This window comes from Trachemys scripta, chromosome 4, assembly GCF_013100865.1.
Source record: "Trachemys scripta elegans isolate TJP31775 chromosome 4, CAS_Tse_1.0, whole genome shotgun sequence".
NCBI classification, from domain to species: Eukaryota; Metazoa; Chordata; order Testudines; family Emydidae; genus Trachemys; species Trachemys scripta.
In genome coordinates, this window is record NC_048301.1 from 130,385,085 (window position 1) to 130,452,903 (window position 67,819).

The 67,819-nt window shown below is 48.7% G+C and overlaps 2 protein-coding genes across 3 annotated transcripts in view; both read right to left on the reverse strand.

Annotated features, from left to right (window-relative positions):
* STRIP1 (striatin interacting protein 1) overlaps positions 1–15,991 on the reverse strand; it is a 20,045-nt gene extending 4,054 nt beyond the window's left edge. Inside the window, exons 1-16 of the mRNA XM_034767551.1 lie at positions 15,843–15,991; positions 14,164–14,233; positions 12,293–12,367; positions 10,716–10,850; positions 9,546–9,666; positions 8,191–8,259; positions 6,980–7,086; positions 6,214–6,341; positions 4,036–4,218; positions 3,590–3,807; positions 3,040–3,105; positions 2,752–2,815; positions 2,157–2,228; positions 1,596–1,670; positions 1,026–1,123; positions 1–97 (exon numbers count right to left, since the gene is read on the reverse strand). The exon at positions 1–97 is cut by the window's left edge and continues 30 nt beyond it. Of these exons, the coding sequence (XP_034623442.1) occupies positions 1–97; positions 1,026–1,123; positions 1,596–1,670; positions 2,157–2,228; positions 2,752–2,815; positions 3,040–3,105; positions 3,590–3,807; positions 4,036–4,218; positions 6,214–6,341; positions 6,980–7,086; positions 8,191–8,259; positions 9,546–9,666; positions 10,716–10,850; positions 12,293–12,367; positions 14,164–14,233; positions 15,843–15,983 (1,719 nt within the window). The 5' untranslated portion in view covers positions 15,984–15,991. The remainder of the gene's footprint in view (positions 98–1,025; positions 1,124–1,595; positions 1,671–2,156; positions 2,229–2,751; positions 2,816–3,039; positions 3,106–3,589; positions 3,808–4,035; positions 4,219–6,213; positions 6,342–6,979; positions 7,087–8,190; positions 8,260–9,545; positions 9,667–10,715; positions 10,851–12,292; positions 12,368–14,163; positions 14,234–15,842) is intronic.
* A 4,930-nt stretch (positions 15,992–20,921) lies between these two features.
* On the reverse strand, positions 20,922–60,701 carry AHCYL1 (adenosylhomocysteinase like 1). Of its 2 annotated transcripts, XM_034767552.1 has the most exons (17): positions 60,379–60,700; positions 37,312–37,423; positions 36,390–36,533; positions 35,597–35,697; positions 35,102–35,204; positions 34,330–34,424; positions 33,260–33,366; positions 32,612–32,728; positions 32,312–32,375; positions 30,813–30,901; positions 30,159–30,229; positions 29,166–29,260; positions 28,881–28,979; positions 27,976–28,044; positions 26,730–26,808; positions 23,732–23,852; positions 20,922–23,337 (listed from the first exon to the last, which is right to left on the reverse strand). In XM_034767552.1, exons 1-17 carry the CDS (start codon positions 60,484–60,486, stop codon positions 23,331–23,333), a joined length of 1,581 nt encoding a protein of 526 aa, XP_034623443.1. In that variant the 5' UTR covers positions 60,487–60,700; the 3' UTR covers positions 20,922–23,330. The 2 variants fall into 2 exon arrangements, with proteins under 2 accessions (XP_034623443.1, XP_034623444.1); XM_034767553.1 differs by lacking the exon at positions 20,922–23,337 and having other exon boundaries at positions 23,728–23,852; positions 60,379–60,701.
* Between the last annotated feature and the right edge of the window lie 7,118 nt (positions 60,702–67,819).

Sequence of the window (67,819 nt, forward strand, 5' to 3'; positions counted from 1 at the left end):
GAGCAGCAGCAGCAGCACGGCAGAAATGGCCTTGACGATGATCTCTTTGTGCCGGTTCACGTCCACGCCCAGCTTCATGCTCTGCAGCACCGTGGTCCTGGAGGACAAAGCCCCAATCTCAGCCCCCCGTCTCAGGGAGGGGGTAACCAGTCCCCAGAAGAGGGGATGGCCAGAGACAGCCAGACCACAATCCTACCAAGGGAGTACAGCCCACCGCCTCTTGCCCCTTCTCTCCCTCTCCACAGCCATCATCCCGTGGTCCCCTGAAGGCCTTTCCTGCAACTCCATACGCTCATGCTACCTTTAATTAACGAATAAGGTTTCCAGGATACATTTCACCCCAAAGATCCCAAGGTGGCCAGTCAACCAACTGATCCCTATGCCTAGTTTGTAGCCACTCCATCCCACCGCTGAAACGCGGCCATCTCTGGGGCGGACGGCAGCAGCGGCTAACAGAACATGGGAATGTTCAGGGAAGGCCAATCCCGTATCGGATTGAAACCACAATTTAGATTGGCACACCAGTTGGAATTAGGCCAGGACACTGGGCTAACACGCCCTGGAATCTGTACCAAGCTCGACATCTCAGCAGAAAGAGAACACCTCTGCTAGCACAATTCCCCCAGCACTGCAAGTCCTGACTCAGAGGGAAGGCGCCTGCTACAGTCACCAGCACCGCTACCTGCGCAATCTTGGGTGTGAGCCAAAGATCTCCCCTCCAAGCAAGGGTCAGGCCTAACCCTGCTTAGCGCGAGAGACCTGACAGAATCTAGGGAGTCTAGCTTCAGGCCATTTCCTAGCTCAGAGTTCAGACTTGCTCCCAGCACAGGAAACTGAGTCTCCTGCCGCAGTCTGGATGCTGGCGAAGACTCCCCAGCTCCAGCACAACCAGCCAGGCCTTAAAGCGCTGCCATGCAAAGCCAGGAGAGGCCTTCTACCTACCAGAGACCTAGTCACCCCTGTTCTCTCACCCCCCCATTCACCCCGCCGTGGGCTTCTCCAGGCCACCAGAGAAGGGCACTCACGGCATCTCCTCCGGCAAGACGTCAGCGAGGATGTTAATGGAATCCGTCTTGGCTTTGGAGGTGGGGGCTGCGGCCAGCAGGATCTTCAACAAGGCAATCTGTGGAGTGCATCCGAGAGCTGGGTGAGGCTGGGAAGGGCCTCCGAGGGCAGAGAACAGAGCTGTGGGCGCTGACGCCGAGGTTCTTAATGGCCCTCAATTCGGTACGCGGTGGGGAAAGGCGAGAGGATGCCACGAGGTGCGTGTCAATTTGCAAAGAGGGAGCACATACCAAAGGGCAAGGGTGGGCAGAAGTCATGTGACTGGGGACATACTCACAAGCAGGGGCAATCTGGCACTTGTCCGGAGATGGGTCTGAAGCAGCAGAGGGAACAATCAAGCACACGCCAACGGACAGGGAAAGGAGTGATCCAGTATGACTTGGCACATACCAGTGGAAAGGGGCTAAGATCATGGGATCAGGCCCACTCCAATGTAAGTTTGGAGAGGAGAATCCAGCTGTACTGGTCAAGGCGGTGGAGTGGGAAGGGACGGGGCTCGGCCTAGGATCTGTAGTGTGGCCACAACTCACCATGTACTGGGGCAGGCTGGGAAGGAGGCCCTGGTACAGGGTTTCCGTAGGAACTTGCTCCACTTCCTCTTCCCCCTAGTACAAAGATGAGAGAACCGCGCCCTGAGAACGTCTCCAGCCCTCGCAAGGTGGCCGATTTGGATTGGGGTGCAGGGGCCTGCCTGGCTCTGCAGAACCAGACACAAGCACAATGTGGCCTCCCAGGACACGGGCACAGCCCTCCCATCCCCCAAAGGACAGCCTAGCAGTCACACAGCAGGCTGCCACATAGGGATAAGAGCTCATGAGGGGGGAGGAACCTCCCCCCGCAGGTTACCCTTGAGCAAACCTCTCTGGCTAACTGAATGCACACAGTGACAGGCTCCTGCATGCAGTCACCTCCTCAGGGGATACAGGATTAGCAGGGTCCCCGAGGACAGACACCTACCCAAAGAAACCCCAATCAGCAGTTCTGCAGGCCCCACAGCCTCCTCCTCACACTCCCCAAAGAGTTACTTTACGGATCTGCCTCCCTGCAATGTGTGGACTCCCCAGAGAGGGGCGCACCCCTGTGGCACTCACCCCGGAGAGCGGGGAACGCAGGTACTCCTCTTCCATCTGAACCTGAACCTCCGCGATCGACGTGTACTTGTGCTGCGCAGAGACAGAGTAGGGGAGGTTAATGCCACCGGCCAGCGGCACAGGGAGATTCCCCCAGTCCCTTCGCTGACGGCGCACACCCCACCAGCTGCAGCCCACCCAGTGTGGAAGCCACAGACGGGCTTGTGAAGGCAGGTGCCTGTAACATTTTATGACCATTACACGTTCTGTCCACCTGACCGTTATGTAGTTTGCTACCTGCTCACAAGGGATTAATTCCAACAGGAAAGCGAATGGACCTTTCTGGTAACCCTCCATTGACGACCACTCAGAGAGTGGCCCGGAGTCTGGATGGTCGTCACACCACGGGAAAGGGCTGACCTGGTTCGGGAGACCCAGGGTAGACAAGGGAACTTTGCAGGGGAGAAGAGGGCAGCCCTGCGAGAACAGGAGAGAGGGCAGGCTGGAGGCCTGGCACCTGGACAGGGTGGAGAGTCGGCCCTCAACTGGTGGGAGGGGTTAGAGGCATCCGCACATACAGGCAGTGTCGAGGGGAGCCCGTGAGGGTGGCACTCACCAGTTTCAGGGTTCGGATGCTCTCGTGGATGGGTCTGGGCAGCCCCACCACCGTGTTCGTGTCACTAGAGAGAGGAAAAAGCCAGACTGACACAGAGGCTGAAAACGCTCCCTCCTCCTGGTCAGAAAAGAGAGGATCCATTTCTCCTACAGGGCAGAGAGCAGCCACTGAGCCAGGCGGGAGTTTGCCCATCTGCTGTAGCCTTGCCAGCACGTCAGAATGTGAGGCTGAAATGGCATGACCCACAAACTGGCTCTGGCCAGGCCCCAGAGCTCTGCTTTAACTCACCTCCCCAGCGTATAACCGATGAACTTGCTGCGGCTGGATTCCAGGAACATCTCGATGTCCTTCTCTCTGCAGGAAGGAGGAGATCACTTACCATGCAGTCAGGCCCACACCTTCCACCACTGCCGTGCTGGAGAGTGCCCGCGTAATTACAACCAGGAAGAACGAATCAGCCCAACAGAGCTCTCCTGGATCAAGTGAGATTCAGAGAGAGCAGAGCTCCCGCCTCCACTCCAAAGTCCCACCCCAGGAGGGTCCCCACCCTCTAGGTGAGCTCCAGTGTGGAACACGATAACCCATCATTGCTCCAAGACAATGCCACCACCCTGGAGGCTCATAACAATGGGGTAGTTGATCTCGACAGCCCCACTGCTGGACAGTTCCTAGAGGGTCCTGTCTTTATCCTGAAGGATACTGGTCTCCATCGGGGGAGCAGAAACCTGTCTCACACTTTAACCATCACCACTCAGCATTCATTAGACAAGCCGATGGCAGAACGCTGCCAAGGGCCTGGCATGAGGTCATTCCTAGTGGTCCTGAGGAGACAACTCACCTGACCTTGGGAGCCCAGGGCAGCCCCTTTGGGCAGGTGAGTCGGTCGGTGGGAGGGTGCTGGATGGGTGGAGGCATCACCTCATCTCGTTCCAGGGGGAACGTCTCCCCCTCGAGGCTGTTGTCATCGTCATTCTCCTCCTCTTCCTCACGGGAGTCATCAGCTTTGTAAGGGTCCCGCTCATTGAAGGCATCAAGGTTGTCTTGCTTAATCAGAGCCTGGAACCAAGGGAGAAGGCGGCTGAGTGGGGAGGAGGTGAACGTCAGATTGACACGGGGAGACTATCTCTGGGGCGCAAGTCACCCCAAGATCACACTTGACTCCCCAGCATGCCTAGGGCAAGAAGTTGGCTGCCCTGTGTTACCCTTGTTAATTTCACTGTCCCCTTGAGGGCAAGTTGACGTTCCCTCCGCGACCCCCCTGACCTCGCCCAGACTCGGCCTCACCTTGTGTTCCCGCCGGCCCCGTTTCTGCTGCTGTTCGATCAGGTCGGAGGCCGACGCCGGCGGGGACGCAGCCCTCATGTTGCGGATCACTTTGATGCTGTCCTCTGGAAGTGGCGGGAGGCCCAGTATCTCCCGTTTCTCGGCCTTCATGGCTTGGAGCTCCTCAAAGCCTCCCAGAGTGCACTGCAACAGACCCCCCCCACACACCCAGAATTGTGACTGAGGCGACCGCATGTACAAGCACCTGCCGGACGCACAGCGTACGGGGTTCACTCACTCGGCAGAGCTCCAACCACCCCACACCACCTGACAGAAAGTCCACGTGAACAGATCCCCGAGACAAAGAGTTCTGCCCATAAACCTTACGTATGGGGTCTGTTATTTAGGGTTTATCTATGTCAGATGCTGGACTGCTCAGTCTGAAGACAGCTGAAAAGCCAATGGACAGAAAGGCACCGCTGGGGTTCTAGCTACAGGACATCACAGATCTAGCGAAGTGAAGGGCGCACTTTCCTTTAGTCAAGATGTCATTCAGGAAAGAGGGGTATGGTCTAGAGATGGGAGCACAGAGCTGGTCATCAGAAGCTCTAATCCCACTGCTCACACCATCTCCTCTCTATGACCCTGAGCATCCAAAACTCTTGGCACCTCAGGCCTCCCATCTGTAACGTGGGCATAACACTGGTGACAGGTCTCACCACGGAGTGAGAGGATCTCTATGGAGCGCTCGGACTGTGAAAAGCGCAATGGGATACTGCCCCAGGGTCCTACCATTCTACTTCCTCTGAAGGAATGGAGGATCTGCTACAGGAACCCAGCAGTATTCAGTACAAGGGCAGCTGGGAGTTAAAGGCTCCAGGAAGTCAGCATAACCCTTGTTATTCATACACGGAAGGTGCTTTCAGCTTTGACAGCTGGCAATGTGTTTAGCAACACAGGGAGGGGGAATTTTAATAGAAAATCGACCCTGTCAATAGCTCCCTGTAAATGGATTGTGGAATTTCACCTGCTCCAAGCCACAACCTGCACTGGGGAGTGTCTACATTACAGACTGACACCCTGGTGATCTCACATACTGTTTGTGTCTAGCCAGTTATCAAACTGTTCCTCATTGCCAGGATGGTACAGGGCCATGACCCTGACCGTGAGCAGAGCTGTCACACACTTGTTCCAATGGTTAATTACTCTCACTGTTAAAAATGTATGCCTTATTTACAGTCTGAATTCGTCTAGCTTCAATTTCCAGCCATTGGATCCTATTAGACCTTTCTCTGGTAGATCAAAGACCCCATTATTAAATATTTGTTCCCCAGGTTCTTATGGACGGTCAAAGTCACTAATTAACCTTCTCTTTGTTAAGCTAAATAGATTGAGGTCCTTGAGTCTATCGCTAGAAGGCAGGTTTTCTAATCCTTTCATAATTCTTGTGGTTCTTCTCTGCACCTTCAGCAATTTATCCACATCTTGACTGAATTGTGGGCACCAGAACTGGACACAGTATTTCAGCAGCGGTCGCACCAGTGTCAAATACCCAGATCCCAGAGATCACAAAGAGAGGTCAAATAACCTCTCTGCTCCCACTGGAGATTCCTGTTTATGCCCTTTGGGCCATCGCATTGCACCAGTTCTCATGTTTAGCTCATTGTCCCTCACAACCACCAGTCTTTCTCAGGGTCGCTGCTTCCCGAGACAGAATCCCCCATCCTGTCTACGTTCTTTGTTTCTAGAGGAATACATTTACATTTAGCTGTATTCAAATGCATACTGTTTGCTTACGCCCAGCTGACCAAGTGATCTCGATCGCTCGGAATCAGGTGACCTGTTCTCTTCATTCTTGACCACTCCCCCAATTTTTGTGTCACTTGCAAACTTTATCAGTGATGATTTTCTGTTTCCTTCCAGGTCGTGGCTAAAAGTGTGAAACAGCGAAGGGCCAGAACCGATCCCTGCAGGAGCCCACTGGAAACACACCCACTCCACGATGATCCCCTGTTCACAATTACTCAGCTGCATCTCAGGGCGGATGTACCGAGTTCAGCAGAGGACAAGACAGCCGGTGCCCCTATCACTTGCTTCCAGCCAAGTCGGCTCCAGATTAGATGCCAAAGAAAGAATTACTTGGATGATGGCTGTAGAAAACTTGTTCCAACTCCCCTGCTCACACCCGGGGATTCTTACCAGCACAGTTTTCCAGAGCAGCAGCAGCACCTTCTTCATAGGGAAGTGTGGGGCGTGGCCGCTGCAGAATTTGGTCACCATTCCGAAGAGCATAACGGAAAATGGCTCGTTGTTATACAGCGGGGCCCCTGGAAGCAAACACACCGATAACAGCCATGCTCGCCTGAGGAGTCGCCCACCCTCCCATCACCACCTCCCTCTCAGGGCAGAGCTTCTGCATGTTCCTAACTTCACCATCCCATCCCCTACCTGCTCACCCCCGCCCTCATCCTCTCCTCCCTTCTGAAGTCCAGAATCTACCGTATTTGCTTACAAATAACTCTGATGCTGGGCAAGGATGGCCCCAAAGACCAGACTCCACAGCAGAGATACAACACAAGCAATGGGAATGCTGGCTTCCTTGGCTCTGCCCCCTCTGGTGTAGCTTAACCCTGCCCCAGAGGAATCCTCCACTAACAGCAAAAGAATCCTGTCTCCATGGCCCATTCAGGCTTTGGCTGATTTGCCAAGACAGACAAGAAGAGCGTTGGGAATGGATTCTGCAGAGTGGGCCCATGTCGCCTGGGAATTGGAATGGGACCCAGTAATTCCCTTCACACAGGCCACTGAACTGCTGTAAGCGGAGGACTGCTGGTCACTACCAAACGGGCCAGATTCGAACCACTACAGAGATTCCAGGCCCTGGCTCATCACCTTGCAGAGAACACTGCTGTAACCTACCCACCCCACCATTACACACCCGGGACATCCCAGGGGAGGCTCCTACCTAGCTCTGCTCGGAAAGTCTGCCTCATCGTCTTCCACTCAACCTTGTCTCCCTCAGCCTCCTGCCGGACCGTCTCTACGATCAGGTACATGACGTTCAGCAACACCCTGCAAACCGCAGAGAGTCAGACAGGACCAATGGATGACCGAGAGGGGAGCAGGTCTCAGAGGCGCCTATGACCTGCTGGCTCCAGCAACACTTAGAAAGGCAGTCATGTTCTGCTCCCATTTGTCCATATCCCGCACGAGGAACAGATCAGACTCAAGGGGACTAGAGCTAGATATTGGAGTTGGGGGTAAGAAACCCTCTGGAGGAGTGTTACCCAACTGGCAGGTCATGGCCTCCGGGGGTGGGGAGGAATCACGAGATTTTGAACCCTCTTCCCCTCCCCACCCAGGGTCCTTCAAGGTCATAGAGTTTACGGCCAGAAGGGTCCCCTAGATGATCAGTCTGACCAACTGTATATTACAGGCCACAGAACATCCCCCAGTCAGCCCCGCACCAAGCCAACAACCAGAATTAGACCAAAGCGTTACAGCCCTCAGAAGACGAAACTATTGTGTACCACAGGCAGAGAGCAGGTCAAGGATTCCCTCTCTGGTAACACACAAACTAACCAATTATCTAGGCTCTGCATCAGCATCATTGATACACTTTTTACTCTTAATAAATAAAAGAGGGTAGTGAAAATTTCTAACTTCAGATAAGGGGTCACCAACCTGAAAAGGCTGAGAGAGTGTGCTCCACTCCTCACCCCTTTGCCCCCCGTCTTTTGACCCAGTAGAAGTAACTCACTGTGTACATGGATTAGGAGACAGTCTGACCCTGCATGGCAAGCCCTACTCGTCCATCAGTCCAGTATCCAGCCTCCAGCAGCGGGCTGTACTTGATCCTGCAGAGATGCTAATGAGCTGAGCACGTCTACAGTGCCTTTCGAGCCTGGAGCTCAACACACTTTAAGAAAGGCGGGTGCCATTAGACCCATTTTATAGGTGGGGTAAATGAGACACAAAGAGACCACAGTGAGTCAACACTCTGGAAATGGCGCCCGTTCTCCTGACTCCTAGCCCTCTCTGCTGGACTGAACTGCCTCTCAAAGGAAGGAAACAAATCCCATAACGCACCTGCCAAAGCTCCTTTCTGAACCCCCAGGCCTTCAGCTTAGACCCTGAAGCCTAACATTCAGCAGCCTCTCCCCATCATTTACTCACCTCAAATCCGTGCTGTCGGCCAGGGAGATGGCGGGCTTCCTCACCGCACTGCTGCAGGCGGCACTGTTACTGTGGGAGGAAAGAGACTCAGACCCTCAGATCAGGTTGCCCACCTCTCTCTATGGGAAAACGCAGCTTGGATGGTTTAACACCACCGTAAACAACCAATTAAACCACAAAGGAGAGCTGATCGCTGCCGCTGGGATCTGACACGACTAGACTCTACTGATGCCAAACACTGGAAGCCTCCAAATCAATCCTGCGACACAGGGAGCAAGCGCAGAGTCCCTCATGTCTGAGGAAATTAGTCCCAGTTGATCAGAGGCGCAGAGAAAGGGTACGACTCTCTCCTAGGGGAAACTAAATCACATTCGGTACTTGCTTCAGCAGCGCTTCTTAAACGTCTCACTAAACCTCCCCCTGCACCCCCACAACTTAGCCCCATTTCTCAGATGGGAAAACAGACACAGCAATGCAGTGATTTGCCCTAGGCCTCAAAGGGAGTCAGTGTCAGAGCCAGGATTGGCATTCAGGAATTCCTAGCTCCCAGGCCTGCCCTCGGAAACCCCTCCCTCAAGTGCAAAGGTCTCTGCTCTGGAGCCCGCTGCCGACGTGAAAGGGCTTCATCCTTAGTGGATTCTCCCCCCAGGCGCCCATCAACAATGCACTAGCAGTCTACGCTCAGGGCAGACCTAAGGATGCGCCACGTCTAACATGCTCACTGGCTAAATGGACTAACCCCCGGGAAGAACCATTCTCGCTAGAATGGGTGTCTGACCATTCGTTACCTCCCTGCTCCTCTTCCCCTTGCAGAATAAAAGTGTTCTGGAGAGCACACAGGTGAGATCTCCAGTACAAATCCAGCCCAGCTGCCACCAACTGACCACTGGTTGGAGGCGGGGTGGGGGAGGGCTTCAGCTCCTAGTAGCCAAAATCGACCACCACAGTTGGCAGTCTGAATAGACACACCAAGGATTGAGTATCAGAAGGGTAGCCGTGTTAGTCTGAATCTGTAAAAAGCAACAGAAGGACCCTCTGTTGCTTTTTACCAAGGATTGACTGGACTGACCTGGAGGCAGTATCTCCAGGACACGCGTGAAGCACTCTGAAACTTGCAAAACTTACTGCTGCCTACATTGCCCCTGGTCCTTGGAGGCAGAGCTCAATCCGACCCCCACTGAAGTCAACAGGAGCCTTCCCGCTGACTCTGACGGAAACTGGATTGGGAGCAGAGAGCTGCTGGGAAGTGAGCATCTTTCACAAACTGGAAAAAGATCCAGGTGGAGCAGTTCACGCACAAGTTATCAAAACTCTTCGGGCACAGCTTTTCATATCCCCAGCCCCATGATACTCACTCAATCTCCATGTTCAGAAGCTCCACCAAAGCGTTGAAGGTACCAACTTCCAGTAGCAAGAAAATGTTATATCGCATCCAGGCTTGAACTTCAGCCTCGGAACCGCACTCTCCGAAGGTGCCTGTAATAACGTTATTATTGGACCACCTTTCCGTCAAGAATCTCAGTGCACTTCACAGACATTCAAGCAAGCCTCAGAGAGCCCCTGTGAATCTGATCCACGGATGACAGACAGGAAGACAGGCACGGAGAGGGGAAGAAACTTGCTCCAGGTCTCAGGGAAAAAAAAGAAATTAGTGTCTGAGCTGGGCAAAGAATCCAGATCACCCAACTCCCATTCCGCTGCCCCATCTACTTGGTTAGAAGTTGGACAAAAGTATTTAAGAGAAATATTTTTCAGTTAAAATTATGCATTTGGATTTAAAGATTTCCCCTGAAGCATTTGCAACCCAAACTTTGCCACATTGAGCTAGTGCAGGAGAACCTGGGGCCAGATTTTGGCCCCATCCCCGGCCCATACACGCTGATCTGATATAGGGAGTGTAAAATGGACACAACCGCCAGAGGGAGAATTCCCCTCGCCGTGGCAGCTCTGTAAGGCTCAGGTGCGTGGCCCCATGCTGCCCACAGCATAGGGGACAGGCCTGGGGGTAGGAGAGGGAGTGGGGACAGTGCTCAGCCCCACAGGCCATTCTGGCCTATGGAGCATTCCACTGGCAGACAAAGCACAAGCTGCTCTTAATTTGACTGGGGCCACAGCAGCCCTCAGTGCAGGAAGAACATGGGTATTGCAAAGGCATTTTAAACAACATACTAATTATTATTATTATTCGAGGCGCTTTTGGAGGACGCAGCTCCGCAGCTTAAATCAACCTTTGCCCCAGACCCTCCTGGGCTACCCCTTATGCTTCAGAATCGAGCCCCTAAACAGGAACCCAACTAGAAATAAAGGTGAAAATGACTCATTGAATGCACAATAGGTAAGAGGCAGCAATCGTAACAAGTTAATTCCGATCTAACGGCTGCAGGTGTGACCAGGGACATGGGGAGGGAAGCTGGTGTTAAACAGATGATTTCTAACCTGGGTGCCCCTTTAATAAAGATTCTACACAGAAAAGTTAACAGGGATTTCAGAACAGGACCAATTCTTCTGCCGACACTGCAACATACCTTGTGCGACGTAGAGGATGGCTCGGGCCACCTTGAGCCTCTTCTCCCTGGCAGTGACCTCCAGCCCATCGAGGAGCCGCATGGCATGGGTACGATGCTGGCTGTTGTCCAGCTCGGTCCATTTTTTATCCAGCACTGAAAAGCCAAACACAGCTAGTTTTGTGCGAGGTTGCTCCCCACAGCTGGACGGGGGTGTATATTTCTCCCCCTCTCCAAAAGCCATGAAACTATGAAGCAGTTACAGCTGCAATTCTCTCATCGGATGTAAAATGAAGAGAGGACAATTCAGAGCATTCAGCAAAAATAGAGAGCCAGACTGTCAATTTGGACAGGGCACTCATCACAGCCATGGGACAAAGCATAGGTATGTCTGATCATCAAGGGGCCAGGAAGAGGGAACTCTAAAGCAGAGGTGGGCAAACTACGGCCCGCGGGCCACATCCGGCCCAGCCCCTGAACTCCTGGCCCGGGAGGCTGGCCCCCGGCCCCTCCCCCGCTGTTCACCCTCCCCCGCAGCCTCAGCTCTGGGCGGTGCAGCTGTAGCGCCGCCAGCCACTGGTGCTCCAGGCAGCGCAGTAAGGGGGCAGGGAGCAGGGGGGGTTGGATAGAGGGCAGGGGAGTTTGGGGTGGTGGTCAGGTGGCAGGGATGTGGATAGGGGGTGGGGCAGTCAAGAGGGCAGGGAACAAGGGGGTGGAATGGGGGCAGGGGTCCCGGGGGAGCAGTTGGGGGGGGGGTTTAGATGGGGCAGTGGGAGACAGGTGGGGCAAGGGTTCCAGGGACAGGAAGAAGGTGGTTGGATGGGGTAGGGGTCCCAGGGGGGCAGTCAGGAATGAGTGGAGGGGTTGGATTGGGCGGCGGGGGACAGACAGGGGTTCTGAGGGCGGTCAGGGCACAGGGAAGGGTGGATTGGGCAGGGGTCCCATCAGGGAACGGGGGGGTTGGATGGGGCAGGAGTCCTGGGGGGCCGTCAGGGGGCGAGAAGCAGGGGGGGGCTGGATAGGGGGTGGGGGCCGGGCCACGCCTGGCTGTTTGGGGGGGGGGCACAGCCTTCCCAAACCGGCCCTCCATACAATTTCAGAAACCCAATGTGGCCCTCAGGCCAAAAAGTTTGCCCGCCCCTGGTCTAAAGCCTTCTAGTACAGGACAGAATTAATCAGACTCATCTGTTTGAATCCACATCAGCGGTGATCAGAAGTCAGTACAGACAACAACCTTCATAAAATGAGATGGTTGTTCTTAATGGACAGACTTCCACATCTTACAGCACAGCCACAGTCAGCACCAATTAACCACCTAGCACATTTTGATAGCCTAAGTGCTGATTAGGCCACAGACACGAACCTACTCTTCCCCTCCAGTTCACAGGTGAGGCATATTAGAAGGTGTCCTGTGAACACTGACAACATTTGTCAGCAAACACTAGCTAATGTAAACAAGGAATCAATGTACGTGGCTGGTTCCTTCCTTCTGACACAGAGATAGCAGCACATCAATACTTCTGTCTCCTATTGTCTATGTTCTACAGGTGACATCATCTCCACAGTACGATGTTGGAGGGAGAAGTCAGTTCTCTTACCGTGGACCCTAAAATCCTCCTCAAAGCATTTTCGATTCAGCTGGAACTCCGGACCCTCTGTGTAGCTGTATAGTTCTGCCAAGAGAGCATCACTGTCAATTTCATTTCTGCATCCAACCAGAAAACACCTCCCAAAAACTAACCAGTTCTCAGCTGTGAAACTAAGGAGCACGAACTTCACTTCAGTCATATCACACTTAATGTTTATCGGACTCTGTGAGCATTAGAATTGGCATGGTTTGACTTGTTACCTGGAAATTGTTGCTATGGGTTTTTTCTATTCATACTAATTATATTAATTTTTTTTTAAAAGATTTCTCATCACTGAAGTTTTCTACACTTAGGGTCCTTTGTTTTCAGTTTTTATTTTATTTATTTTTTCCAGACAATTTATCAGTGTTTATTATCACAGCAACCAAAACAGGTGAAAAATCGGTGCAAAAAAATGTTAGTAATTTTTCTGGGTAAATATTGGGATTTATTTTGGCGGACAGAAAGACAGGGAAAAAATTATTCAGTCGATTACAGGTCTGTCGCATCTTATGCGCATTTAACATGCGCGATTTCAGCTTTACGCGGTCGGCAAAAACAAAAAAAAAGAGAAAAATAACAATTTTAATACTGTACCTGTAGTGCAGGCGATTCCGCCCACCATTGAACTCAATGTAATTTTGACTATACGCAGTTTTTGCTTTACGTGCTAACCGCAGAACGGAACCCCCGCGTAAGATGAGACAGACCTGTAATGCTTTGAATTTCGTTCATCAATGTGGTTTGCTGCAGAAACTAAAACAGAACTCAAAACACAATGCCACATCTGAGTTTAAGAAAACAACATATCTCTAATCCTCAAATAAAACTTTTCATTTGAATAAACGGTTTACTGTTGTAAACTTAGAACTATTGCCCTATAAATATTTACATTTAATAATTGGGCCACACCATTTGCAGCGCATACACTCAACTTCATCCTTTTCTCCTGTTTGGTTTTTTTTAAACTTTCTAATACTTCCTTGTGTTCTGAAACTTATTCTGATACGGATTTTTGTTTTCTTCCTATTTTAGCATGCCAAATCTTTAAACCACTATCTGCTAACAGCTTGAAATGTGCAAGTGGGGGGCGTGAGATTCACTAGTACGTTCAGATAGGCACGCACTTATTTTGTGTATGCCTGCCTGTTTGTTATTGTGTGTATCTTCTAGACTAACACATAGTCTTACTTCAACAGGCAGCTTTGCATATACACACACAGACTAATGTATTATCATAATACATAAATCTCACCCAATGTATTGTATTTTCCTAATAAAACAAGTTATTATTTATATATTTGAATGATACGAAAGTAGGGTGAAAATCAGAAAAAAATGAATAATACTTTTTGTAAAACCTGGAAATTTTTTCAGTAAAAATTGGTTTAAACTGAAAACGACAGGGCTTATGTATACTCAAACGCTCAAAACATAAAAGATCTCAGAACAATGTTTTACATAAGTGAAATTCAATAGAAATTATTTTTGGTATTTAAAATATTATTTCCAGTGGAAAAAGTTTATCTGGATGTAAGTTTCTAAAGTATTTGGGATCCAAACACTACATCCACTAGTATGAGAACTGAAAGCTGAAACTGACAAGCAAGTCAAGTGAAACTGACTAGCCTGGTTGTCCAAGGTGGGAAATGCAAAAAAGAAAAGCAGGGTATATGGCAAAAATAATGATTGTTAAAATCCTATTAGCTTTAATTAACTAATGTGTTATTAAGCTAAAAACAATCATATGAAAAATATATTATTTTTGAGTCGATCGTGTTCTTTTACGGACCAGTGAGCAAAAAACAAGTTAATTTAAACATTAGGTTTAATTTCCTTACCCGACAGCTCTGCAGACCATCTATCTGTGTCTGCATATTCAAACTCCAAGTCCGGGGATTCAGAATAGCCCTGATGGCAGAAGAAAAACAGTTTTAATCAGTCACTATTCAGTAAAAAAAAATTCAGTCTCCATAACTTTCAAAATTCATCCTGTTGCAAGTTCGGTACAGTGTTTTCAGTCTAACAGATATGAAATTTACCAGCACATCAACAGTATCACGGTAACCTACTAAAGTGCCTTCTGTATTTTGAATGGGTGTAATATTCAACACTTCTTATTCCTACCCGATTGTGTAATGTTGCTCTGTGCTGTTGAAAAATCATGTTCCATTGAATTGCATTTCAGTGGTGAGTGACCAGTTTGTATACAGCCTATAAAGCACTCTGGGATCCTTTGAAGTGAAAGGCACTATGTAAAATTTTATATATCCACATGCTTATTTAATCCTAAAATTGGAGCAGACTAGTCTGGACCAGGGAGCTCTCAGATTTTATCAATTTAGAATAAATGTGAACCAGTCTGGGATGCTACCACAGTCCAAATCCTCATCCTTGTCTTTAGGTACTAACAGAATACAAAACTAACCAAGTAAATAAATAAATAAATACAGAGAATAGAGGCAATATTACTGAGGCTGGAAAGAGATCAAGACTGCTGCAAGATGCAGTAGCTTTAAAAGAAACAAATGTAAGTCATCAATATGTTCCCTTGGCTAAGCTTTACATGAATCTTGTGCCAATCGCTAGCAGAGGATAGGATGCACAGTCACCTTTGGAAAAACAATGAGGAGTCCAGAGGCACCTTAAAGGCTAACAGATTTCTTTGGACATAAGCTTTTGTGGGTAAAAAAAAAAAAACTTCTTCAGATTCACCTTTGGGACTGGGATCAAATGAAACAGCAACATTCATTTACCCATTTTAAGGCAGTGGGTCTGAACCTATTTATCATTGTGGGCTGCCTACACAGCTCTCTCTGTGTTATGTGGGCCGCATCCACACCATATATATACTACCTGTATGGCCCTGAGCATGTCCCATGGGGCACAGCTGTGCGCTGGTTGGGCTGCAAGCAGCCGGGGAGTTGAGAACCACTGCTTTAAGAAGTCACTCTGACTGGGGCTCAATCTCCCACGTATGGACCATATCACCTTTTGAGTCTGGCATCGCTTCCCCCTGACACAGGGATGTCAGTCCCCCGAAATCTGGGTCTGGGACCGCTCTGGATGTCCCCTCCCCCTGACACAAACATAGCAGCGGCTCCAAGGTGCGGGCCAACACTGAACACCCTGCCCCTCTTATACACCCGCCAGCCAGCCGCAGGCCTGGCGCCCAGACACCGCACCGATGGGCGCTTGGTCTGTATGTCTATAGCCAGGCCCACTGAGAGGCGGGGCTCTAGGCAGGTACCGACTCCCTCCCCGACAGGATCCAGGCTGGCGCTGGCCCCGGACACCCACTACCAATGCCAGGGGAAGGGGGCTGGCCCGATACCGAGACCCCCACGGGGGTGGGTCAGACCTACTTATACCCAGAAGGGGGAGGGGTCTGCGGTACCCAACCGCCCCGCCCCGCCCACAGCGACCGGGGGGGGGGGGGGGGGCAGCGTCATTCGGAGCTGGAACCGAACCGAACCCCCCCGCCCGGCGGACCGAGGAGGGAGCAGGGCCGCGCGCTCACCTCGGAGTCCTTGCGCTGGTTGCGGTTGAACTCGCGGCCCTTCCCCGCCGGCAGCAGCCCGCCCCGCTGCTTGTTGTTCACAATCAGCGGCCCCGGCCCCGGCCCCGGCCCCCCGCAGCCACCGACACCGCCCGGCTCCATCTTCGCCCGCCCCGCCTTCCTCCCCGGGCCTCGCCGCAATCTCGCGAGAAGCACTCGCTCGCCCTTCTCGCGAGATCTGCAGCCAGGGAGGGCGAGGTAGAGAGGCAGCCATGGCTGGTGCGGCAGAAGAGTGGGTAGCCTGAGATAGCCATGTTAGGAGTGGCAGGAGCTGTAGCAACCCCCCTTTTAAGTTAGCGTGCTGGCTGCTGGGGGTCTTGTCCTCACAGCGTCTTGCCATATGGCCCCCGAGGCTAGAGCTGCCATCACATCAGCATGCAGCATAGCCAAGCCAACCCGCCCCTTCAAAAGTCACAAATCATCACAGAATCACAGGGTTGGAAGAGACCTCAGGAGGTCATCTAGTCCAACCCCCTGCTCAAAGCAGGACCAATCCCCAACTAAATCATCCCAGCCAGGGCTTTGTCAAGCCGGGCCTTAAAAACCTCTAAGGATGGAGATTCCACCACTTCCCTAGGTAACGCATTCCAGTGCTTCACCACCCTCCTAGTGAAAAAGTTTTTCCTAATATCCAACCTAAACCTCCCCCATTGCAACTTGAGACCATGACTCCTTGTTCTATCATCTGGTACCACTGAGAACAGTCTAGATCCATCCTCTTTGGAACCCCCTTTCAGGTAGTTGAAAGCAGCTATCAAATCTCCCCTCAGTCTTCTCTTCTGCAGACTAAACAATCGCAGTTCCCTCAGCCTCTCCTCATAAGTCACGTGTTCCAGGCCCCTGATCATTTTTGTTGCCCTCCGCTGGACTCTTTCTAATTTTCCTACATCCTTCTTGTAGTGTGGGGTCCAAAACTGGACACCATACTCCAGCTGAGGCTTCACCAATGTTGAATAAAGGGGAATGATCATGTACCCTCAATTTGCTGGTAATGTCCCTACTTATACAGCCCAAAATGCCGTTAGCCTTCTTGGCAACAAGGGCATACTGACGACTCATATCCAGCTTCTCGTCCACTGTAACCCCTACGTCCTTTTCTGCAGAACTGCTGCCTAGCCGTTCGGTCCCTAGTCTGTAGCAGTGCATGGGATTCTTCCGTCCTAAATGCAGGACTCTGCACTTGTCCTCGTTGAACCTCATCCAATATCTTTTGGCTCAATCCTCTAATTTGTCTAGGTCCCTCTGCATCCTATCCCTACCCTCCAGCGTATCTACCACTCCTCCCAGTTTAGTGTCATCTGCAAACTTGTGAGGGTGCAGTCCACACCATCCTCCAGATCATTAATGAAGATATTGAACAAAACCGGCCCCAGGACTGACCCTTGGGGCACTCCACTTGATGCTGGTTGCCAACTAGACATGGAACCATTGATCACTACTCGTTGAGCTCGATGATCTAGCCAGGTTTCTATCCACCTTGTAGTTCAAATCAACCCAGGGCTCCTAGGTCCTGCTCCCAGCACGAGGAGGGAGTGCAGCTTCGTGGTCAGAGGGAGAGTGGTAGTCCCATGGTGGGGGGAAGGTCACTACATGCCAGCGTACTTCTGGCTCAGGTGCCCTCCTACATCAGGCAGGAGGCACACGCCGCTGGATCTTCATAACCAGAGCTATTCCAACCCCACACTTCTGTGCACTACACCACAGCCTTGTGTGTGTCTCAACAAGCAGAAGGGCATGCATGTCCTGCCCTCGCTTCCTCACTGCTGCCCTTGTAACGAACAAACACTGTGCAGCCTCAAGCCAATTACTGGATAAACGCCACAACCCCCAACCAGGCCAGGCCCAGCATCCTACTTCTCGAGCTCCAAAAATGACACGTTAAAGAAAATCTCCCTTAGTTGGTGGGAGTAATACATCCTTTATCCTCTGGTTTGGCCACCCACCTACTCAGTCCTACAGCCAGCTAGTATCTGCAGACTAGAACAACAGTGTTTTCATGTGAGGGACCAGGAGTCCGATCAAGAGAGCAACGGCTGAAGATTCTGGAGCTACCCCAGGTAAATGACAGGAGAATCAAACCCGTCGACTTCAGACCACTGCCTCCTCTTGGTCGGTAATGACACCACTTGCCCTTGAGGGACTTCACAGACACAGCTTAAGGTAGGAGGTAGCTGCGGGTGGAATTTGCTTTCCTTGGCGCCAGCTCTACTCTTCCCCCCTAGCTTTTAAACACCTTTGATCACAGTCCAAAAAAGTTGACATGACCACGATTTTTCTCCCTCTCTTTTCCTAGGCATCAGCTGCATTTGTTCATGCCAGTGAAATTGGAGGTGGCTTTCATGCCATACAGCTTCCCAAGAGCCTTGGGAGGGGAATCATTACAATGACATTAAGACCAGACTGCCCACCAGTCATTGCATCACCCGCTCACTTCCCCTCACACTCACTGCACTGTAGGGTGGTTTATCGTTACCTTTTGGTTAGATCGGTGCTTCCCAGATGATGATCCACACGGGTAAAGCATCCATCCCTCTGGAAACTTGAGGCTAGATGCAGCTCAGTCCAGAATTCTTTCAGGCTTTCCAGAAGCCTATTTTGAACCAAGCTCACAGCCACAGCCCCCTCTCCACGTGCCGTGGGGCAGCTGCTGTATTGCCTGTGCATGGGGGATGCTGCTTTAGTTCACATTCAATACTGGGTGTGCTGATCACCCCCAAATTCCCAGTGCCTCTCTCTAGAGCAGCGGCGGTGTCTATAGTGGCTATTTACACTTCTGCACATTTATTTGTTCCCCCTACTTGTTTATGCAGCACTGATACTGAATGGATCATTTACCAGGACTGAACCAGGAGCAGGTCTGTTACCTCAGTGCCAGGAGCATTCAAACCTAGTATGGCCACTGGAAAGGTACAAAGCCACTGTGTTAGCCTGCATTATAGACTGGCACTAGCCTGCCCAGGTCCTCAGTCTCCAGGCAGTCAGGTGCTAGGGCTCTGTTGCCTGCTTGGCTGACGTGCTGCTATGAGGAGTGGTGGGTTGGTAACTCAAGGGAAAGGAGTTTCTTTTCCTTTATTTATTCAATCATTTCTACAAGCTCCATTTCATTTATTGTCCTAAGTGCCCCCCTGGCTCAAGATCACTCTGGGCTCCTGCAATGGGCCTGGGCCAGGGTCAGAGTAAGGATGTTCCACTGGGCCCCTCCACTTCACTCCTACCCGTCAGTATCATTATTCCTGTTTTACAGATGGGGCAACTGAGACACAGAAAGGGGAAGTGACTTGCCCAGGGTCACCAGCAGGCCAGTGGCAGAGCTGGTATTAAAACTAAGGTCTCTTGAGTCCCATCCAGTGGAAGTAATTTCCTGTGTAATCTTTAACCCCTGCCAACTATGTGTCTGATTAACCCAGCGACTTAGTCCTAGGAGAGGGGAACTCTAATTGCACCGCATTGGTTTGGAGCAATGGCAGAGGGGGTAGGAATGTCTACTCACCACAGGAAGCAGCTTTGTACATGAACGCAAGGCAGCTTCCAGGAACAACAGGCAGTTGCAACAGCAAAAGATTCAGGTGCAGACAGGGCTTTAAGGGGTTGCCTTAAGTGCTCCATCTATAAGCAGCCCTGGTTTAGTTTGATAGTTTTAGAGGACACATGCATAGCTGAAGTTAACATTTTAAAGCCTAAACTCCTACCCTCTTTAAAAGGTTGCTTTAGGATGCCCATATTTTCATCATGGAAAATAAGTTATTAGAACCAGCAAGCCGGACTAGCACAGGGCCCTATGGTTCTCAGCATCCCACTCAGCAAAATTAATTGCAGTAGGCATGATGGTGAAACTGACAAAATTCCTATTCTCTGAAATCACCAGAACAGGATTCTTGTCAGTTTCAATATCCTACAACCTCACAAGAACAGGGCAGACAGACATGTGCAGTGCAGACATGTGACTGCAACAGAGGTTCATGAGGGGCTGCTTAGATTTCAAACAGGACTGCAGTGAAGTATCTCATTAGGGATTGTGAGATATATACTTTGAGATGGTACAGTCGGAACCTGTTAACAACTTAGCATTGTCTATGCACAGATTAGTGCTTTACAGAGGGTAAAAGTTATCCCTGCTGTACAGCAGGTAAACTGAGGCACACTAAGTACCAGAGCCAGGAATACAAACCAGATCACCCATCCCACTTTTTCTCCCCTAGCACATTGCTCCTCTGTACATTGCTCTTAGGCAAAAGAGGTCCAGGGAGTTGGTAGATTAATTTGAACCATTCTATGTAAAACAAGACCAGGGAGAAAGGAAGTATTGAGATTTTGAACCCATTGTCTTCAGGGAGCACCAAAATGAGGGACTGACTAGTACCTCGGCATCCCACATCCATACAGAAAGCAGCAGAGCGGAAAGGGAAGTTCAGGGAGTCTGTTCATCAGCGATGGTTTCATAGAAAGTGACAGCTCAACCCTCACCCATGTGACAGTACTGCAAAGCACTGGGCTTTTAGGCATCTCAAGAAAGATTTTAAAGGGACACGCAGGTTAAATACAAAACCAGATGGCAGTGGGTCAAAGGCAGAGCTAAACAGCAGATTCTCTTGGCGGGAGAGGGGGAGAAGATGACAACCTCAAAGGGAGGCTGGTTTTAATTTGCTGGCCATGGTATGAACCCAATACACAGGATGTTAAAAATCCTTATGTGGGATTGTAACAAAGCCCAATGTCAGATCCTCTCTCACTGGTGCTAATCTACATACACAGAAGAGTTTCACAGTGTTTTCATGAATCTAGCAACTGTAGAGGGAGAGATTTTTAGGTCTGTGGGTGACAAGCTTGCATCTACAAGGACATGACCAGTTAATTACTGCAGTCACATGCCACCATCTGAGGTATCATAAGTGAGGTGCATCACGATTTGTTTGTATGGTCTACAATTTTAAGTAGACAAGTAGCTCTGTTCTTGTGCCTTAGGTAATAACAGCAACTGATTCACTGATCTGAAGGCCACCACATTAGATCTTTAAACAAAACTTCACAAGGCAAGAGAAGTGTTTTTCTAATCATTTTTTAATTAGACTTTAATGATTTATTGCTCATCTGCAAGGATTAATATTGCATCCATTAAAAATCATTCATATACAAAATAAACCTATCCCACCCGGATTGGTGCTAACATGCTCCCTCTGACAGAATCAAGGCTTCTCTAGGCGTAAGACCAATTGTTCCCCTGTGTCCTTTTCGTTACATGGCTTATACAGAGATGGAGCCCTTAAGCTAAGATTCCTATTGACACTGTAACACTGAGACTGACAAATGGAACAGAGGGGCCCCTCCCGACAGTCATGATGGAGAACATTTAGGATGGTACATAGACTCTGTTTGGCTTAGTGTGGGAGAACCAAGCCTGCTCTGGGATACTAGAACTTCTATGCGAGCAGGAAGTGCAGAGGCAGAAAGAAAGCCAGGAGTTGTGGCATGGGGCAAACCCCCTAGACTGGAGCAATGATTGAGTGGGAGCTTCCCTGTGCTCCTGGCCACATCCTCTTCCCTGAGCAAGGAAAGGAGAGCAGGGCCCCCAAAGGATCCTGGGCTCATCACTCCAAACCCAGCTGCATCTTGCTGGAAATTCAGGTTATGGGGGGCAGAGGGGGGTACATGGGCAGACTCGGTAAGGTCATTGGGAACCAGCCCTGGCAGTCTGAGTCAGCCCAATGCAGCAGTGAGTCAATGAGAAATCAAGAATCTATCTAGGAGAGGGGGCAAGAAAGATGATCAAGGAGCTGGGCAAGGTTGTGAAGAAGAGTCTGGAGGAATAAGGGGGAATTATTGGAAGTGCTGCGAGGTTTTGGAGGATGAAATCTTAATCCCACCCCTGTTCTCATCAGCAAGGAGCTGTTCAGTCCCAGAGAGGGAAAGCAGCCGGGGTCACCCATAAACAAACACGGGGAGGTTCCTCAGAAGTGGTGCTAGGAATGAATCTTGTGTACTTGGGCGAGGGGGGCAAGGAAGCACAGGGTTGGTCAAGGGTGTTTGCTACGCCCAACTGCAGCATCTCGATTGTCTTTGTACCTGTACATTCGTGAAGTGCTGGACTGATGCCATAAACTGAGAAGAAACACCCTCGTTAGCTGGAGCTGGGCCTTTAGGCCGCTGCAGCTGAAACTCCTTCCCTTTTACATGTCACTGAGCAATGAATTGGAATCTGGATTGTTGTGCTGTGATCTTTGTTGAGCTAAGCCTGGAACACAGACCTGAAAACCATGGGGCATCAGGCCCTTCCATAGTGAGACCATAACATGGGGAACCAGATGAAATAAGACAACCTGCCAACTTCTGGGCTGGGGAAGGAAGAGGTGATTGGCTGAACGCTTTAGAAGACAGCAGTGCAGCTGGCCAGGGATTCCACCTCCAAGAGTCATTGGCTCTGAGTGGAGCTAAGTGCTTTACAGAATGGTCCACTGACTGGAGGATTTTGATTTCAACATGAGAGCTCACCGTTAAAGCTGATGGAAAAGTTGCTAAGTCATCAGTACATCCCCTGCACTCTACACGTTAAGGGGACAGGAGCAGAAAGGGTCATCTGTGTTCAACACACTTGTGCTCAGAAGCCCGGAGGAGTTCACAGGAGGTGCCATATGTTGGCCTCTCTCTGGTCAGGCCTGCCCATGGCTGAAGAGGCTGCAGCATGCTCTCTGCTGCCCGACTATGCCACAGTGTTTCCACTTGGAAACACTTCCTCCTTTAAAATAGCGCTTTAATAAAGAAAAATGGTCTGAAATTAAATAAGATGCAGTTTAAAACCTAGGAGAGACAAGGAGTCTGAGGGGTAGGTGATCCCCATTCAAATTCAGATTAGCACCCTGAAATAGACTAGTTAACACCCACTTGGGCTTAGCCTTACCTGGCACCATCCCAAGTTCACATAGGAAACCCGGTCTGGGGTCACCCACCTTTACCCTAACTGGCCACTAGGTGCCACTCTGCTCCAAGACAGGGATAGGAGCATTGATCTAGCAGCTAAAAACTGGGCTCATTAAGGCAATTTAGAAGTTGCAGATAATTCCACACAGAAAAAAACAGTACAGCATCTCAGTGTTTGCAAATATCCCAACTAAGACTAAGGTGCACTGGAAAGGTAAAAAGCCACTGTGGGAATGAATTGCCCTTCATAGTCAGGAAAGGAAACCCTTCCCATCTGTGAAAGTCTGAAACCCCACTGCCAGGTTTCAGTCATAAAGCAGTAAGCAAATCCCAGGTTGTCTGCCAAGATCAGACGTACAAAGAGATGCGATCACGTGAAAATGTAAAACAAAGAAGTGACATTAAAATCAGACAGATAAAAGAAAAACAACAGCAGCTTTTAAAAAAAAGAAAAGAGTAAAACAAAATAAAATGATCTTTAAAAATAATTTCTCTAAAGTTGTCTCGTGTGGTCTGGTCCTTCAGTGTTATGGTCCATCAGTATCTGAAACGCAAGGAAAGGAGACCAGAATCAGGCAACAGGTACCATACTAGAAGCCACATCATTGGTGGGACATCTGGCACCTTCAGAGAGCAGCCATCACCTCCATGTATCTGGAAGTACTTGTCCCTCTCCAGTGCTGTGCATTCCCCACCCTGCCAAACACCAGCGGTACTCACAGTTTGGGCGACTATCATCCAACCCAGAACTAGCTAAGCAGACAGCTGGTCCATGTCCCAACCACCTAGATGACATTACCCCGCCCCGAGAAGCAACACGATACCGCCATACCCACATGCCACTGCAATCAAGAGGCACAACCCATGCTGCTACTGCTTGAAGAGGCCTCAGAAGGTACCAGAAGATGGATTCTTTATCCCCCTCACACAGATGTTACCTGTAATAGTTGGGTTTGAAAGGCCCGTTTTTGTTGAGTCCCAGGTATTTCGCTTGATCATCTGTTAGTTCTGTCAGATGGGCATCAAATGAAGGCAGGTGCAAGCTGGCAACGTATTCATCTGGGAAGAGTAAAGATGAAACCATGGGCAATTGAGTTTGGTGGCCCTGCACACAGGAGCACATTCAACAGTACCAACAAACACATGACAGATGTTAAGTCATGTCACTTAATGCGCGACTGGAAGGCACTCGATACTACAGTGATGGACAAGGTATAAGACGCTAGAGAGAACAGATGGGATTAGACTTCAGGATAAGGCCTATGTAAAATCTAACGAGGAGTTCAGAGGTGCAATCAAATTTAAGACCAAGGTACATCTTAGCAGGGCAGGGCTTAGGGTTAGGAGCAAACTGCACAGATTTTAATAACTTGTTCACTGATTCCCAGTGTAACGAATTCAGGAAAAAATAGCGTATTCAAGTGATTGGGTCCAGAGCTCAAGTCATTTTAGAAGCTAACTTTTCAGGCTCTTCAATTTTAGCATGGAGCAAACTCTACCCCACCTGCAAAAAATATCTAATATTAATGCAATGGGGCAAACAGGGTAAGCTTGAATTGGAAAAAGGATTGTACATTTCATACGGAAAGCATCTGCAGCTGTATTATTATTATTATACATGTTCATTATGGTAGTACTTGTCCAATGTGTTAGGCACTGTACAGAGTAATAGACAATCCCTGCCTGCAGAGCTTACTATCTAGACCTGACAGATGGAGGGGCAGGGGAGAGGGATATAAACAGACAAGCAGAATGAGCTCTGAAAACTACAAGGGCTCTCAGTCCTCATCTTTCAGGATAAAAGCATCACCAGTGTAAGGTCAGGAAGTAACTGCTCCATGGAGTGATACCTCAGGTATAGGAGTTATATGCCTTCCCCTGTTGGGGCCGGCACTGGACGCTGCCAGATTAGATTGATCAATGGTGTGTTCCAGTATGGCAGACACTGTGCTCTAAGTGATACAATAAACTAACAGCCCTGAAAAGCCGTATCACCACTCAGAGTTAACATGCATGTGATGGGGTGGACTAGGCCCAAAGGCCCCTGCTGGAGGTGTCAGGTTCCTACAACACCCATCCCAGGAAAGGAGCAGTGAAGAGGTCCTTCAAGCAGCCTTGAGTGGTTGCAAGGAAGCAACCAGAGGGGCTGCTGGAACAGCCAATCAGCATCCAGGAGGACCATATAAAAAGGAGCTACAGAGGCCAGAACCAAACACAAGGCCGTTCCTCACTAGAGCTGGAGGAGCATGGATGATGTGGCTGGCTGAAGGAAGTGCAATAGAACAGACAGCCCAGTGCTAGTAGGGACAGGGGGAGCACGGGAGAGCTCCTGGCTGACTACTGGGCCTGAGCTTAGAAGAGCCCTGAGCTAAGGGTAAGACATTGGTGAAAGCCGGGGCCCGGAGTAGTGAGCGGGCCCAGGTCCCCCCTAGGCCACTGGAGAAGGGCCTACAATTAGACAGCACTAAACCCCCAGAAGGGGACTGAACTGTCAAGGAGGCCCAGCTGAAGACTGGGGCCAAAACAGACTAAGAGGGCAAAACCATTGCCTGCAGTGAGGAAGCCCGGGGAGGGGTGGGGGACAGAGCCCGAAGGCAGGGCTAGGACTGGTTTAAAGACCACAGACACATCCAACCAGAGGGGGCGTTCACGAGGGGTGGGTGCCAACCCCATTACAATACATTAGAGGAATAAGTGGGTATTTAAATGACTGATCAGGGCAGTTACAGGCCACTGGGGAAATTATGTATTTAGTCAAGCCTCAAGTGTGCCAAGAAAGGCCACTTACTGGCAAATGTTTCTTCAGTAGTCATATCTTGCACTTCCCACTTGTGTCGTTACTTGAGGACACCAATCCCACAAGTGGGAACTGCACACAGGCCCTGGAAGAATTGTTTTTAAAGAGACTATTCTTCTGGGTTTATGTTAACATGGTTAGTGTCGATTGAACACATTCACGCTGGCTGACGCATCGAAACTGCATGTTCAGGGGAGAACTATAGTCTCAAGTCATTCTGCTCTGTTCAGAGCAGCTCACTCACTCCACCACCACACCTTGAGCTGATGTGTAAGGCAGCCTGACCTTGGAATCACCTTCAGTTTACCGCTAAGAGTCTCGGCCTCAATATTTAAAAGCATCTTGTTGACTCTCCCACTCAGTCGGAAGAACAATCAGACAGGGCATCTAGCTTAAAGAACTGCTAGGTAGGACTAGCTCTTTGGTGTCAGGAAAAGGTTTGGGTGCGAAAGGCAACAGGTCCAATCCAACTGGTTACACAAAACAGGCAACTCGCTGACAGTGCATATGCATCACCTCAAACTTCTTGCCTCCTGCAATCCCTGCCAAACAATCATGCACAGTTAGCTTGCATAAATTGCTCCTTATAGGAGCAGGAAACGTGGACCAGAGATCTCTGCAGAGTCTGGTGAGACTGTGGTTTCTCTAACACAGTGGCTGTCAACCTTTCCAGACTACTGTATCCTTTTCAGGAGTCTGATTTGTCTTGTCTAGTAGCCCCAGTTTCACCTCACTTAAAACCTACTTGCTTACAAAACCAGCCATAAAAAAACAAAAGTGGCACAGCCGGTGATTACAGAAAAATGGCTCTTTCTTATTGTTACCATATGATTATAAAATAAATCAGTTGGAATACAAATATTGTACTTACATTTCAGTGTGCAGTATACAGAGCAGTATAAACAAGTCACTGTCTATGAAATTTTAGTTTGTACTGACTTTGCTAGTGCTTTCTATGTAGCCTGTTGTAAAACGAGGCAAACATCTAGATGAGTTGATGCACTCCTTGGAAGACCTCTAAATACCTCTGGGTGAGAACCACTGCTCTAACAGCTTTGCTGGGCCCTGACCAGATCCCTCACAGCTCTGTTGGTTGGGGACCACTTCAACTCGGGGCTCAAGTAGCTTCCTTTACTCACCCATCTTTTTAGGGAGCAGGTACACGTCTTGCTTGTAACGTCCCTCGGGAGCATTGTAGAGCTCAATCAGAGCTAGAGCCTGCAGAGATCAGAAAGGACAAGTCAGTCACCAGTACAGAGCTCAGCAACAGCATGGGGCCAGAGAAGAGCTGACCAGAGGCCAGACCATGACACGTGTGGATGTTGTGATACTGACGACATGTAGGCACACAAGAATAGCCAGATGCAATGCAGGACAGTGAGGTCCAAGCTCTAGCTTTTGTAAAAACCCTTTACAATACCATCCCTGATAAATGATTCCCTTTGGAAGATAACCTCACCTCCTTTCCATGTGATTCAACTACTGCAGGATCCCTGGTGCTGGAGAACCAGAGAGAAACTGACCAGCATGTTTTCAGTGCCCCCAACTGAATGCTAGGTAAAAATACAGCCCTCAGACATAGTGGAAAAGTAAATCAGTGATAAAATTATCTTTTGTAAAAATCTAAGGCAATCAGTCACAGGCAAGGAAATTCTTTTTAAATGGACATTCATTTTAATCTGACAGTGTCCCTTCAAAAGAGAAATGACCAGCTCTGCAGCTGATATGAGCTCCCTTGAAGTCACTGAAGCTCCACCAATTTACAGCAGCTGGTCCAAAATGCTGGCATTGTACGTGTTTCGACTGGAATGAAAATAACTTGGCATCAAGGGAAAGGAGTGCAGCTACTGGTCTATAACACCAAAACTCCCTTCTGCAATGCCCATGGGTAGAGTTTCGTTTATAACAAGTTTAACCATCTGCCACTTCTGGATTTCCCCAGTGTATTGCATTCCCTGCATTTCTCTTAGATCGGGCCAGGGACTGCCTTGATTTTGTGTATGGCAAAGAGCCGAACGCATAGCTGTATGTGTTTATAATCCTGTTTACAGAGACAGCCACGTGCCAAGAAACACAAGGGGTGGTGGTGATGGCTGTCCATTCGAGGTAATATTGCTACCAAGGATGATTTAAATCATTTTAACCTCAGAGCCAAAAAACAGATTTGAGAATTTATTTTACCCAAAGTTCAAAGAAATAAATGCTCTAACAACTTAAAATGCAAACTCAAGTGGTTGAAATTTTGTATGTTACAGAAAGTGTCTCCTACTGCTCAGTGGTTATGTCGAACCCCAAGACCACATGAGGCCCTGAAACACTAACGCCCACACCTCGAGATACAGCATTAGGCAAGGTGGGCAGGTGTTGATGGTTCCAGTTACATACCTGAGTGGTGGCGGTGATAGACAGAACAAAGGTGGGAACTGTTGAACAGCTCAGATTGAGAAGACGACCCTAAAATGACAACAGGATGAAGACGTTGAGGACAGTGAACTCATTACACTGGGGCGGCTTAGAGTTATGAAAATGGGGGGAATTTTTTACTCCCGATGCTTCAGATTCACCCATTTAGTTGGGTTACTAGTTGATGAAGCCAAAAAGCCCAACCTCGTTACTGACCCCTCCCAGGGGTCCACGCTCCATATCTAGTCTCACTCCCTGGGGCAGGGGCAGGTCTTGCCCAGCTATTTGAGAAGGTGCAGTGTCCTGCTATCCTGGAGGCCCTAACTTCCCACCCAAATGGGTGAGAGCAGTTCCTGTCCTTAGCTAAAGGTCAGAGAATCGGTGTGGTCCTGACAAAGGGAGAGACAGAGTCACTCCAACTGCAAGGCCTGTTCTGTGCCCAGGAAGGTGGGAGTGACGAGCTGGAAAGGGAAGAGAAATGCAGTGTTTTGTAGCCATTGGGTCCTTCCCAAATCAAGACAGATATTGGGTCTGGCTTGCATGGATGGGCAAGAGCAAGCCAGCTAGTAACTGTGTTGCTGAGAGACCAGTATATATGATAGGTAACCCTGCACCCCTTTGAGAAAAATCAAACCAAGAAAGCGCTGACTGCAGTAGTCCATGGTTACAGGGTCCCCCCAGGCTCAAAGTCCTTCCCAGCCACACAGGTTGCTCTGTAGTTACTCTATAGTCTTTGTATTGAGCTACATCCCAATCTCAAACCACTGCCCACAATGTCATCTCCTGGGCTGCAGAAACTCTACGAACAGACACAGGACCCCCTGCCATGTGATGCTTTAGGCCAGATATTCGGCTGCAGCCTCTCAGTCCTGACTTCCAGGACATACCTCAGCCAGCAGGACCACTCGCTTGCCATCCGGCCAGATGACATGATCCACCTGTGAGCGGACGCGCTCCCAGGTCAGCTCCGGGGTACGGAGACTGGTCTATGAGGAGAGAAACAAGCAGGAGTCAGTTACCTGTGATCCAAGGCAAGTGGGTCCCAGGGGGAAGGAAGTAACCCAGGAGCATGGAGGATAGGACTGCCAGAAGCAGGTTAGTCTGAGGTTAACAGTGAGCCAGGGGCTTGCTGCTGGAAAGGTTGATGGGGCAGGTACGCAGCAGAGACTCACCACATCAATTTCAGTGTTGGAATGGCCCATGTTACACACAATGCAGCTGTTCTTCATTCGGTCCAAGTGTTCCCTGGTCACCACATTCTTATTTCCTATAGAGAAAGAGGGGGAAGCTAAGATGAGCCCAAACAGCTGTAACTTGTGCCTCCTGATCCCTCTCTCTATGGCTGGTGCTGAAGATTTCTGCCCCAAAGCCAGGCACAAGGTTCACAGGCTCTGCCAGAACACGACTGACTGGTGCACTGGGCCCACACGCACTAGGGCAGAGCTGGCTGGAGCGCTTGGCAGCGGAGGGGTTATGCTTTCTGCTGATCAGAGGGCCATGGGTGTGGTCTCTGCACATGAGCTGGCTGTGGTATTGGGGAGATCAGTTCCTAGTGCCTCTCACCAGGGTGAGCTCCCATTGGTGGCTGTGGAGGGTGAGGTCACCCAGGCAGCAACGAGAACCCAAAATGGCAAGAAAAAAAGTGCACCCCCTACATTACAATCTCACCCTTCCCAAGGTAAGGGGGAGTCCCTTTGACTCACCTGGACGCACTGAGGACAGCAGGTGGAGCTCACATTTTGACACCAACACAGCAGTGGATTGGATTTTTCCCCCACCCTCCACTCCAGTTTTCCCCTTGGTATGCTCATGACTGCCCCAGCTACGTTAAGTGCCAGAGGAGACCTGCTCAGGCATGATCAGCTCCCTCCACAGGCTAAACTAGCAGAGGAGCTGCTCTAGCTCCCCACATAGAGGGCAAGGAGTTTTGGGAGTCCAAGGTCACAAGTTGTACCCCCACATTGCATGTGCAATATGTTGACTGAGGTGTCTAAATACAGGAATCAGTACATCTTCCTGATTGTGGAGCCCATCACCTACTTTCTGATGTGCGTGGAGCAGGGAAGTCCTATAGAGATTCCTGTTCCAAGTACACAGGCCCAGGAACAGTTCCATGGAGCTTGAAGCAAGCATCACCCCCCACCTTTCCCCCAAAATCTCCGTACCTGTGCAGGTTATGACCACATCCACCTGGCGGATCACTTCATTGAGTTTCACCACCCGGAAGCCGTCCATGCTGGCGAAAGGAAAAGGGCAGAGTGAGAAGATGGATTGTAGCACCCCCGCCTGCCTGCACAGCACAGCCTGGAAAGGTGAAGCCAGGAAGGAATGAAACAGACTAGCTAAAAATCTACCCTGATCAGGTAACATCAGAGTAGCAGGCTTCCCACCCATACCCTGAGTGCAGCAAGTGCAAGATGGACAATGTGCAAAGGGGCCTGTGTGAAAGCTTGTGGTTGTGAATGCCATGGCTAGTGAGAGAGAACTGGGAGTGCACACCCAACATGGCATCAAGAGGATTATGGAGTCCCATGCCATTCTTCTATCTTAGCTAATGTTAAGGCACCTAGGTCTCTAAGTCCAGTTGGCTGTCCTGGGCCAAGGATACATGCACTCAAATGGTAGCACAAATGATGGAAGGTCCCCGAGAGACATATACTTTCTCATGAGACTAGCCATGGGTTATGAGGTTCCGGGTGGAGGAAGGATCTTCCTGAGCAGCCTGACTTCAAGTCAGCCCTCCGATGAAGCTCAAAGACCAGACAGACAGTAAAGGAACAGGGGCTCCACTCAGCAGCATTTAACACTTCATCTCTTACCAGGCTTGGAGAGCACAGATGGGGTCAATCTCTGTGATGTTGACTATGGCTCCAAGGGCTTTCAGAGCTGCGCAACATCCCTTCCCAACCTGCAATGCAATGAAGAGCCTCCAGACACAGGGCCCAGTAGGTCCCCATGGACGAGCTGCACCTGTTTGTTTACACCGATGGCAGCGCTACGAGCAAGAGTCTCATCGCAGACATCTGCCTAATGCCAAGGTTCAGGAGCAGGAATGGGCTGCATGAGCTTTACAATATGCATGGCAACAGGCACTTGGCCCCTCACAGCCCAGTCTTCCCCTCCCAGAAGTGTCATTCCAAGATCACCTGCTTGGCATTCATGGCCTGGGCATAACATCCAGCAGGTACAAGGGTTCAGAGAGGAGAGATCACAGCTAACTTTTCTTTTTCAAATAAATAAACACAGACCTAGGCCGGGATTAACCTCCAACTGCACTTTTTTAAAAAAGAGAACATGGGTATGTTCATAGCTTTGTAACAGACCCCCCATTTTATTTAGCACATGTATGGGGTAGTCAGTATGGCCCCATAGTTCAGCTTCTGGCATCTCATATTTAATATGGCAAAGCCACCCTGAGGGACTACAGCCCCCAGCATGCAATGTTGCAGCTTGCTCCGAGCAGACAGGCAAATTACATGCAACCCTCGAGTCCCTGGCAGATTGCCAACACAGCCTTTTGGTTGGGCAAAGTTTGGGCTCCTTTGGTGTATAAACAAATTAGTACGCATATTCCTGGGGAGAAGAGCATTTACTGCTACCGCCAGGGCCTCCACTGCAGTGGACTCAGCTTGTAAGGTAAACACACATACACACAGCATGTGAACGGGGCAAGGTGTCAGATCCCTGCTTTGTGCCGGCTCTTCCAGAAGGATTTACAAGCAAGATGCACGACCCACCCGCCCCATAAACGTACATCCAGGAATTCTGTAGACATCAGGGAGTTTCAAACCACTCAACAAGAGAATCACTTCATTATAACAGACCTGCTTTATATAGCCAAGATAAAGCAGTGTGGGATGCAGTCAGTCCAGAGCTCCATTCCACACCAATCCAATCACCATTACCCCTATAGTTCTGACACTGGCATGCAAGAGCGTTACCAGCAACGCCTGTGTTGAAATAGCAATTCAGGCAAATCTCCAAGCAAGCTGGGAAACAGAGAAACTTTGTATACAATGTCTCAGCAGCTTCTAGCAAGGCTTTCCTGCACAAGCACGACAGAGTGGGCATCCATCTTCCCATGATTTGAAAACAATTTCCTCCAGGATCAGCAGTCAGCCATGCACTGACATAGGGAAAACTGTCTAGAGAGACACTATTTCCTTCTATTATGTATGAACTCTTCCTAATGCTCCTACTCTTAGCAAGGGTAAGAGGTCATTGCTAGTCAAAGACAGATAATGAACACTAGGGAAAGGATGGGTCTTGCCTATGCATCAGGGAGAGATGCTGCCTCATGTTCATACATGGAACTCACCTCACCATAGCCACACACTACCACTTGCTTCCCTCCGAACATCACGTCTGTGGTCCTTTTTAGGCTACAAGACAGAAACAGACCTGTGTTGGGATTAGTCAGTCTCCGAGTGTTCCAGACAGAGCAGTCTGCATCGGGTGATACTCCAAAGCGACAGCCCATCATGTGACCAGACACTGCAACATTCAACTAGGACACGACAGAGTCTGATTTAAACGCCACTGAAGCCAGAGAAAGACCAATCTATCAGCACAAGTTAAAGGAAGGGAATGGCTGTGTATCCTGAAGGATCAGACTCACCCATCCAAGATGGACTCTCTGCAACAGTACAGGTTATCGAATTTCTGTTTGGTGACAGAGTCGTTGACATTCATGGCTGGGACACACAATTTCCCAGCCTTGGACAGCTGGTACAGCCTGCAGGGAGAAAGGACACTTCAGAAACCGTTCCATTAGACAAACTAGAGATCTGCACACAGCAAAGCAAACGGGTTCCAAATTAACACCATGCCCCCGAGAAAGATGGGACCACTGTAACCTCCTAGCCTAGCACTAGTGATGGGGAGCTGGCAGCCCAGGATGCAAACTGCCACAGAACACACAGATCCACAGCTGCTCAGGCTCTCAGGACAGATGCAATCCAGGGCCAAACATGTACAGCAGAGGAAGTGACTGCAGAGCTAAAGCATGCACCTTGACATCAGAGCCTAAGGCCCTTTATGATTTTCTGTCATTTCCTGGAGGCAATCATAGTGCATGTGTGAACAGTAAGGGTCAGGGAAACCTGAAGGCCTTACCTACATAATCAGAAAAAGTACATTGACTGCTAGTCTCTTCTAGCTACCATGCCAGAGCAGATACCATGGAGAATAAAATCAGCAGCAGCTGCCTGCCATGAACAAGAGAGTGGTGAAAGGGCTAGATTCTGGCTGCCCTTGGGTCCATTACCTGTGCACACCAGTCACACTTTCCTCTACGATGCCACGGATCTTCTTAAAAACATTGGGATATTTCTTATAAACCCAGTGGGTCAGATCTCCACCATCATCTAGGATCTATGGAACAAGCAGAGAAAAGCAAAGGACATTCAGTCCTTCCACTGCCAGCAAGCCACAGCACTGGCAGCTACAGAAAAGCCCCATTAAAATAGAATTTCTGTTCCTGGGTTCTATTCCCAGGTGTGAGACTTGTATGGTTCTGGGCATGTAACTTGACTCAGTTTCCCCTCTGTAAAATGGGATAACTACTGACTCACAGGGGGACTGGAAGGGTTGCTTGTATACCACTTCCAATCTTTGGCCTGAGAGGCATTAATAGTATCTAAACATTGCACATGCTCACACAGGAGCCGAGAAGTCTATGCCTAACTCAAAAAGTAACCATCCCAGGGGAAAGGCTTAGACACAGCTTTGCTATCGGGCTTGTTTCCTAGGTGAGGGAGGAAGACAGATCCCAGTCAGGGAGCAGATCCCAAGAAACTGGACAGGCCACCCCTATGAACTGCATGCGAGTTTTATAGGACCCACAAGCATGGCTCTTCCAGGATGTACTGCTGAGCTACGGACCACAGGGGCTGGTTTGAACTCCAGTCACGGAGTTAAATCAGACTATTTGGGCGTGGCTTAGACCCCAATACATATAATATCTATAGGCCTCTTGAGACTTCTGCCTAGTCATACACCATGCAAGTCTCCTCTCCTCCCCACAGACAGTTCACCTTGGCTGTCTAGCCATAGGCTCTAAAACACAGCTTGAGAAGCTCACAATCTCTGCAAACTCCCCTTCCTGACCAGCATTCAGCCCCGTTCAATGCAGAGACAGAAAAACGCTCCACTGATACACCCAGGGACTGGTCGTACAAGAGGACGATTGGACAGTGAAAACCACAAGGTAATCTAATATATTTTCCATTAACAACAGCTCTTGGAAACCAAAGTAGTGCTCTGGGGGAGGAGGCCAGGCAGTGGAATACTCTGTATGGGAGGAGCAGAGGAAAGGCTGGGAAATCCTCCCATTACCATGTTGGCCTGCCAACCATCCATGTTAACACAACGGTCAATACACCACCAGAAATCATCCTCCGACTCCCCCTTCCAGGCAAACACAGCAACACCTGGGGAGGAGACAAATAAAGACATTTGCTGCTGCTCTGTTGGGAGGGAGCTGAACGAGGCCGGCAGACACCGCAGCCCGGGCCTAAAACATGCGAGATGGTTCCTATGCTGCTGAACCCCGCGCCGGCTCCCTAAGTCTACACTAACATTGCTGAGAACAGGTGCAGCTGAACAGAGGTGAACAGCAAGCTCAGTCAAGGGCAAGCCAGTGGTATAAACTTGCCCTGAGCTCTTGGACCACGTTCCAGTGCACTGTTGAATAACTGTTGTCTCCCACCCCAGAAATGACTGCACTGACGTGATGGATGAAGCATGATTCCTACACCCAGTCTGCAAAGCGGTTTGGGATTCCTTGAAAGGCACCAGAGAAATGTATGATGAAGTAAAAGCAACCGCCTCTGGCTTGCCAACTAATTTGGAATAGGCAGGAGCAGAGATGGCACTGCTAAGCTGTCCACAGTATCCAAACTCGCCCTTTGTTTAGGGGTAATCTAGTCACGCCTAAGTAGTCCTGGAGCTCTGTGAACTCCCTGGAATGTTTCTCCAGACGGGGCTGAGAAGTGGCAGTCAGGAGTCTGGGTGAGCATGGTATTTACAAAACCACTGGCAGCGCAATGCGAAACCGGCGTAAGTTGCGCTTATATCTCTCCCCTCCTGCTGCTCACACAGTACTCACCAGCCTCAGCTAAGGCAGCAGCCACCTCGTTCTGAGTGGAATAGATGTTGCAAGCAGACCAGCGGCACTGAGCCCCCAGCGCACACAGCGTCTCAATTAACACCTGGAGAGAGGCAAACCCACAGTCATCCCAAGAGGAAGCTGTAATGGCCGTCTGGATTTAGGGAACTCCAGCACAGAGCAGGAAGGGAACAGTGTTACTCAACCATAGACTATTTGCACTGAAGAATGGAAACATCTGCTGATTGGGCTCCTGGAGCAGCCATACTGGAAAATGCAGCTGCAGGGCAGTTACACACACCCCTCTAGGAAGTGTGAAAATGGGGACAACTTGCTCATGTGTGTTTATGCAATATTGAAACACTTCCTCGTATTCCCCCAGGGCTGAGAAAGTTCCCAAGACTATCCGCACAGATAACAGAGAACAGGAAAAGCCAGTCTCTGTTCTTCCTCCTCCCCTCCACCCACAAAGCCCTGAGCCCAAGGAGTACTCACCGCAGTCTGTGCTGTAATGTGTGTACAGCCCACTATTTTAGCTCCAGCCAAAGGTTTCTCTCCCTGGGCCCGTTTCCTGAGTGAAATCAGAGCAGACATGTCTGTGAAAGGAACAGAGGGTTTTTAACGAGGTCTCTGTCCACCAGTGGTTATTCCCCACACAGGCCTCTTTGCCAGGACACCAGGCCAGCTCCTGCACCCCTACCTGTCCATCTAGTCAGACTGGTACACACCCAGGAACAGAGTGGGGCATTTTAAAGCAAGTATTTAAGGTAAGAGCATATTATAATACATTCCTTCCTCCCATGACGGTCATCCTGCAAGCACCTTTACAATGGGAATTTTTCCATTTTCTGTGGCTTGGACAATGCGTGGGTGGGTAGAGTTTGAAGGCACATCCTTAATCATTCCCTGAACCAGCCAAGCTCCATCAAATCCCACTTTAAAATACAAGTCACACTTTTCATGAGATCTAAAGAAATGAGCCTGCTGGTGCCACCAGTTTCTCTTTCTGGAAAGTGCTTTGAGATCTTCACATGTCGAACTTCCCCATCAAAATCCATCAGAACATTCCTGCTGCTCACCAGACTGGTTACTTAAAACCCTGCATGGCTTGTCACTAACACACCACCTGTCGGAGGAGTTCAGTTCTTTCCTACATGGCTTGTTGATGCCTCAAGGAGAACATCAAGATATTTGCTGACCATAACTGGAGGTTTCAGGATATACCCTGTTTTGGTTTATGGTACCAACCAGGAATACAGCCCAATTGGCTCGGAAGACATCCCGTTACCTTGTTCAGCTATCTCAATCTCCCGGCGCCCAAACTCTGCCTGCTTGATGTTCTTCACACAGAAGTTGCTGCTGCCCTTGGAGTTGGTTTGCTGTTTCTCTCGTGGGGAGACCTCATCATCAGAACTGTCTGTGTAGGATGCAGCTAAACCAGGAAAGAAACACAACATGAGACTCTCAGAGGTTCAACAGGCCAATTACCTTCTACCAGCTGCGTTTTTAGTCAGTTTCACTTCCTGTCTGTCATGAGCTAGCACAAGGCTGCAATGTCTATGTTGCCAACACTGCAAGGCAAAACAAACGTCTAACAAGAATTTTGCATTTAAATTCTCTAATTTCTTAAAGACAGCTCTGTTAACAAGTTAATCATTCATGAGTGTAAATACCAACATGGACAAGGTGGTTTTACGATTTAGCAGAACATGAAATGTTCTATAAGTGGATTTGCTTTGTTAAGATTTTCAAAACGCCTTGAAAATGGTCAAAACAATTTTAAAGGGGTTGTTTTGAGTTGTGAGAAGAAGGAAGCCCATAAAGTCTCTAACCCAGGAATAGATTGGCTTTAATTGCACGTTAGACAAGAGAAATGTTCTTGTTTTCAGGATGTCTGGTTTCATTGCAAAGCCCACTCCAACAGCGAAGGTAAGGACCACTCAAAGAGTTCAGGATGTAATAGAATGCGGACAGACTTGTCAGTTTCAGGTGTTCGCACGGGCTTTTGAGTCAGCACCTGGGGAAGAGAAGCCTTGGCAAGACAAAAGCCTTTCTGGCTTAGTGAAGAAACGTGACCAGTATCCAAGCTGGAGGCAATTCCCAGAATTATTTGCATACTGCACCCCACCCCACACCCTGCTGAGTGCTTCCAGTTCCAGATGGGAGGGACTGTAGCAGGGAAACCAGAGCGAGGCTAGGCCCACACTTACCAGAGCTGTAGCTGTCAGTGGAAGATTGCGAGATGGAGCGAGACAAGGACCTGCGGCCAGTCTTGGTTGGGAACTTGCTGAACTCCTGCATGTCATCCGCAAACTGGATTTGCTGAGAAGTGCAAAGGAGTAAGAGCTAACAACAGAAATTCGCAGGAAACGCTCTAGTGACTCATTCTGCTCTGCCCATGGGCTCCCTTCTTTGTCCCCACTGCTGCAGTAACAAACGAGCATTACACAATGTTCCCTTACCAGAGCTAACAGCTCTGCCTCCCAAGGAACCAAAGTCACACTTTGCTCAAGAATGGCTATTCTCTCTTCAGTCATTTCTGTCAGCAGCAGGTTAATGCCGATTAGTCACCCGATACCCCAGGTTAAGCAAGAATCCAGCATACGGCCCTGCACACCTTGAAACATCTCTTTGAACCCTTCCCAGGCTCCCTGAGACCCAAACCGAGAATGGTTAGAGTAATCCTTCAAACACAGAACACGGGGGGATCATCCCTTATCGGCAAACCCGCTGGTGACAAAAGCACAGGTGTCACTCGTACAGCAGATTACGCATTGAAACTAAAGCGTCACACTGTGCACTGATTTGGTTAGCCTGGGTAGCAAGTGAAGATGCAATGGCAAGAGTCAGGGTAGAAGTGTGAACAGGGCCTCAAAAGACATTTACCCCAGGGGGGAAGAAGCATCCCGTGGACTAAAAACACTGCAAGCCCCAAAATTATATTAAAGGAGGACCTGGCACACCAGGGTAAAAGCTGAAAAGTAAGAACATTTCAACAAAAAGCAGTTGACATTGTATTAATGTTCAGTTTCCTCTGCTATTATTACAGATGTTTCAATTGTAATCAGAGCTCTTAGCTGGCCTCTCCTTCCACTTCATCCAGCAGCGAGACTCAGTTCAGGACTCTATTGCCTGCTCTCTCTCATAAAATCCTAGTATGAGAGGAGAACGAAAGTGCCAGGGTTAGTCCCAAACTGCTTCAGAATTCAGCTTTTGGAACTGTATGATCAGAGTGAGAACATTCTTGCTCTCTACCTTGAGTGGTGAGAAGGAAGATGTGAAAAGGAAACAAGTGCAAGTTTTGGGCACAGTATTTGAAAATCTCTTCCCCAGAACCTCTTTAAATGGGAAATAAAACTGGCTTTGAAAAGTCAGTAAATACTGGTTTGCTTTTGCAACCTATAGAAGTGGAGCACAGAGTCCCATATATGATGATAAACCCCACAAAGCGTTCCCTGGTCCTGTTTGACCCCTTCATTGATTGTGAGGCATGTGATTTAATTGTACGTTTTAGCAGGGATGAAATATCATCCTGAGTGCAGATTAACAAAGCCCCCCACTGAGCCAGGGTGCAGCACAGTTAGAAGAGAGTCCTGAAGAAAATATTAAAAAGTCAAGACAGGTGGTATTAGGGGGGTTCTACACAGCAAACTAGACCTGCAAAACCATTAAAACCAAAAGCTTCCTTGGATGCTTTCAGAAGCAGGGAGGTACAAACTGAGATGGACCTCAGGGGTGGGGAAGAACAAATGTTTAATCCAAGGTGACCCACCCCAAGGAGAACTTGTCCACCCACTGAGCCCAAATACACAATGGGAGTAACACTATCACAGCCCTTCAGGCCAGTGAGCAGCTGTGTTGCTCCAACCAGAGAAATCCTGCAGGAAGCACTGCTAAAAACCAAGTGTACAACAATTTTGGTCTGTTTGCAGCCAGATTCCAAGGGGATAGGCATCTTACGTGCTCAGATACCACAGTGATGGGCATGGTATAAGAATATGAACAGAACAGAAATAGCTAAGATAAACAGTAGCAAGGGTGCATGTTGTTGCAGGTTGCGTGAATAAGAGTTGCAGCTGAAGTGTTTGTACCAGGGCCAACATGAAGGGACTTTCCCTGGGGGGGGGGGGGCGCCTTGGTTGAAAAGGATTTTAATCTGACTCAATATATCTGAACATCCCACTCTCAGTAAGTGGGAATACAGGAAGAGCATAACAAGGACAAACACCTGAAAGGCTTGTTTTCCCAGCTTGAGAGATTATCCCTACTTTACAGATAGGGAACTGAGGCAGAGAGGTTAAGTAATATGAAAGAAATAAAATATTGTGATGCGCTACAGTAACGGGGGACAGATTGCTCAGTCTGCACTGTCACTGTCATACAGGAGACACTTGAGCAATTTATTTGCCATCATTACTCAACTGCCAGGCTTACTGCGCTGTCCAGGACTGTAATTTACAATGAATGGGATTTGAAGCAGTGAAAGAACCTTGTGATAAGATTCTTGAAAATGACATCGACCCTCAAGTAGGTACAGTTACTTTAGGATGCCTTCTTGGGAACAAGTTCTAATCAATGACCGCACAAGAACAGTAATGGTTAAACATGGTTGTTTATTCTTGTCAGTATGGACAGAGACGTCATAATCAAATTCAAGGCTAAAACTTGGTTCCTTCTAAGAGGATGCAGGTTCTTTTGAGGTGACTGGAGGAAGATTGTTGAATCATTAGGCCCTATAGTGTGTTTACATTAGGGATTTTCGCCAATAGTTTTCTGTCACTACCACTGTGGGCTGTATTGTGGTAGCAAGAGCAGGAGCATTCGTGAAGAGAGGGCTCCTTTGGCCACTGGAGTTTTAATCACCATTGTCCAGAGCCACTCAGCCCAACATCTAAGTGACTATTTAAAATGCTAGTGGACACCAGCAAGTCATCTACAGTCTGGCTCCCACTGCTACTACCCGAGTAGAGTTGAACCTGTGCTAGCAATGGTGGGAATTGGACAACAAAAGCTCACTCCTTACCAAGGTTAAACCATGGCGGTTTTCTCCACACATGCAGGGAAAACAATTTGGCCACCATTAAGTTATACAAACATATTCAACATGGTAGTTTTTAACAGCCAGGGCTTTCAGACTAGTAGACAGGGCTTACATTTACCACATGAAGTGTGTGACACCTCCGTTTGTCCATAACAGACAAGGGCTCAAGGCAAAGTAATAGCTAGAGCCCTGCAAATCCGTGGACCATTTTTGCAGATCGCAGATGGATGAAGAACTAAATTTTATATCTAAGGGCTGGTCTACATTGTGTGTGGGGAGGGGGGAAATCGATCTAAGATATGCAACTTCAGCTATGTGAATGGAGTAGCTGAAGTCGAAGTTTCTTAGATCGATTTACCTTGGGTCCTCACGGTGTGGGATCGACGGCCGCGGCTCCCCCGTCGACTCCGCTACTGCCGCTCGCTCCGGTGGAGTTCTGGAGTCGATGTTGAGCGCGTTCAGGGATCAATATATCGCGTCTTAACGAGACACGATATATCGATCCCCGATAAATCGATCGTTACCCACCCATATGCAGGTAGTCTGGACATACCCTAACGCCCTGCAAATCTGTGGATGCTGATATCTGTGGATCGGACACAGGAACAAATTTGGTATCCACACAGGGCTCTAGTAAGAGCCATTTCAAACTTCCATGCTATGTTCTTGTAATTTACCTTGACACTGCTCTTCATAATAAGTGCTAACTTTTAAGAAGGAACCCTCAGGCTAGTGAAACAGTAGTACTGGCATCCAGAAACCAGAGCACAACCCACTTCACTAGAAGCAGATTAAGACAATCTTAGACCCAACCAAGGCGGCTGTATGTTTTAAAGCTGTGATTGCAGAAAGTAACTTTTTTTAGCTTGCTTTTCCTTATCAGGATTGTTGCAGTTTGGTATGTCCTCGAGTCTGGATTTACCAGCAGACATCATGTGACGTGCGTGCAGCAGGATGAATTTGGTTTACTGGAGTAGTTAAATATAGTTTACACAGTTTGCTTTTGCAGTTATCTTACACTGATTTATTTTAGGTGGAAAATAATAAAGAGGCCATCACAACAGCAATGTCCTAGAATATCTGGTTACTGACAGATAAAGAACAAACAGGTAGAGTTAGTGTACTCTATGTGCAGCTCAGGAGCTGGCAGGCTGACAATCAGATGTTAAAGAATGCACTAAATTTTCAATCCAGGACCAGTTTGTTGGACTCTGTTCATGGCCTGTTGCCTGCAACAATCTTCCTCAAAGAAGGTGTGGGGTTTTTCAAGCTGATTGGAGGGGGAACTCATACACAACATTACTGACTTATCTTTAGGGAGAAAGATTAGCAGCTTTAAAAATGCTAGCTCCCACTTCCCACAAGAATTTAAAACCAAGATGGGAGGGGGGTGCCCTCCAAAGCAACTGCAGACATTAAAACAGCTTAAAATGTTAGTTTGAGAATGTTCTTAGACTGAGTTAAAGGCGGGAGAGGCTTTCAGGGCTAGGAACATGGGAGGAGAAAAGCATATACATGTACTTTGTGAAAAGAGCAGGTAACTGCTTCATTTCATCAGTGCCTGGCATATGCTTGGGCCATTGCTTCTGAAGCTCTCATCCCCAAAATCATCCAAGTTCACTGTAACTATGGCATGGTCATCAACAGAGTCATGGGAAAAGCCTCTTTCTAGTCCAAAGTGATTTCAAATTAAACCCTCCTCCACATGAATATTCTCTTGAAAAAAGCTTGTTTGGGATTTGACCAGAAGCAGGAGAGGTTACATGATGGTCTATCACTAACCCACACAGCCCCTCTGCAGTCACCAATGCTGCACGGATAATCCCCACCAATACACCCAACCCCCTTTTCCCATTCCTAATGCTGCCCCCACTGGCAGTTCCTTTGCATCATGTTGTAGGCAAATGCCATTTTCATTCTCAAAAGGGTTCCTGTCTTGGCATCTGCACCAAGATTTTTCAGTTCTAGAAAGGCGAGTTTGGATACAGGGAAATCGGTTGCTAAAGAAACCAAGTGCTGAATTAACCACAGTAATCCCCAGACCGGCTTTAACGGAGCTCATCTGAACTCTGCAGCTTAGCAAAATCTGCCCCGTCTAAAAATATTATCAAACATTGCAAGCAGCTTACTAATCAAATGAATTATTCCAACATTAAACCCTCTTCAAACCCCGTCTGCAACAAACTAACGGGGTGTTTCCTAACTGGCTGAGAAGGGGGCTGGGGAGGCGAGTTTACCCAAGCCAGGGTAAGAGCCAGGTCTGACTGCACACTCAGTGATGTCCTCCAGTTAATTCCAGCCATCCTACTTGTTCATGTGCCGGTCTCTCTAGCTGGCATTAAGGGGAAAATCCTCTTCGTAATCGCTCAAACTCCAATTACATACTGACTGTGCAGAGTCTCTCCTGCACTGCACTGCTGTGGAATGCAGCCACCCAGGCCATCTCCTTTGGATGGGCTAGGTTTGCTTGTACGGCTCACAAGCCAGCTAGTCTGGTTCTTCCCAGAGAGGGCTGGAAAGCGCGGCTATCCACCTTTTCATTGTGGATACAGGCAGCTCTGGGCTTCCAAGGCCAAAAACAATCTTTAAAATGTCTTTTATTGGAACCCAAACTTCTCACTCTGCTGGAAGTGGCTTTTCCGACAGGGTGGAGCACAGCATTTAATAGCAAGGAAAATATTTTTAATCCCAGCACGTCAGTGCTAAGTAGGCAGAACAACGCAATACTTAGCTCTTACACAGAGCTTTCTATGAATACAGCTCAAAGCACTTTACAGAGGAAGGTCAGCATGGCCTTTTTTACAAATGGAGAAACTGAGGCACTGAGAGGGGAAACAACTTGCCCAAGGCCACCCAGCAAGACAGTGGCAGAGTCAGGATTAGAACCCAAGTCCACTCCAGTGATCGATCCACTGGACCACACCAAGCTCAGTTCTTTCAGGGGGGGGTACTGCTAAAAAGAAAGATTCACATCTGTCAATGTTTAAATCTGCCACAGTATATTTAGAGGTCTAGTATGAAGCATTGAGCAACGTTTATAGGCCCCGACGAGCATAGGCACACCTCAAGTGCAGGATTGGGGCCTTAGTTTTAATTACACGTGTCAATAGCTGAAAGGTACAATTCCTCGCAATCAGTGAGACGTATTGCAGTTCCACTGTATTTCAAGCAGTTCCAATGCTTTCCAGGTATTTCTAAGTGCAACAATGCAAACGGTATTTAATTTTGCTCGGTCTATGGCAGAAGGACAGAAGTCAAAGACATTCTGACCTCTCCAGATACAGTGCTGTGTCTTAAGACTGAAAGGTCAAAATGACCCCCGTTCTCACCTATCCATTTGAAACTAATGCTGGAAACGCAGGTCAGCTATGCTATTAGATACTTCCATTCTTGGTCATTGTGCAGCTGTGTTACAGACCAAACTCAATGGCACACTACAGTCTTACTACAATGTTAACTGCTTCTGCACTGATGGATAGCCCACAGTCTTCACGGGTAGGCCACAGCCTAATCCAGTGCTGTATTCATTCATGGCAAATCTTGATCAGACAGATGAGTAAAATGTCCTTAGTTTTTCATGAGCATGGCAAAAGGCAGGCAAGTAGGTTCTGTACCTTGGCTGGTAAGTTTCTTTGGCAGTTTTACCTGACTGCTCAAATCAACCAGCAACTCATCAGACCTACACCCCCAATTCTTCCAGCAACATAGTCACCCTTCATGGGATGAAAAGCCATCTGGATTTTGTCCCTGATACATACTAGGGGTCCTACAGTTCTCAGATTATGAATGCATTTAGGCAATCAAATCACCTTTCCTGGAACAGTGGGCTACATTTGAGCTGCTGCATGTAACTTCTGTACAGATCTAATTTTATACATATGGTTCTTATAAATGCAGCCAGAAACCAGCCCCAGTGCCCATTCTCCCAGAATGAACTGGAGTTTAAGGGAAAATACAAACTGATCCCAAAGCACCAATTGCGAAGGAGGGGGAGGGGGTAAGTACTCTCAATTACTAGTATCTAGCAAGTCTGAGTGAGTTCCATACTGTGGGAAAAGTGCGTCTACAGCAATTTCAATGACTGGAATGGGAGAAAATATCCGGCAAATGTCCAATGACAATTTAGCAAGAGGGGAATTCAGTGTTTGGACAAGGGTTTTTAGTTTTCACATCTGTTGGCTGGCTGAGGTAAACTCCACAGAGGCCCGAGGACAAACCTCGACCTGCTAACACAGGAAAACTAAATACTGCTTTGGCTACATTAGGATGTTACCATGTGATAAAAAGTGTATTTTCCTGGTCAAGCCAATGCCTATGGGATAAATTTGGCTGTCAGTAGGTTTATTACTGGTGATAACATGCTAACCAGAAAGAACCCTGCTAGTCTGTCATATCCCAGGCTGCTTTAGTGTGGCTGGGAGATTAAAAAAAGGGTGTTTTTTCTATTCGTCAGCTGAGAAAATGCCATCAAGACACAAACGTGGAATCTCAAAAGCTTCCTCTATAATCGCTTGTCAGACTAATCACACCAAGAGTACACACAAAGCCTTACAACATACAGCATCAGATTGACATCGCCACCCAGGAGAAAATGGGTCTGCATGTCCTTCCAGGACTCTGGCATTGCCAGGGAATTAGGCATCTTCTCCACTTGCTTGAGAGAACAATGTAACTGCTGCCCCAGGATCAGAGATCCTGGGACCTTTCCTCTGGAGGCTGCAGAAACCCAACAACAAAGAGATCAGGACACAATTGTGAGCACTGTGTTCCTTGACTTAATCTGCTCGCCCTAACAATAGCTCAGTGGATCTGGAGACTGTTGGCTGCACACTTTGCTCAGCAGGCCACATCCATGATGCCGAGAGACTACCTGTTCTTTTAAGTGTTATTTTTTCATTCCGAAACTAGGATTGTAAACTTTATCAGAATAAAAAGCTCAGTATCAACCTGCATCCATCCTCTTTATGGCACAAAGCCCAGCAGCAAACTTAGAAAATTGCAGATTGATTCTGTAACTCGTATTTACAGTTACTGATTCTAACAGGCCTGAAAAACTGTCTTGAAATGCTACTACTACCGTCAGTGATTAATTATTCTACAGAAAGATTATTTCCATGGCACGATTTCCTCCTGGGAGGTTGGAATTGTTTTCTCGTAAGCAGCAGGCTCTCGCTGTGCTTGTGAGTTCAGAAGCTTTTAAACGGTGATTGTTTGAATTCACGTATTTTCGGAAGAAAATCATCATGTTTATTAACTCTAGCCACAAGGAAGAAGGGAAGGAGGAATGTTACTATTCATTTCAGGCATACAAGTGCCTGGTGAATCCTCAGACAGGCAGAAATTTGGCTGCTATGTAGGGTGACCAGATGTCCCGATTTTATAGGGACAGTCCCGATTTTGGGGTCTTTTTCTTATATAGGCTCCTATTACCCCCCAACCCCTCACCCCCTGTTCCGATTTTTCACACTTGCTGTCTGGTCACCCTACTGCTATGCAGCTTCTTTTTCTAGGTCAAGAACAGGAGCGGACTAGCAGGTTAATTCGTGGCCATCTCCCATCCTCCAACAACACCGTTACGCATACCAGAGTAACCAATTCTCAGGATGTAGATCTGAGATCATCCTAACTCCACTTCGAATGAGAGTCCAGTTAAAATACTATGCATCAGGCACTCTGTGCATAGTCACCTACTGTACTTTTCTACTGAGGTAATGTTCACGACCCACTCCTACCACTGATCCATCTTGTCCAGGTGAGTCCAGTCCTCCAGGTAATTCCTGCCCATGACATGTCCTAACAGGGACTGTCTCTCTCTCTCCAGAAAGCAGTTCATTAAATACCATCCAAGCAGGGTCAGATGTGAAGTATCTATTGCTAGGTTAAACCAATAAAAATGTATCAGCTGCTCTCTTCCCCAATCCTGAAAACAGGGAACTATAATTTGTCACAGAGTCCTCAGAGTTGCTCTTCTCTGAATGGAAGGGGCTGGTAGCTTCATGTGGCCGGAGCACCCTGAGAAGCCTCAACAGCAACCCATTATGGCACAGATCTTTAGTACGTTTCCTACTCCAGACTCTTCCGGGCTAACTGCTGGCACTGGAAACAGGAACTGCAGCTGACCCTCCTTTGTCAGTATCAGTGGGAGCCCTGAATGGATGACACTTCCATCCAACTACCACAAAGCTGGTTTAGTTAAGGGACAAGTACATGAAATATTGCTTGTGCTGTGCCAGGGCAGCATTCCTGACCGTTAGCACTTAGCCATATCTGCTCTCCCCCCGAAAAGACTGAGCTGCTCGCCAGTGTCCTTAGGCCCACTCTGCCCTAGTTGTGGAGCTGGGGTTACCCAATTCTGTTTTCCCACAACCTCCTGAAGGGATCATCTGAATAGTCCTTAAAAGTATCTGAGAATGCCCTGCTCAGACAAATCACAGCCAAAGCTAGGATGACTGCCTAGCAGTTTTGCAATCTGGGGCCTTCTACTGCTCCACTCCTAGTAGTGCTAATTCAAAGGCACACTTGCCATTTCAGACACTGGTAGGTCTCGGTGTTTAACATGAAGGCCTCCTTGCTCTGATTTTGTGTCACTGCAGCTAAAAGCTGCTCAGAGATCTACTTACTTTCTGTAGCACACATGGCATTGGTTATGGAGCAGGAATCATGGCGAACTGCCAGACTCTAGTTTGGGAATGCTATGCCACATCCAACCAGGAACTAAAGGGTACTAAACTCCTGATAATGCAAATAAAACCCTAAAATCTGTCTGGGTTCCTCACTGAAAGGAAGGGCTTCTGTGCCAGTGAGCATTAAAGAGAAATCTCCATCTGTTTCAAGACGAGGGTTAAAGGCTTTCACAAGAATCTGAAGCCCAACAGAGATTAAGACGCTCTTGAAAGAAGCAGGCAAGTTACAAAGGTTAATGGGGTGAAAAAGGGCTTCTGGTTTTTAATCATCATATAATGATACATGTGAAGAGGTGGTTAAGAGAATAATAAATGGAACACAACATTAAATAAAATAAATGTGATCTTAAGGGTCTGATGGTTAAATAGTAACTGAGAACAATAACAATTACTGCTTTATAAAAAACTCAGGGTCAAAGTAACTCGTTCCTCAAGGAGCATAGGCAAAGTTTTGCCATCAAAAGGAGAGATAAAGTATACAGCCCTTGGACTCTGGGAAGGATTTTAGAGCTGGAGATTGCACAGATTATACATATAGGGATCAATTTTTAAAAGTGTGCCTGAAGGTTAAACGCCCAGGCTGGGATTGTGAAAGGAGACTGAGACCTCGCCTATATTCAAAGACAAGCTGCAACTGCAGGTGAGAGTTTAAAGCAATTCAATTAAATGAGTGCAACAGTGTAGGCCAACTCCTAAGCTGATTTAAACTCAGCCTATAGAGCATCCACTTCTAACTAAATCCGTTTTTAAACCAATTTAAAGTTAAACCAGTGCAATTTTGAATGTCAACAAGACCCAAGAGAGTGAAGTGTAAATTTTGCGAGTTGGGCACTTACCTCCCTCTGGATCTTTGGAAGAGCCCAACCTGAAATAAAGGGTCTGTTTTTCAGAAACAGAAACCACCACCCACCAAAGTCAGTGGGTGCGGAGAGCTCAGTATCCCGAAGCTCCTTTACACAGTCACTTTTGGAACTGTTACCCATTATGCCAAATATTAAAAGCGAAGTGACTTTAAATAAATAGCGGTACTTGGATATTACACACACAGCCAGAAGAACTGTCGAATTGGGACTTTTACTCAGTTCTTACATCAGTGTCGTACTGCAGTACCAACTCCCTTGTTAGAGAGGTCCAGGAAAGTGCTGTCATTAAGCTCCAGCTGTCAGGGGCTAAGAGCTTTTTATAAAAGCTGCCTTTTGAACTGAAGATTTCACACTTGCTCTCCAACCACAGCGTTAGTTTCCCCCAAAGCATTTACACAACACTGCACACATGCATACACAACTGCATCAGTCCACTCTTCACAAGTGGGCAAACTGAGTTAACACAAGGTTAAGCTAGGAGTAGGGTGACCAGATGTCCCGATTTAATAGGGACAGTCCTGATACATGGGGCTGTGTGTTATATAGGTGCCTATTACCCCCCCACCCTCTGTCCTGATTTTTCATACTTGCTGTCTGGTCACCCTAGCTAGGAGAGCCCAAAGTCACACTGCTGGTGAGCAGCAGTCAGGTCTCCTGACTCCAAGACCCCGGGGTTCAATACAGAGCCCTGCAATTACCCCAGGGGGTTGGGCTGAGTTTGCTGTTGCAATAATCATTGAATCTTTACCTTGAGGCAGTAAAGTCTTATCAGTGTTGCATTAATGCAATTTTAAGTATTTAATTTATAACTGTTTGGGGATCATTTACTTCAGGCTGCCAAACCTGCTATATTTCTTATTCAGGCTGAATGGTGACAGCAGCATGGAAGGTACCTGCAATATAATGCTGATCAGCACCTGAGCAGGGAGTGTGTTTAAAGGTGACGTGCAAAGGAAAAAAAAAACGAGCATCTGGGCCCTTTTGGGTTATGAGGCTGAAAAACCACCTTGAATTTGTAAAGAGATCTTTCCCACTTGATTATTTGTTATTACTCTCTAGAGATTTCAAGCATATCAAGTCTGGGTCTCCCTGGATCTGCTCTCTCTTTTGAAGACCCAGAGATGGGCTAGAAAGTTAGATGAAGGGAGGAGAGGTGCTGAATCTTTAACAAAATAACTTTTCTCCCAGCTGGGTTCGGTGTTTGCGTTATATAGGTAGAACCAAAAAAAAAAAAAAAGTTTTAAACAGTGCGATTAAGTCACGTCCTTTCTCAAGTAATGGGACTTCATTTCCCTAGTATCCATGTTATAAGCTTATTAGTTCTCCAGTTCTTCATAGAGTCTTACAGGGTAGACACAAGTACAAGTTATTTACCGTAACCTTTCGGGCCTTAGATATATTGCGATAAGGGCATGGACCAGGACCCTACGGGACCTGGGGTATACAAACAGAACAAAAAGCTGTATGAGCTTCAATACCAAGCAGACTTCAATGGCCCTCCTATGACTATTTAGCCTATAGGATGTAAAGGACATTGAGCATTATGATATCCTTGTACTTTTTCCTATCTCAGGAAAACTGTAAAACAAATGAAAAAATGGAGAACAAAGCTCTGCAATATCAACAGCCTGAAACGGGACCAAGACAAAAAACATACAACTGACGTGATTTTGGGCCAATCCGCTGTGATTGGTACCAGCAGAAAGATAAAGAAAGACAAGCAAAGTGCCAGCTTAGAAGCAAGCGGCTCTTCCACAGCAGCCTGTCAGCATCAGAATGAGCAGCATAACCTTAATATGTGTGTTACACAAAGATAAAAGTCCAGCCAGGCCTAACCATTTGAGCACTGCTCTGGCGAGAGAGCTGAAACTGCATCTTGGCTGGCAGACCATCAGTGCAGAGTTCAGGCAAAGGTGAAGGTATGTTCTAGTGCTGAGGTCTCATTGACATCCAGTGCAATCTGTGTGCAACTCATCGGGACCGAAAAATTACATTCAACTCCAGGAGCATGAGCCTGACTGGCAACAAGACTATCCCAGACAGACTGCAACCCATGGCCACTCTGTGGTAAACACCCTCTCTCTGAAACACAAGACTCACCCTTCATTCAGCTATTCCTCACTATCAGGAGGGCTAGAGTCTCTAGCGAGGTCCATCATTGGGATCCAATGTGCAGGTTTCCCCACCATTCACTGCTGTCTATGGGATGAAGAATAGATCTTCCATCTCCTAAGGCAGCAACCACACTTTACAGGAACAAATCAGCATCTTTACCAACTTAATTCAGCAGATCAAATCGCCTCTGGTTTTGTTACTCTCATGCCCCAGAACCAGCTCTTGTACCTGTTTAGGTCAGTGGGATACCACACACAGACAGAATTTCAGCAACAAAGCTCCTTGCTGCAGCTGACCTAAGTGATCTAAATAAACCACTTACTCAGGCAATTGAGAAGGACCAGAGTGGTGGTGGGTCCATGCTTCCTTATATGCAGAGTCCTGAACTTAGGAAGAAAGAATCCAATGCACCGCTACAGGCTGGGGACCGACTGGTTAAGCAGCAGTTCTGCAGAAAAGGACCTGGGGATTACAGTGGAGGAGAAGCTGGATATGAGTCAGCAGTGTGCCCTTGTTGCCAAGAAGGCCAACAGCATATTGGGCTGTATAAGTAGGAGGATTGCCAGCAGATTGAGGGAATGATTATTCCCCTCTATTCAACACTGGTGAGGCCACACCTGGAGTATTGTGTCCAGTTTTGGTCCCTCCACTACAGAAGGGATGTGGACAAATTGGAGAGAGTCCAGCGGAGGGCAACGAAAATTATTAGGGGGCTGAGGCACATGACTTACGAGGAGAGGCTGAGGGAACTGGGGTTATTTAGTCTGTAGAAGAAAAGAGTGAGGGAGGATTTGATAGCAGCTTTCAACTACCTGAAGGGGGGTTACAAAGAGGATGGAGCTAGACTGTTCTCAGTGGTGGCAGATGACAGAACAAGAAGCAACGGTCTCAAGTTGCAGTGGGGGCGATCTAGGCTGGATATTAGGAAACACTATTTCACTAGGATGGTGGTGAAACACTGGAACGGGTTACCTAGGGAGGTAGTGGAATCTCCATCTTTAGAGGTTTTTAAGGCCCGGCTTGACAAAGCCTTGGCTGGGATGATTTAGTTGGTGTTGGTTCTGCTTTGAGCAGGGGGTTGGACTAGATGACCTCCTGAGGTCTCTTCCAACCCTAATATTCTATGATTCTATGATTCATTTGGGAGCACAAGGTGCTGCTCAGGGGAGGCCCACGGCCATTGCTTTGTATTCTCCAGTCAAGAGCACACAGGCGCACGTACATGCTACAGGGGAGCACCCATAGGGACATATACTCGAAGAACCACCAGCCTTGCACTGCAATTCCTCCACCAGCTGAGGAATGAATCAGCCCGGTTTCCTGTCAGTTAAGTAAGAGGGGTCATCAGGAGTCAATCTTTATCTTGCCTCCACCTGATGACAGGATGAAATACAATAGCCCATGGAACTGCATCTAGGAGATTATTGGCGAATAGGTTGTTTTACACGGGAAGATTGCGGCCACATTATATGCATACAGTCTTTTGATCCAAGTGCAATAGGAATTGGCAAAATGCTCTCATTCCAAACATGCCCAGGTTGGAATTAATCTTCTCCCTGTGGTACCAGAAAAGAATGTGTAATATTCTGATCCTGACTTTTGATGAAGGGCAGGGAGGGGGAAAACTCCTGAAAACATCAGGGTCAAGTGGCAGAGTTTCCACAGCACCAAGGTCCAAGTCCCTCAATGAAAGGAACGCAAAGAGAATCTTTGCAAGAGGGAGCAAAGGGAACTGCCTCCAGGCTGCTCTTAGGCAGGCTCCAGCCACCTCCCCCACCCTGAGAAGCCTGAAAAGAGACAGATCCCCCCATTGGTACAGGCCCCTGCTGCCTCACTCTGGTATTTATGAACTAAACCACTCCCTTGTGAGAACCAGGATAGCACTGGGATCTGATGGTTCTCTCAAGGATAACAGTAGGCAGCACTAAGGCAATACGCACTTCCCCTGCAGCAGCAGGCTTCCCACCCTGCATTACAATGCTGCCTGTTTGACTAATCAGAACATCATGTCCCTGGCCAGTGAAGTCCTTTCTCTGCTACAAACCTGAAGTAAACAGATTCTACAGCAGCAACGAGCCCGTTACCAAGGTCACAGTATTGATCAGACAGTGTAATTAAAATTCACAGTTTAACTGGCCTGATGTGACAGGGCAGCTGGGTAGCCCCACGAGCGGCATGAATAGCAGCAACATCCGTGTCGTGCCTTCTCAAAGGCACAAATCCCTCAAGACTCCAGGTGCAGCAGAAGCTATTTTCCTAGTGCAGAGGCAGCCTCGATTTCAAGAACAAATTCGCCACGACTGCTGCTCAGAATTCACTCTATACATTCTGCAAGGCCGAGAACCACCTCTCTGTCTGGAGCCTCCACATTCTGCCTAACTTCTGCTGCCACGTTGCCAGCGTCCCATGGAGTCCAGGTCAACAACGGTTCTTGGGCTTGGGTGGAGAACACTGAGCTACATTTAGCCTCTGGAAAAAGGGACATTTTTAATGACAATTAAATGAATACGGTCGGAGCATAAGTAAACTTTCAAAAGGCCTGCTTAGCTTTATGGCTTATGGACTGATAAAGCCATTAAGTCTACACCAGTGGCATTGTTCAAACCTGCTAAGTTCTAGTCCACTGCTGGTCTCAAATGAGGTGAGTACCTTTTCAGTGTCCTACTTACATATGGTTGCCCCCTCAGTTTGGAGCACATTTTGTATTAGGGTTTGATTCTCTCCATTACAAAACACCTATGAATGCTCAACTGATCAGAGAGCTTAATGGGAAATTCAAGAACCTTATCACAAAACGTAACATCTCATGCACTGGAGACCATATAAATATATTATAAACGCATTGAAACCCATACAAGAAAGGGGCCTTCTATATTAGACAACATCCTGTTCTGAAAACCAGGCAAACATAGTAAGCATAGTTCTATTTGCACAATTCTGTTCCCCCTTTATTAAGTCCCTTCCATTAAGCAACTGATTTGCCACTCCACTGGGTAGCCATTGAAAACAGGATCCTCTGTATGTAAAACAGATGAATAGACAATGCGCTGCTAAAAATGTCAAATGTTTATCTCCAACAGTCAGCTCAAACCTGGCCCTGGAGAGCAGATTCCCATAGCAAGATTGAGAAACCTTAGCAATTGGGAACAAATGGATGTAAACACTGTCCAAGCTGGAATCCAACTGTGGAAAGAATTGTCAGGATCCCAAAGAAAGTATTGTTATAGCCTGTTCCATACTGCAAAACAACCGTCCATTTCAGGAAGAGTTTTAAAAAACTATCACCACTAGATCTCCTATATTTGAGAACGGGCACCGCTTGTACCAGAACCAGGTTCCCATCAGGAAGAGCCTCAGGGCCTCTTGACAGGACTTGATAACAGTAATCATGATGGAGCAGACAGGGAAACTTGCACTATTCAACAAGGGTTGTACCTGCATGATCTGTGATCCCTAATCACCTAGAACTGCCATTTTTATAATGAGACTCTTGAGAAGCCTGCCAGTGCAGCTGCAAAGGAGGACAGGGAATACAGGGAGGATTTTAATCACCCTTCTAGTGGCTGAAGTGTCAAAGTTGGAAATTCAGCCTATTTCCAATGGCCACAGCAGCGAATATATGGAGAACGAATGGACTTGATCCCTGGAATGTCAGTCCAAAGGACAAAGCAGAAAGGATGCATGTTTCATTCAAGTGGATCCCAAAAGTTGCCATCATCTTGGTGTGCAAGAATGGGCCCCCTTCGGGTTCTCCACATCAGCTATGGTCCTCCTCCCCTAAACTTACATAGAATTATTTCAAAATCTATGTTGGTGAATCCAAAGTGTCAGATCACTTTCTCCTCTTATCACTGGAGGAAAACAAGTAGAATTCCCCTTGGAAAGAATCCCATCAGGAAGAGCTCAGGGCCTCTTGGTAGGACTTGATAACAGTAATCACCCCTCACCTCAGCCCAAACATAGCAAAGATGCACAGAAGGATCTGCTCAGCCCCCTGGGGGAACCTACAGTAGGTTACTATGGGGAACACAGCAAGGGCCGGTCCAATTTCAGTTCTTCATTACAGATTTGGAAAGGAGGTAAAGAGTATGCTAATGAAATGTACGGACAATACTACACACCAGCAGGAGCAGTGAATACCAGGGCTGGCAGAAATATAAAGGGTTCTAGCAATATCAGAAATACGGAAGGTAACAGAATGAGATTCAATTTGGAAGAGTGCTGTTAATACTTACAGAAAAATTATACAAAAAATACAGCTGTGCAGTAGTGGGAATAACCTAGAAAGTAGTAATGCTGAGAGCAACTTACAGCAGACAGCAATTAGAAGAAAGGCCACTAACTCCTGGCTGTGCATATGGAAGCATCTCAGTACAGAACCGGGGAGGTGACAACCCCTCTCTCTGCGTCTCTCATGGAAGAGCGCCTGGAAGACTGCATCCAGGCTTGGGCGCCTTGTCAGCAGACAAACAAACAAACTGCAGGAAGATCAGAAAGAAATGGCTTCCCACAATTCCCCCAGAAGGACAGACAAGTTCTCTCGCAATTGACACAACTGACTAGGAAAGAATCCTAGAGCATCTCAGCACAAAGAACCATGGGATATGCTCCCAGTCACACACCGGCAAATGTGCAAACAGTGGACAGATAGGTCTTTGCAGTGAGGATGCTCACATCTGGGCTAGGCTAACCCAACTCCTCAGACTGGAGGCCAATAAACTGGGTTAACTGTCCACTGTAGACATAGCCTATGGAAGTGACATGGTGGAGATAGAACCATCTCCAAGTAACTGACGAGTGGGGGAGGATTTATGGGTGATAATTTAATCCCAGCAAATCTATGTCAGAAAGAAATTCAGAATGACTCTTAAGAAAAGCTTTGATAAGGAAATCTATTGGCTAAATTGTGACAGCCTCCAGGGATGAAAGGAGGAAACCCCAAAGTGTACTGATCCTAGAGGGAAAAATCTTATCGCTGGCAGGAGAGCTACGTGGTCGTCTCCATCTCTAATTTCTGGCTAACTCGAGAGACGCCAGAAATGCATCCCAGAACACATTTCCTTCCCAGATTGTCAGAGTAGCTTGATTCACTGGTATCCTGCAGACAGACAGCACGGACTTAATGGAGTACATCATACCCCTTGGGAGTAATCTTGTATTTACGGAAAGACGCTGTGTAGCGTGTGGCAATTCTGCCCTGGGAAGGGTACAACTAACCTCATCCACAGAAGGACTAATGTGCCAGGAGCAAAGAGGCCCTGTTTAGCAAGGCTAGCCAGCACCAGGGAAAGCACCAGAGCAGCTTGTGCAAGTGACCTCAAAAATTAGCAATAGACACAAAAGCTCTATGCACTGAGTGCAATCCAGAAGGATTTAAATCATGTCTAATTGGATCCCATTTGCACCTATATCCACCCCCCCAACCACCCCAAATTCAGTCCTCCCAGTGCCTCATTCCCTTCCCTCCAGCCCCCAGTTTTCCCTGGTTCTGTCCTTCCCCCACCATGCACAGAGTAGCTCTGAGTCTGTAACACTGCAAAGCTGCAGCAGTACATTAGTATTCTCCTTGGCACCCCTAGAACACAGCCTCAGCGGGATTCCACTGATGCCATCATACACAGGTTCAGAAGCAAAAAACCCACAGAGCCAGTGCAGCTGGTTTCATTGGGGAGGGGGGGGGGGAGAGAGAAAAATACCACACTTACCTGCTTCTCAGGCCAAGGAGGACAGAGCCTTGGGCAGGTGCTGGGAGCTCGTCTGCCTGAGAGAGCAGGGAGCATGAGACAGCTTTTAGCCCTTGTGAAATGTGAAAACATTTCAGTTCTGTTGCACGAATAAGCATAACTGACTGCAGTTCAACCTGATGAAAAGTAGCTCACACCTGGCAAGGTAGATCAAGGTGTAAGCTGGGCTGTTAAGCTTCATAGGTAGGGTCCTACCAAATTCACGGCCATGAAAAGCGCGTCACGGACTGTGATCTGGTCTCCCCCCGTGAGGTCTGGTCTTTTGTGTGCTTTTACCCTATACTATACAGATTTCACAGGGGGGACCAGTGTTCCTCAAATTGGGGGTCCTGACCCAAAAGGGAGTTGCAGGGGGGGGTCACAAGGTTATTGGGGGGGTCCGCAGTACTTCTGCATTGCCTTCAGATCTGGGCAGCTGGAGAGTGGTGGCTGTTAGCCAAGCACCCAGCACTGAAGGCAGTGCCATGCCTGCAGCATCACAGAAGTAAGGGTGGCAATACCATGCCATGCCATCCTTACTTCTGCGCTGCTGCTGGCAGTGGCGGCTCTGCCTTCAGAGCTGGGTTCCCGGCCAGCAGCCACCGCTCTCCAGCTGCCCAGCTCTGAAGGCAGCGCCACCGCCAGCAGCAGCACAGAAGTAAGGGTAGCAGTACCGCAACCCCCCCACACACATTAATCTTGTGCCCCCCATCCCCCAACTCCTTTTTGAATCAGAATTCCTACAAATGCTGTGAAATTTCAGATTTAAATAGCTGAAATCATGACATTTATTATTTTTAAAATCCTATGACTGTGAAATTGATCAAAATGGTCCCTGAATTTGGTAGGGCCCTATTCATAGGTGGTGTGACAAGAGGATACTGCAGAGATATGTCACTAAGCTGCTGCTGTTTGAGTCCATGATAGAAACCCTGGATAGATACTCTGCTTTGTAGTCAGCCCTAGTTAGGGTCAGGGCTCCCTGATGTTCTACCCATCACTACTGTCTCAGCACATTTTCCCTACTTTGATCTAAGGTGGGATGAATTCTAACAGCAGATATCACTCCAACCTGAATATACAATCACTTGTCACTGAAATAGTCTATGAGCCAAAGCCCTGCTCACTGAATAGGAGGGACTTGAGGAAACTGGTATTCCTAATGAAAACAGTTCAAAAAACTAGGCACCCTATACTGAACAGCCCCTCATTTGACAGTGAGCTGTAGGGAAGAGATTATTTCGGTTCTTTGTTAACAGGGTAAGATTCCTGCGCCATTACAAGAATACTGTTCTGGATGTATCTATAAAACCCTCAACACAATTCACCGCTGGAGGGAAACCTGCTGGTGGCAGTCCATCTGTTTCTAAAGTTCCTACTAACATGTAGGCACTACAGTACAGAACACACTGGTTAATGTCCTAGACTAAGTATACCTCTCTGCCTTTCTTCAGCTGCCCACTGCACTGGGGTAGTATCACTGGAGAACAAAGCTGGTGTTAGTTTGCTAACAGAAAAGACAAAGCAAAAGTAGTTCCATTAAGTAGACTGCAGTCAAGAGGGAGCCTCAGCTAAACTAGCTCCCCCAATCTACTGGGGGGAAAAGACCACCCGTTTCTGTGCAGGGTCGAATGCCAGTTCACCTCGCCTTCTTTGGCCTTGTATTTAAACCCAGAGTTGATCACATTTAATCTCTTAATCACTTACCTCCTGCTGCTTCACTTTTTAACCTTTACCAACTCAATGACAAGAGAAGAAACAGGAGCTCCTCAAGGCCAGGATATGTAGCTAACAGGGATCTCACCATCCGGCTCTTTCAGGCTGCCAGAAAGGGCTGATCAAACATGAGGAACACATCTACTTCTGCAGAAAATCCACTGATGGGGCTCTTCCCACAGCCCAGTTCCTATCAGAGTTGCTTCTTGCTAATGATCCCTCCAGCTTCTCAGCCTGGGAAACTGAACACATTTGCAGCCTGTCCAAATGAACACCAAGAGATGCTTATTCCTGTCAGCACTTTCACTGCACTTCTCAGCAAGTGACACAAGACTGCTCTTTGAAAAGCTGTTTTAGAATGGTTAGTACAAAGGAGACAGAGCCAGTACCAGCACTCTCAAATCCTGGAGATATTCCCATCCTCCCCCTATGTCTGATCTTCATGCCCACCGCCTTTAGAGAATGGTTTGTTCAAAGCAAGCCTGCTGTTGGACTCTCTCTCCTGGCCAATACAGGGAGTCACTCTCAACTGTTTGCCTGAGATGTGGAGCTAAGGGGGGGGGGGGTTTCAAAGCTCAAAAAAGGGACACACAAGTCACATCAGCTTTGCATTAATAGAAATAAATACAAGTCTCAAGAAGGAAAGAGGCCTGTTAATGGTTATGATTTTGTTATGAGGCAACTTGAAAATGCCTTGAGCTCTGAGATAAGCTCTAGGCACTTAGCACTGTATACTTTGGAGTTTTTGCCAACGCCTCTGCTATCAGTGCTATTCACAATCACCGGGTGGGCTGGGAAAGTGGTGGCCTGAAGCATTCATTCTTACTGATGGCAATGCCACCCAAGATTTCACTGGCTACTGATGTTATCTGCCTCAAAGGCCATTCATTGCATGTCCTGAAGTGCTCCCGGCAGGGCCTTGGCAGCATTGCAACCTGCTGACTGCACATCAAGCTATGAAACAGGCCTAGAACTACAGCAGTAGTTTCAAGGGGAAACTATTACCTCCCGTACACCCAAGTATATCAGCCCTCCCAGAGCCTCTCCCACAAGAACACTGGATTGAGCTAAACCCTATGTACCCCCCATCCTCACATTAAAGGGGTTTCCCACACTACCACTACAGCAACTCCCCCAGCCCCATGGGCTGCTTAAGTGTTACAGTATATTCGTCTGTCATATCACTGCCACATTATGGCTTATGTGGTCACAAGCCTCAGACTGTTACTTTCATAATCCATCGTGCAAGACTGGAAGGAGGTAACAACAATCAAAAGAAAAGAGTTTGCTTTAGTTCTCTCAAAAGCATGACTGCAGCCACAGAACCACCTCTGGAAAGCAGCAGCTCTTAGCCTCTGCATTCTTCTGCTCCTTCCTCTGGGCTACATCCACAGTCTGCATAAACAGACAGATATCCATTGAGTTCCTCTGTCACTGGCAGCTGAATGCTAGTTATTTGAGGAGATTAGGCAGGAGGGGATGTCTCAAATGTAAATGATTTTAAGTGGCCTCCTCTAGGTGAAACCAGTACCCTCACCCTCTAAAATTCCAGCACCTATGTCAACAATCAAAAAATTCTCAGCCGGAAGGCTTTGCATTTCCAGGGGCTGAGGGCTCTGGTGTTTTTCCCATTTACTCTGTTCAAGTCCTAACACTGAAGCATGTGGCAGCAACCTCGGGGAGAACATGATATTCAACACAGCAGGGACCTCCACAGCAAGTCTAAATCCCAGAGTCTCAGCTGCATCTACACACGCAAAGATCTGAAATTCACCAGTAGTGCAACTACCAATGGTGGCTGTAACAAAGAGCTGACTACCCCCTTATCTAATCCTACTCGGACAGAATTTAGACAATGACGGAGTGGTAAAAGCACAGTGACCAGTCTACATGAGGGCTCTGACCTTTGCTAGCACAGAGGAGCAGATGAGAGAATTTCAGTCACTTTAAGGGTGAATGGACAAGAGGGGAATGCTGAGCGCAGCAAGCACTCCAGGAAGCTTGAGTTACATTCCCACAAACCCGCCTGCAGATTGGTCTTTTCCTCAAAGCTGTCATCAAACCCCTCCTCTCATTAGCTGCCCAAACTTGTCCACGACACCCACAAAGGTACAGAGCATGCCTCTCCTGCTCCCCAAAATGCCTGGCTTGCTGTATTCTCTAAATACCCCTTAAATATTCCATCACATCCCTTGGGTCACCCAACATCTTGCTATCATGCCCCAGTCCACGCAGCCACAAATCCACCCTTCCAAGTCACAGCAACACTGTCCTCTTACTGATCCTGAGTTCAGGGTCACAGCAGATAACCTGCCCGGTTCTAACCAACCCCCAAACCTGCCCACCTCCCTCCTGACAGATATCTGTACCAGGCCATCACAACTCCCCCTAGCACCTTCCCCACAAAGCCTTGTACATTGTACCTGGCATCCTCCCTACAACGCCGGGACACCCCATCCTGCAAACAGCTCCCCCATCCACATCCCACGGGCTCCTGTTCTCCTCCCGTCCCCTAGTGCAACCCATGGGAGGCACAGCAGATGGCCAGCTCCCCTGAGACTAGGGTGACCAGATGTCCTGATTCTACAGGTCTTTTTCTTAGATAGGCTCCTATTACCCCCCTCACCCTCTGTCCTGATTTTTCACACTTGCTGTCTGGTCACCCTACCTGAGACCTGTAGTCCCCACTCACAGGGAACACACTGCCCCTTCACAGGCCTTTACGGTTATCCACCCCCCATCTCCAGGCCCTCCCAAACCGAGCCTTGGATCAGCCTCCAACAGGGTCTCTTGGGGAGCTGAACTGCATCCTCACTCCAATCCGTACCCCACCCCTGAACCAGACCTCCCCTACCCCGGGACCAGCCTTCCCCCAACCAGACCCTCCTACACGGGACAGCCCTCCTCCCGCCCCAGGCCGGACCTCCCTCTGCCCCGGACCCGGCCAGCACCCCCCAGCCCGGACCCAGGCCTCCCCCCCCCCCCCGGACCGGACCTGCCCCCTCACCCTCCCCCCGGACCGGACCTGCCCCCTCACACATCCCCGGACCGGACCTGCCCCCTCAACCCCCCCCGGACCGGACCTGCCCCCTCAACCCCCCCCCGGACCGGACCGGACCCCGCCCTCCCCCGGTACCTTCTTGGGCGCCTTGGTGACCGTGGCCATGAAGGAATACTTCTCGGCGTCCTCGATCTCCTTGGCCTGTTTCATCTCGTCCCCGACGGCGGAATCCGGCACCGACATCCTGGAGCTGCGTGGGGAGGGGTGGGGAGGCGAACCGGGTCGGGAGGGGTCAGCAGCGCCGCCCGGGGAATCCGGAGCGGGAGCGAGGGCGGGGCGGGAGCAGCCGGCGTCGGACGGACCCACTCGGGAGCGCTCACTGAGAAGACTCCGGCCCCGCCGGCTCCGAGCACTCTGCAGCGGGAGACTGCGGCCGCCGCGCGCACCGGCAGGGGGCGGGGCTAGCCCCCGGTACACGTCATACGCCCGGGGCGGTGCCTAGCGTCACGCCGCACGCACGGACCGGGCAGGCGACGCCATACGCACAGAGCGGGCAGGTGCCCGCGTTAAGGGTCGAGCGGCGCCCCCTGGTGGAAAAGAATGGGAGCAAACGAGCTCGGGCTAGGCGATGGATCCGGCTCGAGGAGGGGTCCCATTGCTCACCCCTGACGCTGCCCCACGTTTGGGCCTAGGGTGTGTGACTGGGGCCGGGGAGCAACTGGGGGGCTGAGCTTAGCATTGGGCTTCCCATTCGTAGGGGGCGCTGCTGGGTTTGGGGTGCTGCGTATGGGGGGGGAGCGCTGCTGGGTTTAGGGGGGTTGCAGAGTTGGGGGGTTGCAGGGTTGGGGGGTGCTGAGTGAGGGGGGGCACTGGGTGAACTTGGCACCTTGAGGAATCTGGGCCAGCCCAAAGCGTGGGTGGGATCTCAGCACTTGGTCAGTGTAGGGTGATGGGTCATTGGTGGTGAGCTGGAGAGCGAGCCCACCCTGCATGCACCCTGCACTGATGGTTCCTGCCCTGCTCAGCTGGGCCTGGCTTCCTGCTCTGTTATGCAATTTATGGACAGTCCCCGACAGCCAGTTTTTTTGGTGATTTTTCAAGGCTTTCCCCCCCCCACCCACACACACACTTGTAACAGTGAAACAAAGGTGCAAAAGGAAGGACCCACACCCCTAGAGTGTGTTATGTAATTTATGGACATCCCCCGCCAATCTGGCACACAGGGTTGTAGCACCACTCTGGTTTGGTCATGACGGAGGGGTGGCCAGGCCAACTCTACGTGAGTGACATCCCGACCTGGAACACGGGGTCGCAGCGTCACACTACCCTGTGCGCCATGTCACAGAGCCAGGACAGGCGCTGTCACTGGTGAGTGAGTGCAGGATGGGCTCACGCTCCAGCCCCTTGTGAAAAGTCGTGTCATACGCCTCCTTTTGTCAGTTCCATAGTATGATGGATAACACACCACCCTTACACCAAAAGGCCACTGGGATGGCAGTCACCCTCTTTTCCCCCTATTAGTTCTGCTACTGGGCTGGGGGAGATATCTGGGAACAGGTCTGAATCCCTCAGCCCTTGAGGAGAATCAGGGAGCACCCGCGTGGCTCAGGATTTGGATTTTATCTCTTACCTAGAGTCTTTTGTTTGCCTTATGGAGGCAACCAGCTGAGATGCTAAAGCAGCACTCAAGGAAAATAAGACCATTGTGGAGAAACTAAATGAATTCTTTGCATCGGTCTTCACGGCTGAGGATGAGTTATTCTTTTTAGTGACAAATCTGAGGCATTGTTTCACATTGAGGTGTCATTAGAGGAGGTTTTGGAACAAATTGATAAGTCACCAGGACCAGATGGTATTCACCCAAGAGTTCTGAAGGAACGCAAATGTGAAATTGCAGAATAACTGTGATATGTTACCTATTATTTAAATGAGCTTCTATACCAGATGACTGGAGGATAGCTAATGTGACGCCAATTTTTAAAAAAGGCTCCAGAGGCAATCCTGGCAATTACAGGCAGGTAAACCTAATTTCAATACCATGCAAATTGGTTGAAACTGTAGTAAAGAAAAGCATTATCAGACATATCGATGAACACGATTTGTTGGGAAAGAGTCAACATGTTTTTTGTAAAGGGAAATCATGATTTAGCTGGGAATTGGTCCTGCTTTGAGCAGGGGGTTGGACTAGATGACCTCTTGAGGTCCCTTCCAACTCTGATATTCTATGATTCTATGCCTCACCAATCTACTAAATTTCTTTGAGGTGGTCAACAAGCATGTGAACAAGAGTGATCCAGTGGATGTAGTGTACTTAGATTTTCAGAAAGCCTTTGACAAGGTCCCTCACCAAAGGCTCTTAAGCAAAGTAAGGAGTCATGGGATAACAGGGAAGGTCCTCTCATGGATCAGTAACTGGTTAACAGAAAGGGAACAAAGGGTAGTAATAAATGGTCAGTTTTCAGAATGGAGAGAAGTAAATAAGGGTCTGTATTGGGACCAGTGCTATTCAACATATTCATAAATGATCTGGAAAAAGGGGTAAACAGTGCGTTGGCAAAATTTGCAGATGGTGCAAAACCACTCAAGATAGTTAAGTCCAAAGCAGACTGTGAAGAGTTACAAAGGGATCCCACAAAACTGGGTGACTGGGCAACAAAATGGCAGATGAAGTTCAATGTTGATAAATGCAAAGCAATGCACACTGGAAAACATAAACGCAACTATATACATAAAATGATGGGGTCTAAATTAGCTGTTACCAGTCAAGAAAGATCTTGGAGTCATTGTGGTTAGTTCTCTGAAAACAGCTGCTCAACGGGCGGAGGCAGTCAAAAAGGTAACAGAATGTTGGGAATCATTAGGAAAGGGATAGATAATATGACAAAAATATCATAGTGCCTCTATATAAATCCTTGGTACACCCACATCTTGAATATTGTGTGCAGATGTGGTCGCCTCATCTCAAAAAAGATATATTGAAATTGGAAAAGCAAAGAGCAACAAAAATTATTAGGGGTATGGACCAGCTTGCATGTGAGGACTGGTTAGTAAGACTGGTCCTTTTAACTTGGAAAAGAGATGACTAAGGGGGGATATGATAGAGGGCTATAAAATCGTGACTGGTGTGGAGAAAGTAAATAAGGATGTATTATTTACTCCTTCTCATAACACAAGAACTAGGGGTCACCCAATGAAATTAATAGGCAGCAGGTTTAAAACGAAAAAAAGGAAGTATTTCTTTACACAATGCACAGTCAACCTGTGGAACTCTTTGCCAGAGGATGTTGTGAAGGCCAAGACTATAACAGGGTTCAAAAAAGAACTAGATAAGTTCATGGAAGATAGGTCCATCAATGGCTATTAGCCAGGATGGGCAGGAATGGTGTGGCCCTAGCCCAGAGCCGGCTCCAGCATTTCTGCTGCCCCAAGCAAAAAAAAAAAAAAGCCGCAATCGGTGGCGGCAGTTCAGCGGCAGGTCCTTCGCTCCTAGAGGGAGTGAGGGACCTCCCGCCCCCGAATTGCCGCAGGTGCCGCCCCTCTCCCTTGGCCGCCTCAAGCACCTGCTTGTTAAGCTGGTGCCTGGAGCCGGGCCTGCCCTAGCCTCTGTTTGCCAGAAGCTGGGAATGGGCGACAGGGGATGGATCACTTGATGATTCCCTGTTCTGTCCATTCCCTCTGGGGCACCTGGCATTGGCCACTGTCGGAAGACAGGACACTGGGCTAGATGGGTCATTGGTCTGACCCAATATGGCCTTTCTTATGTAGAAATAAGCAATATCTAAGGGCAAGGAAAGGATTTCCCAGATTCACAGACAGTCTAGCAACTGAAATAGCCTGAGAAGACCAGATTGCTGCCCGGACAGTTCCCTGCGGCATAAAAAAACCCTGTGAAACATGCAATTTCAGATAAACACCAAGGCACACAAATGCCCAGATCTCCGCAGGCACCCAGCTACTGGGATGGGCACTATCAGCCTGCAGCAGCAGCGAGCTGCCAATGTGTGTGGTAACACACAGTGCAGGTTCAGGGCTCACTTGCTGGGCAAGGCCCCCAGGTGGCGCAGTTGCACCTCTCTACGCAGCTGCTACTGGGTGCTTTTCATAGGTCTATCTGCAACACTATATCTTCCACCACCCCCACACACCCCTCCAGAATTATAGTCACATGCTGACACAATTCTCTCCCCCTGTTTTTTCTGAAATAACATCTCTGGTTGGCTGGAGCCGGCCTCTGTGCCTGTGGACTTTGGGATGTAGGCAGGGCCTAGTAGATGTTTAACTTTTGCATACGTTTGGGCCTGGTTTCCCAGGAGTGCAGCTGTAGCATGCTATGGTTTGTTCCAGGAAAAGCTGCCAACAGAAAAATAAAGTTTGCATAAAGAAAGATGTGTCTTTACTTCCCTGTGACTTCGTATGCTTGGTATAATGCTGCCCTCTAAACTACCCAGTGGGAGACACGGAGAACAAGACAAGCCGGTGCCACAAGAGATCAAAACCAGGACAGGAATTTGGACTCCAGTGATTCTGACAGCGAGAGCGAAGATGAACTACATCGTGCAATGGAGCAGATACTACCCCTGAAACAGAGACTGCATCCAGAGGCAGAAACATTCAATCCATGTCTGAGAAATGAGGATGTTGTTGATCCTGCAAACATGGAAACTGCTGATCAGATTGATGTGACATTCACACCAGATAGTGAAAGACCTGAATGCCAAAACAAACCTGTGGAACCTGAAACCAGGAGCACACAAGAGGACAGATTATGAGAGCTTTCTACTGACTCATAGATTTAAGGCCAGAAGGGACCATCACGATCATATAACAGTCTGACCGCCGAACAGTCTGACCGCCACACATCGCGGAGCACAGAACCTCACACACCCACTGCTGTAGTAAGCCATAACCTCTGGCTGAGTTACTGAAATCCTCAAATCATCATTTAAAGACTTAATGGAGAATCCACCAATTACTCTAGTTTAAACTAGCGAGGGACCCAACATGCAAGGTCATCCAACTAGGGAGGGAAGACATATGAACATTTAGAGACATGTACTTATCTGTGTCTAAATCCAACTCCTGGACTGGTGAATGAACCCTGGTGTTATCCTCATGTTTGTCATAGGGCGTGCGAAATACCTATTCCTGCACCTTTTTCTGCATTCTATCCAAGACTGATGGAATATCGGCAAATGAAGTGATATTGATTTAAAGTATGGATGTTGCTGTAATAACATGCTTTATAGTTCTGAATAGTTTATTATGTTAATTTAGTAGATTTCCTGCTTACTGTGGAGAGATGCAGAAGTTTCCATCCTCGGTATCAGAACTGGTGACTCAGCTGAGGACAACTGCTTAAGAGCCGGAACTTGGGGCCAACTGTTAATAAGTCAAATGGATAGACTGAATGTTTTATATTTTAACAGAAACGCTGGGAAGACATTACATTTATGAGGGGGAGCATAGCACTCTTAAGAAAACGTCAGGGTTATATTTACCCTCTGGGTGATATTTATCTGCACCTTCCGCTCTTGGAGGTTGGAGTTCTGCAGAAAAAGTCAAAGGGAACATAGCGGGGAAGGGGACCCAGTAGACTGGGTGGTGTGTTGTGGTCAGACTGAGTTGATGTGGGGGGGTTATTGAAGCTGTGTTTACTGGGGGACGGAGGTTGTAGGCTGGGGCCCACTTTAGTGCCCAGAGGCACTAAAGAGGCCCAGAACCTTACTTGGGGAGAGCGCTTTGAAACAGCCTAGGGTTGACCCCATTACATCCCATCCTGTTGATACCACAGAACAAGGGGCTGTCCACCAGTCCTGCAGCATGTCCCATCTCTTTGGAGAAGCCCCTGGAGAATTCAAAGGCTGCTCCCAGAGTTCGTCCAAAGCTTTAGGCTCTGAGGAATCAGGTTGGAAATTTCTTCAGCATCCCTCCACCCTGACCCAGAGTGGACAGTTCAGGATCCCACGGCCCATTGAGTCCTCACCTTCTCTCTTGACACTGGCAGCATGGCTGCGGAGGAGCTGGTGAGAGCTGGGCTTTGTTCACATCTGCTCAGCTTTGATTCTGCAAAAAGCCAGAACCAGACCCGGGCTCCATTTCAGGCAACCCCCATATTTTGGGGGGATCAATCTCAAGTAACCATTGTGTCTCTTGAACAGCTTCCATTCAAAACCACTTGTATTTTCCCCTCTATGCAAATCAGTCAGCATAAAGCCACTGGAGCGCTTTGGAGGAAGGTGGCAGAGCTCTGTTCTTAGAACCACAGCAGCAGCCCGCAAGCCGCGGAGATTGTTATCACAGAAGCATAAACACAAAGACAAGCTGCAGGACAAGCTGCAAGACTCTCTCTGTCATGCTCTCTACCTGGCCTGATCTGATTCCCTGGAGTTTTAATCTCTAGGGCCTCTTACGATCCCAGAACCCCATGCTATCAGTATTGCCAGCTCTAGTGTTGTCATCAAGAGTTGTGTGCTCTCTGGTGTTTTCCTTAAAGCCCGAGCTTGTGAAGTCAGGTGATTAGGTGGGAATCTCAGCTTGCTTGCTTTTTTCTTTTAAAAATAACACGTTTTCCCCTTGTGATTGCAGGGAAGTGCTAGAAAAATCAGACCCCAAAAGGCTCAGAAGCCAGAAAAGTCTCACATCTATTCTTTGAAAAAAAAAAAAAAATGTCGGGAGTTTTCAACCAATGAGGCTTGCAGGCCTGAGTCATCCTTTGTGAATGTTTGTGGTTGGCAGGGCTGCACATTGGAAAGTCCCTTTGCAGCTGAAGCAACGGCATCCTTCCCAGAGTCCTTTGGGGGAAGAAAGCAGCGTGTAGCAAAGCATAAGAGCACAGGAATCACCGTAGCACATCAGAAAGGGTCCATTTAACCTCAATAAGGATCAGTGCCAGATACTTCAGAGGATAGGGTGACCAGATCACCCAAGTCAAATATTGGGATGCGGGGGGAGGGTGAGGCGGGGGGGCGGGGCAAAAAAAAAAAAAAACATCCTTCCTCCACAAGTGCTGGAGGGAGGCCCGGGAGACACAGGGGAAGCATGGGGTCAGGGTGAGTGAGAGTCCGGCCTGGCCCCGAGCAGGCAGGACTCAGTTGGGTGGTAGGGAGAGGAGGGGGGCGGCCCACGGTGCCAGGCGCTGGCTGTTCTCCCCCACTGGGCAGCGGGACTCGGGAGCAGCCGCTGCTGCAGCTCCCACTGCCGCGGGGGGAGGAAGCGGCCGATGGCCAAGCTCGGCGGCTGCGGCTCTGGCGCCCGGGCCCGAACCCCCCGAGGTGCGGCCTGCTGCGGGGACCCAGCAGCGCACACGCTGCGCCCAGCCCCTGGCCAGTCGCGTCTGGGCTGCTGCCCAGCTGGTGCTATCCCGCGGCGGCCCCGGAGTGGGGGCAGCAGGCCCCAGCCCCCCCGTCCCGCTCGGGTCCCGCAGGGGAACGAACGGGGCTGGGCTGACGATGCCTCCGCCTCGGGGCCGCCGCAGGATTGCATCACCTGGGCAGCAGCCCAGACGCGACTGGCCAGGGGCTGGGCGCAGCGTGCGCGCTGCTGGGTCCCCGCAGCAGGCCCGGGCCTGGGGAGTTCG

Bases quoted from the DNA above. Each gene is read 5' to 3' on its own strand.
- AHCYL1 (XM_034767552.1), bottom strand. From the start codon at position 60,486: ATGTCGGTGCCGGATTCCGCCGTCGGGGACGAGATGAAACAGGCCAAG. The intron at 33,367-34,329 runs GTAATGGGAGGA...CTTGTTCCATAG, and splicing joins ATGGTTGGCAGGCCAACATG to ATCCTAGATGATGGTGGAGA. The intron at 30,230-30,812 runs GTAAGAGATGAA...TCCTTTCGCCAG, and splicing joins ATCTGTGCTCTCCAAGCCTG to CATGGACGGCTTCCGGGTGG.